Genomic DNA, 72,089 nt, shown 5'->3' with positions numbered 1-72,089 from the left:
AGTACATAGAAATAGACCATAGACATCATGCATATTCGTTGGGGAAATCCTGAAATCCCAACTGGGGTTGCGGACCTCGAGGATCAATATTTAGCATCTCTGCTGCCCTAAAGCGGTGTGGGATTTATAGCCCCTGATTCTATCCATTGAAATCAGTGCAGCAGGTCCCATAATGCATCAGGATTGGCTTGCAAGGAAGCCGGGACTAGTTTATAAAATCTTTATCTTCGAACTGGATAACTAAGCAGTTCTGCCACACAAGTAAATCATTCACATCAGGCAGACTAGATGGGCCATTCGCTCTTTATCAGACTTCATTTTCTATGTTTCTATCAGCTTGGGCCTTCTCTCAAGGACACAGACACAGAGCTGCCAAGTTACCCATTCCAGGAGGGAGATTTTTTGGCCGGTCCTGGATTTCTGGCAACCTCATCCTGGTGCATTTTGGGACCTGCAGCATTGATTTCAATGGATAGAATCAGAGACTATAAATCCCACACTGCTTCAGGGCAGCAGGGGTGCTAAATATTGATCCTCGAGGTCCGCAACCCAGTTGGGATTTCAGGATTTCCCCAATGAATATGGAATGGGTAACTTGGCAGCTCTGGGATTCCCACCGAATAACAAGGGGAGGTGGGGATAGTGCTGAGCAGACTTATATGGTCTGTGCCAGAGCCAGTGGTGGGAGGAGGGGCTGGTGGTTGGGAGGCGGGGATAGTGCTGAGCAGACTTATATGGTCTGTGCCAGAGCCAGTGGTGGGAGGAGGGGCTGGTGGTTGGGAGGCGGGGATAGTGCTGGGCAGACTTATACGGTCTGTGCCAGAGCCAGTGGTTGGGAGGCGGGGATAGTGCTGGGCAGACTTATAGGGTCTGTGCCCTGAAGAGGACAGGTACAAATCAAAGTAGGGTATACACAAAAAGTAGCATATATGAGTTTATCTTGTTGGGCAGACTGAATGGACCGTGCAGGTCTTTTTCTGCCATCATCTACTATGTTACTATGTTACTATGTAAGTGTTCTCCCCTCAACTGCCACCCAAAAAATATCTCAGCTGGTGAGAAACGCTTCTTTCCATCTTGGCAGTCTGCAGCAGGCATGCGCTGAAAACTGAGCACGCGCAGGTGCCTTTATTGTGGAGAGTAGCGTTTTCGTTACCATCAGGGGGAAATCTTGAGCTGGCCGAGCTTGGGATCGCCACCAGCTACCGCTAAACGTGTGCTACTGTTGGGCGGGCCTGAGCCCTAAGTGGGTGGGCTCCGGCCCACCCAGGCCCACCTGTGGCTACGCCACTGGTTTGAAAGTTGCTGACTATCACAGGCTAATTCTGACCCGGATATTCATTCAATACAGGTCCATGTCCAGCCACTGGCTTTGCATATCTGGGTCAGTCACAGACCAGGAAATTATATGAGTGTCAATTAATACTCAGTACCAGTACCTGCACAGTTAACTAGAGAGAGACTGGGTTGCCTATTTGTCTGGCTCAAAGGGTGATTAAAAAACAATTTTTTTTTTGGTTTTGGCTGAAACCAAATATACTGCAGAAATTTGAAGAAGCAGAAACTGGAACTGGCTGTTAGGGCCTGGCCTGGATCGCCTTTCCCCCTGAACAGGAACCCCTCCCCCAACCCTGAAGGCAAGGAGCGCTCCCTCCAAACCCCCCCAAAACCCACTGTACCCACATGTAGGTGCCCCCCTTCATCCCTAAGGGCTATGGTAGTGGTGTACAGTTGTGGGGAGTGGGTTTTGGGGGGGATTTGGGGGGCTCAGCACCCAAGGTAAGGGAGCTATGCACCTAGGACCAATTTTTGAAGTCCACTTCAGTGCCCCCTAGGGTGCCCGGTTGGTGTCCTGGCATGTCAGGGGGACCAGTGCACTACAAATGCTGGCTCCTCCCACGACCAAATACCGGGTTTGAGATCGCCGGCATTAGTTTCCATTATCACCGGAAACCAATGCCGGCCATCTCTAAAGCTGGCCAAAATACTGAGATTTGGCCGACTCTAACCGTATTATCAAAACGAAAGATAGCCAGCTATCTTTTTTCGATAATACGTTTTACGGCGCCGGCCAAATAGATCCTCTTTCCTGGTTCAGTTACCCTAATTTGTCCACTCAAAAGGTGATCCTGCATCTCAGTGCATGCATCTTTCTTTCAAAATAAAAAAAAGAGTGGCTTCATAGTATGAATAACCCCCCCCCCCCCCACACACACACACACACATACAAACACGCTGTCCCTTATATATGAGTTACACCCTATACCTTTATATTAAGGACAAAAAAGTGGGCAATTTTCTAACTTTGCACCTATAAATAAGCACTCAAAGGGCAACAGCTGGTAGGAACCAATACTATGAAGAATTGTAACAGCCGAAATATCAAACATATAAACGGCGAGTGACCGTACTCACTCGCAAATGCGCAGTAGAGACTTCCCTCTCTGTCCCGCCCCCGCGTCAATACGTGATGACGAGGGGCGGGACAGAGAGGGAAACTGTGAAGGGGAGGGAACCGCCGAGGTCGCCACCGCTCCCCCTCCCCCCCGAGGTCGCCGCCACTGGTACCTCCCCCCCCCCCGAGTCGCTGCTGCTGCCACCCCTCCACTCGGCCCGTCTCTTCGCTATTCAACTTACATCTCCGCAGCAGGCAGATCAGCTGAGCTGCCGTTGGCCTTCCTTCCCTGCCTGACGTTACGTCACACGAGGGCGGGACACAGGTAGAGAAGGAAGGCCGACAGGAGCTCAGCTGATCTGCCTGCTGCGGAGATGTAAGTTGAATAGCGAAGAGATGGGACGGGTAGAGGGGTGGAGGGGGAGGGGTCAGCGGCGACTCACTAGCCCGTTTTAACGGGCTCAACGGCTAGTACATCTTTAATTTAGGCTTGAGCGCTTACAACAGTGTATGTAGCTAAGTGCCGGAGATATGCGCATAACTTAAAGTCTTCCATAAATTATGCATCTAACTTTGTGCCCCACCCACAGCCCACCTAGGCACATGCCTGCCTGTAAAGTACACACTGTATAAGAAACGAGCGTATTTACAGACTAGCGTTTAGGTGGAATATTGGCATTCGCTCATATCTCTGCACATATTGTAATCGCTTACATACAGAGGAGGTAATATTCAGCCTGCGGCTTGTCAGCTGCTTCCAGCCACAGACTGAATTAACCCCAGATATTAAATTCGGGGGGGGGGGGGGGCATGCATGTCTCCTAGCATTAAATATCCAGGTATGTGTGCTGACTGGAAATTAACTGAGCACCAGCCGACATTCAGACCGGTGCCTGTTAGCAGCAGGGGCATAGCCAGATGGCCAATTTTAGGTGGGCCTAAGCCCAAGGTGGGTGGGCATGGAATTTCCCCCCCCCCCCCACTCTGGTTTGCTCCTCTCTCCACCCTCCCTGCCCACAAACCCCAAATATTAAATACTTGAGCTGGCGAGAATCCCCAAACGCCGCCAGCTGAAGGTTTCCTCCTCCTCAAGCAGCCAACACTCTTTCAAATGGCAGCCAGCAGCACTTGCCTCAAACTGATGTCCAAAAACTGAGCACGTGCAGAAGGGCCGGCTCAAGTGCTGCTGGCTGACATTTGGAAAAGCGCTGGCTGCCCAAGGAGAAAAAAATTCTTCAGCTGCCAAGGTTTGGGGATCCCCACCAGCCACAGCAAGACTGTCACAATTTTGGGTGGGCCCGAGTCCAAGCCCACCTGTGGCTACGCCACTGGTTAACAGAGATATTCAGCTGCACTACCCAGTTAAAAAACACTGAATATCAGCGGCCAGCCTGCTCAGTGGGTTTAACCGGGCAGAAGCCAGTTAAACCCTTTGAAATAGCGACTCCATACTTTAAAGAACTGCCCTAAAATGTTTGTTCTCTTCACTGTCCCGTATAGACAATTTAAACTGTATGACTTTAGACTCTCTCCTCATTTCTCTGCAGATGGTGTCGGTGCTCAGGGCATTTGTGTTGATCAGCCTGAAGGAATCCAGGTCAATGAGGGGGATAATGTGTCCCTCCCCTGTAAGTTCACCTTCCCCAGGGATTTGAACCCACAGCAGGAGCTGAAGGTTTCCTGGAGGTTCAGCAAGGGTCCGGGCTGCAGGAATTATATCTACAGCCAGAGCAGCGGCTCCAGCAGTAGGAACCCGGGTGGCCGCATAGCACTGATCAGGGAGTCCGTGGAGGGACAGTCAGCCGAGCTCTATATACCCCAGGTGACCATGGCTGACCACGATCGCTACTGCTGCAAGGTGGGGATCGTCACCCAACACAGGATGGACAGAGTGTGGGAAAGCGGAGCTGGGACCGAACTCAGAGTCCAAGGTACGAGAGCAGGGCATGCAATGAAAACGAGTCCTGCTGTTGCCCATGATGGGGCAGAGAGAGAGATAGGGAGTATGATGAATGCTTACATTGCTGATGCCCTTAATGGGGCAAAAAGAGACAGAGACTTAAATCAACTGAAACAAGGTGTAAATTCCTGGCGCGCATGTTTGGCGTACATCCGCGGTATTCTATTAATACTGTGCGCAATTTTCATGAATGCCCATGCCCCTCCCATGGAGACGCCCCCTTTGCAGTTGCTCTATCCTATAAGCCAGTGCGTAAGTGGATCTGCCGTTTCACCCCTGTTTTGGCGCTTTGCATCCATTGGAACATGTTTCCACCGTGAAATTTGGGCGTGGAATTTCCCCGTGTATCTACGTGTGCCTGAGATGTAAGGAGGCAGGATGTGTGTGAATGGGGGAAACTTGTACGGTTTCTGCTTGTGCCGTGGTGCCAGGGATGCTTTACTAATGGGCAAAGGGGGAAGATACCCATAAGTACAAGTGGCCAGCGTCTACCTTCCCTACTTTCTCCTCCCCTGGTCCTGCTAGTTCCCGGGGGGGGGGGGGGGGGGGGGAGGGAAGAAGCATAAAGGCATGGAGCTGCCATCAGTTCCTGCGTCTTGCCCCTCACAAACAGGAAGTCACATCAGAAGGGGTGGGACCGGCAGATCCATCAGTGATGCAAACTGACAGCTGCTCTGTGCCACTGTGCTGTTTTATTTCCCCCAGAAAGTGGCTTGGCTGGTAGGAAGTTAAGCTACACTGCTGGACTGGAGAGGTAGGGAGAAAGGGCTCTGCTAGACCAGGGGTTAGAGGGATGGAACGTGAAGGGACCTGACTGGGGGAGGGGAGGGAGCCATCCACAAAATCTTGCCCAGGACCCCCAAAATAGTTATTGCAGTCCTATATGTAGCACTGCATTATATATATATATATATATATATATATATATATATATATATTAGCTTTAACACACGTGTTCTGAGAGCATCCTGCAGTGGGTATTCACCAGTCTCTCCCTTTTTCAGATGCTTCAGCTTTCCGGGTGCACCAACCAGACTTGCTGCTGCCCTTAGAGGGGGATTCAGTGACCATCCCCTGCGCCTTCTCCTATCCCACAGACATGGACCCTGTGCTAGAGGTGAACATTCTGTGGAGAGCCGGGGAGGAGGACTTTTGCGGCGATTTCATCTACAACCACTTGGAGGGCTTCATCCTGCAACCTTACGTAGACCGCATTTCGCTGGTAGGGGACCCCATGGGTGATCGGTCTGGCTCCGTCCGCATAGACGACGTCCAGGTTTCAGACAGCAAGAAGTATTGTTGCCGTGTGCAGATGCGGACTAGGAACGGCACGCTCAGTGTCTGGCAGAATCGATTCGGGACCCGCCTGCAGGTCGGAGGTAAGGGGGGTTGGGCAGCGATGATGCCTCACAAGGTTACCATTTCACCATGAGGTATGAGTAACGTCCTTCTATGCAAATCTGTAACTTGGTATTACTAACACGGATAAGACAACTAGGACAAAAAAACTAACATAAATCACATATTTAGATGTTTAAGTTGTATAATTCTGTAAAAACATATAAGGGGTAATTCTCTACATGTTGCGGAAAGTCAAGTGCTGGAATGCTGCACACTAAGGGGGCATTTCACAAAGGTACGTAAGGGCATACGCCAGGGGCGTAGCCAGACTTCGGCAGGAGGGGGATCCAGAGCCCGAGGTGAGGGGGCACATTTTAGCCCCCGCAGCGCTGCCGACTCCCCCCCCCCCCCCGCCTCCATTGCCGGCAACCCCCCCCCCCCCGCCGCCGCCAGCACCACCACGAACAACTTTGACCCCCCCCTGCCGATGACCCTTTCGACCCGTGCCCGCCCCCACCATTGCCTACCTTTGCTGGCGGGGGACCCCAACCCCAGCCAGCCGAAGTCTTCTTCCTTTGTTTGGTTTCCGAGTCTGACGTCCTGCACGTACAACGTACGGTGGAAACCAAACGAAGGAAGAAGACTTCGGCTGGTGGGGGTTGGGGTCCCCCGCCAGCAAAGGTAGGCGACGGCAGGTTGACAGCAGGTTGGCAGCGGGAGGGGGGGTTGAGAGGGTCATTGGCAGGGGGTCCAGGGCCAAATCTACGGGGGCTCAGGCCCCCGTGGCCCCATAGTAGCTATTAGATTGTAAGCTCTTTGAGCAGGGATTGTCCTTCTGTGTTAAAATTGTACAGCGCTGCGTAACTCTAGTAGCGCTCTAGAAATGTTAAGTAGTAGTAGTAGTAGTATTACATATAGCAGTGATTTAACCAGAGCTGAGATTGTGATGTCATAATGCCTCATTCCACCAATGCCTAAGAGCCAACCTCATCAATGATGTCACAATGGCTTGATTGTCCTATATTTGTCTCACTCTTATCTATTAGATTGTAAGCTCTTTGAGCAGGGACTGTCTCTCTTTGTTAAATTGTACAGCGCTGCGTAACCCTAGTAGCGCTCTAGAAATGTTAAGTAGTAGTAGTAGTATGCCACTGGCATACATACATCCAGCATGTGCCAAATTTGTATTACTGCCCTGCTACCACATGCCCCGGGCACTAATTCCCAATTTGGCGTGCACCAAAAACATGCGGTACAAAATATTTTCTATTTTCTAGGGCACCTACCCGGCAGTAAAGCTAAGGTGGCTAGGGCTCTTCAGATTGGAAAAGAGATGGCTGAGGGGAGATGGGTCTATAAAATAATGAGTGGAGCGGAACGGGTAGACGTGAATGGCTTGTTTACTCTTTCCAAAAATACTAGGACTAGGGGTGGAGTGCAAAGAAGCTAATAAGTACTACATTGTAAATGAATCAGAGAAAATATGTCTTCGCTCAACGAGTAATTAAACTCTGGAATTCGTTGCCAAAGAATGCGGTAAAAGCAGTTAGCTTAGTGGGGTTTAAAAAAGGGTTTGGATCATTTCCTAGAAGAAAAGTCAATAAGCCATTATTAAAATGCAGTTGGGAAAATCCACTGCATACTCTAGGATAAACAGCATAAAATCTGAGTACTTGTGACCTGGATTGGCTACTGTTGGAAACAGGATGTTGGGCTTGATAAACCTTCAATCTGTCCCAGTATGACAATGCTTATGTTCTTATCTTCTTAGTGGAGAAATTTTCTCTCGGGCCTATTCGTCAGACTTTGGATGAGTGGTAGAAAAATGTTAGAAGGTGTTTAAATCCATTGATTTCCTAAAAATAGATTATGAAAATACATTCTTCCTGGTGATCACAGTATCCAAAAATGATATAGACAATAGATCATGCTTTCTAAATTTAAAAAAACAACAACACAATTTCATCACAATGATTACTAGCCATAACATGAAAATACCATCAAATCTCTTCCAGGTCCTTACAGACTGAAAAAAGGGGTGAATTCAACACAAACATATTCAAAATTTGCCATATACAAATCAGCTACATGAGGAGCTATTGCTGTACCTTGAATCTAAAAATAATGTTTACCGTCAAACATACATAGTAACATAGTAGCATAATAGATGACGGCAGAAAAAGACCTGCACGGTCCATACAGTCTGCCCAATAAGATAAACTCATATGTGCTACTTTTTGTGTATACCCTACTTTGATTTGTACCTGTCCTTTTCAGGGCACAGACCATATAAGTCTGCCCAGCACTATCCCCGCCTCCCAACCACCAGCCCTGCCTCCCACCACCGGCTCTGGTACAGACCATATAAGTCTGCCCAGCACTATCCCCGCCTCCCAACCACCAGCCCCGCCTCCCACCACCGGCTCTGGCACAGACCATATAAGTCTGCCCAGCACCATCCCCGCCTCCCAACCACCAGTCCCGCCTCCCATCACCAGCTCTGGCACAGACCTTATATGTCTGCCCAGCACTATCCCCGCCTCCCAACCACCAGCCCCGCCTCCCACCACCGGCTCTGGTACAGACCATATAAGTCTGCCCAGCACTATCCCCGCCTCCCAACCACCAGCCCCGCCTCCCACCACCGGCTCTGGCACAGACCATATAAGTCTGCCCAGCACCATCCCCGCCTCCCAACCACCAGTCCCGCCTCCCATCACCAGCTCTGGCACAGACCTTATATGTCTGCCCAGCACTATCCCCGCCTCCCAACCACCAGCCCCGCCTCCCACCACCGGCTCTGGCAAAAACCGTATAAGTCTGCCCAGCACTCTCCCCGCCTCCCAACCACCAGTCCCGCCTCCCACCACCGGCTCTGGCACGTAAAATACGTTTTTTTAAAGGCCAAAGTAGCCAACTGTAAAGTGAAAGAGGTAGGTTTATTCATTACTGGATGAGGCTGGAAGATGGTGCTGGAAGATAGTTAAGAAGTGTGTGAGGCCTGGGTTATAACCGTAAGTGGTATTGCTTACCATCTCTCTGAAACTCCACCTTCCATTAGCTTAAAATTTTTAGCATAGTTTTTATGCTTTTCTTCGTATGAATTTTATTTTAAAATTGACGTTCTATTTCCTTTGGAAAATTAGTTAAGGAGTTTGAAGATCACTTAATATTATTTGGGCGGGTCTGGTTTGTTTATCCTAACTGGGTGCAGTGTGTGATGTCTGTTATCTTTACCGCTGCCATGGTTTCTTGGATTATATCTTTTTTGGTTCTCTTTATTTATTTATTTATTTAGCCTTCATGGATCGGGTGCAGAGACCTGGCTATCTCGTGACTCAGCCTGCGGAGGTATCGGTCCTCCAGGGAGAATCGGCCAATCTCACTTGCACATTCACCTACCATAGGGACCCCAGAGAGATGGATCCCGTCTGGACTGGATTCTACTGGCGAGCCCGGAATGTCTGGGGAGACTACCTCTACCACCCCAACCCTGAGCTCATCCACCGCCTGTACAGGGGCAGGACGCAGATGGTTGAAGTTGTTGGAATGGAAGGAACCACAACTCTATGGCTGAATGACGTGAGCCACGTGGACAGCAAAACCTACTTCTGTCTGGTGGCCTTCAGGTTTTGTGGCGACAAGAGGATCTTTGTCACAGAGACCCAGCAGGGAACCAAGCTTACAGTTCGAGGTATGGTGGGCACATGGCCAATCATGTCATCGCTACCTAGGAGGTTATCTTTCATGATGATTTTGTTAGCAGTTCTTATCCTGCGCTTTTACAAAAATGAGATAGTTCCGATTTTTTTTTCTTGATAAAGTACCTTTGCAATCAGCATAAAGTTGGTTATGAATTTTATGTTTGGTGTGTTGTGAGCCTCCTAGATGACTCGATGGACAGTTTATAGATTATATTTTATTCATTTATTTGTTGCATTTGTAGCCCACATTTTCCCACCTTTTTGCAGGCTCAACGTGGCTTACAGTATGCCATAGTGGCGATCGCCATTTCCGGAATGAGAAATACAAAGTGGTATTGCATTAAAGTTCATAAATGGTAGAGTAAATTATAGAATAAATTAGATAATCAATTCATTTCCGGTGTGAGAATAAGGTGGTAGTGCGTGCTAACCAGAACTTTGAACTTTGGAGTTTGGGAAAGGGGGGAGATTAAGGGGGGGGGGTGGATTTATAGCTTAATTGCATCATTTGCACTCGGTTACTGTTTTGTTTTATTTTTGATATCAGTGCTTCTCAACCCAGACCTCGGGGCATACCCAGCAAGTCAGATTCTCAAGATATCCACTGTGAATATGAGTGAGAGACAGCTGTCTCCTTGTTATGCAAATCTATTTCATGCATATTCATTTTGCATATCCTGAAATCCAGTTTCCTAGCTTCTTAGCTCACCGCACTAACCATTAGGCTACTCCTCCACCCAAGACAGACCTGGGGATTAGAAGTAATAGGTCATTAATCCCCCTGACCGAAGGGAAGGCTTTTTATGATTTCGTGAGAACAAGTGATCTAAGTGTGACCCAACCTCTGACCAACAGGGAAACAGCAGCATAAGCTTGAGTCGTCTACTGGTCTTGCCTGCAGTATTATAGTGGGGCTCTGGAAACTTGACCCCTCAGCCAGAACAGGACAGAAGCCCCAGTGTCATTTGACAGGGAAAAAAAAACAGTTGAATTCATTAACATGACAAAACATTTCTCCCTCTTATGTGGCAGTATTGCACCCAGAACTGGAAATAATGACCAGAATACTAAGGAAGAGACCAACAACCACCACAGCAGTACCAGAAACCACAAATGAAGACTTTCACACGAGCCCAGACGGTGAGTGAAAATATCCTTTTTTTTCTTCTTTACTTAAGCCATGCACAACACGAACCAAACATCGGGGTAATAAGCACCAAGAAAGAGACAAACCATGGGGTGACGGAACCTGATGACCTCAAGATATGTCTATGTTTATATCTATTAAAACTTGATATACCGCCTAACTTATACAAATCTAGAACAATAGAGCAACAAGGCAGGGGTCAAAGCCAGTTACATAGTGGAGTACTTGGCGAGAGGAACAACCATCGTAAAAAGGTTATAATGCCTCTGTAGAGGTCACTGGTGAGACTTCAAATAGAATACCCCTGAAAGGATACAGGCTGATTGAAGGACTGAGAAGGTTCTTCCAGAACAGTTACAAGGAGCTAAAACAGTAACAAACTTTGTAAAGATGTGACATTGAACACAGAGTGATGCAACAGTGGAACATGAACTAGTGAAACCAGAGGCCAGAGGGGGGAGCCACAGAAGCCAGCTCTGTGGGTTCTAGTGGGTGCTGAGCATGCTTCTTCACTAAGTGTAGGGAGGGGTAATTTGTATTGTATTTGGCAGTCCCCAATCATTTTGAAATGTTGGCACCTGTAGCCAGAGGGGTAACCCATTGGATAAACTGCAAAGAGCAGTGGCTATGACCCAAACAGTCTTTGCTTCCCAGGTGACCCACAAGGAGCAACAGTTCCAACACAAAGAGCACTGGCATGGCTTTATTGGGCTCCCAAAAAGGCATTGGGTAACATAATAGAGTGGGGGCATAGTTAAAACCCAAACTTCAATGAGCATGAGGCGGTTGGGTGTTTCAGACAGTGGAACCCAAACTCCCATGAGCACCTAGAATGCAGAATTTTCCTTTATGCATGTGCATGCATATTTATAAAATACATGTATAAATACACATCGTAATTCCACGCCATTCCACGCAGATCACGTAAAAGTGCCTACTTTTAAGCACAGATGTGATCATGAATTTTTTAAAACCCCTTTTCTGCAGGGAAAGCAGGCTTTACACGTGGAAAAAAGCTTTCCAAATTCACCTCCTATAGGCCCAAATTTAATGATGTGATAGAAAAATAAATAAATAAATAACGTGGTTGACGAGCATTACGTGGAAATAAAGAGATGATTATAGATAAGGACTTAAAGGCCCATCCAGTCTGCCCAGTTTGTTTACTTTTGGAATGCCATAGACCCCAGTTCATCACTGGCTTTCACTTCACTTCTTCCCCTTACCTACAATCAATCGGGTGTTTTCCGAAGGGCTTGTCTTCTGGGTCCCCTTTCTTTGGGGTGCAGCAGCATGGCAGGTTGTGGGGATATTGGAATGTGAGTGGGAATGTCTATGCACTGTACACTTCCTGGATCCCTCAGAGAAGGGTCTACTGCCATGTCGACTTTCTATCTTGCATTAATCTTGTGTCTTTTGCTGTTCTTTCTCTCCCCTCGCTCCAGATGCAAATGTGGATTCCGTGTTCTCGGGCAGCAGCGAGCTCAGTTCCTCTTCAATGACTGTCCTCTGGAACCAACTGAATGTTAATCTGCCCTTCCAACTTGTAGTGATTCCAAGCTTCCAACTGCTCTTCCTACAGTGGTGAGGAGGCACAACAGAGTCCTCTTCCTTCCTGCTTTCATAGAGTAATAACCCATGTTCTATAAGAGAATGTCATGAGCAGCTCATTTCTATAGAGTGATAACCGATATGCTATGAGAGAATTAGTACATTTTCATAGAGTGATAACCCATGTTCTACAAGAGAATGTCATGAGTGCTCATATTCGTAGAACGATAACCTATGTTCTACGAGATAATTTCATGAGTAGCTCATTTTCGTAGAGTGATAACCCATGTTCTATGAGAGAATGTCATGAGCAGCTTATTTTCGTAGAGTGATAACTCATGTTCTATGAGAGAATGTCATGAAGGGCTCATTTTCATAGAGTGATAACCCATGTTCTACAAGAGAGTGTCCATGAGCAGCTCATTGAGCACTTGATCTGGACCCTGGAAAGTAACCTATCAGTGACTGAACTCGTGAATGGATCTGTCAGCCAAATGGTTGCCACCTCACCCCAACCACAGCCAAACCTAGTTTTTTTGCCCCTTGGCATGCAGAGAGTTGTAGTTGTTCTTTTCTTAAGGAAATCAACTTCCTGCATGCCATGAGGCCAAACCAGGACCAGATCAGCCTGTTTGCTTAACCTAAGGGTGAGGTGCAGCTCTAGCGGATGAGTGGATGACTCTACAAGTGAGTTAGTAAATGTGCAACTGAGCATTTGAAACAGTGAGAGGCCGATACAGAAAGCTACAGCAAGCAGAAGTGCGTGGTAATCGCAGGGTGTAAGCCCAAATTAAGGGGTGCAGAATGCAGAGAGGGGTTCGGCGCAGGACGCAACTCACACAGTACACATGAGCACACAGTATATTGAGGCCATTAGGTGATCCACCCCAATGCAGAGAAGAAAACAGGGGATTTTAATGCACGCACAACGTGAGAAATTCACCACCAGGTCTGAGGCAGCATAGCAAGGTTAGTCGATGCTGCCAGTGTTAAGAGAATCTTCCAGGTTAAGAGTTGATCTCCCCATCCGTTCAGGCAATTCATATAAGTACCTGTATATAATATGTAAACTGCTTTGATTGTAACCACAATAAAAGAATGTTAGAATCTTCATTCATTTATAAAGCAGCTGAGATGTGGAGTAATTTCTCTTTACGGATCAAGACACAGTTGCCTTACTCTGCCTTTCGCAGTCTGCATAAGATTTATATGTTTCAACAGGTTTTTATCCAATTTTTATTTTTTAATTTTTAATCGTAGTTCATTTCTTATGGTAAGAGCTCTGGGTGTATAATCGTTGGATTAGATTAAATTAGATTTATGCCAATTTTGGGGACTTGCAAATACCTGTAGCTTTAAAAGGTAGAACAGAAGTAGCAGCTTCATGTGCACATGTCCGATGAAAACAAAAGTACCAGCAACAGCAAAGAGAGGGAACAAAGTGCAAACCCAAATCCAAACAACAAAAGAAAGTATCAAGAGCCTTCAAAATAGGGACACAATTCCTTTAATCACACAACTTGGGGAACAGTCTTCAGAAAATGACCCAACGCGGGCCGTGTTTCGGGGCACGGCATCTGCGTCAGGGGTCACAAGGGTTGTGAAAGCAGTGTGCAGCAGCCAGTGGCGTAGGAAGTGGGGGGCAGTCCGCCCCGGGTGCACACCACTGGGGAGGGGGGGGGGGGGGGTGTCGGCTCCGTTGGTTCCTTGCTCCCTCTGCCCCGGAACAGGTTACTTCCTGTTCTGGGGCAGAGAGAGCAAGGAACCAACGGAGCTGACGCAGCTCCCAGCGACGTGGACTCGGGGGCGGATCAGCCCTCCTGCCCGCCCCTCGTTTCTTCGTCAATTAAGAATGCGCTCCGGAGGGGGGGCACCGAGGGGGGGTGCCGTGCTGCACCCGGGGGTAGGGGGTGCGCAGCTGCGACCCGCCCCGGGTGTCAGCCGCCCTCGCTATGGCTCTGGCAGCAGCAGTATTTGCTCCTTCACACATGTATTAAAACAAAAACGCTGTACCTCAGTATTCAAGTCCAAGTAGTTTAACCGCACCTCAAATATTGCGTTCAATTCTGGTCGCCGCATCTCAAGAAAGATATAGTGGAATTAGAAAAGGTGCAGAGAAGGGCGACGAAAATGATAAAGGGGATGGGACGACTTCCGTAAGAGGAAAGGCTAAAGCGGCTAGGGCTCTTCAGCTTGGAGAAAAGGCGGCTGAGGGGAGATATGATAGAGGTCTATAAAATAATGAGTGGAGTTGAACGGGTAGATGTGAAGCGTCTGTTCACGCTTTCCAAAAATACTAGGACTAGGGGGCATGCGATGAAGCTGCAATGTAGTAAATTTAAAATGAATTGGAGAAAACGTTTCTTCACTCAATGTATAATTAAACTCTGGAATTTGTTGCCGGAGAATGTGGTAAAGGCAGTTAGCTTAGCAGAGTTTTAAAAAGGTTTGGGCGGCTTCCTAAAGGAAAAGTCCATAGACCATTATTAAAATGGACTTGAGGAAAATCCACTGTTTCTGGGATAAGCAGTATAAAATGTTTTGTACTTTTTTGGGATCTTGCTAGGTATTTGTGACCTGGATTGGCCACTGTTGGAAACAGGATGCTGGGCTTGATGGACCTTTGGTCTTTCCCAGTATGGCAATACTTATGTACTTGTGACCCCTGACACAGGCGCTGTGTGCAGAAACACAGCCCGTGTCGGGTCATTTTCTGAAGACTGTTCCCCAAGTTGTGTGATTAAAGGAATTGTGTCCCAGTTTGAAGGCTCTTTTCTTGGTGCTTTCTTTTGCTGTTTGTAAAAGTACCAGCAAGAAATTTTTATGAAGTTAATATTTATGTACAGTTGTGTTCTGGCACCTTGATTTTTGTCAGACATAAACACAGTGAAGTAGTCCTTACCACGTAACCTGATTTGCACATAAAATTTACATCTCATTTGTTTGCTGCATCACTACGGAATATTTTCTGTTTAATATCACTGTAGAAACCACGCATTTAGCCATCGGTATGTGGCGCTCTGTGTCGGCCCCTGAGTGCATGAGTTGATAATGTGGCTGATCTGGTGAGTGAGAATTTTAACTAGTGATCAAGTGTGAGTTCACTAGTCTGTGGTAAGTGTAAATCACACTGAGTGAGAGTTAAGGTATGCCATTGACCGGGGCATGACAGGGTGAAGCAAGATCAAGTGATAGACAAACAGAGATGCCAAGTTTGGCCAGTACTGGTTTTGAAATCACATCCCAAAGCATTGTGGGATTTGTAGTACCCGATCCTGGTACTACAGAGCTAAATCCGAGACTGCCCCAAAATCTCCAGCTTGGAACTGGGTAACTTGGCATATCTGGACATGCTGGGATTCAGGACAGAATTTACAGGAGGCCCCAAAACCTGTCGGCAAGCTGTACTGCCTTCAGTTTTGGGCAGATGTAGGCCCCCTTCTGGCATGGAGGCCCTGGAGAAGTGCCCTGTTTGCACACCCCCTAACGGCAGCCCTGGCGTGAAAGCTATGTGTGCTATCATGATTGGGAGTTTGTTTATTTGGGTATGGGGTTAAATTTTCTCTGAATTCCCCTAGTTAAACAGAATCTTCCCATCTGTCTGCAGAATTCCTTGCTGAAATTCCCCAAGCCTGACTCCAGACTCCATAAAAGGAACCAGAAGGCTCAGATTTCGTGGCTGCTCTTTAAACCCCGCTCAATCACAGCCGGAAAAACCTTCCTGTAGCATTTCAACTGCATTCAGAACCCTGGGAATGTTGTGTTAAACTTTCCTAATCTGCAGTTCACTTTATAAAATGTGTTACCACTTCTGCATATATAGTACAGTAACAGATCTTGTACTTAACAGTGGGCCATGGAGGGAAGACAGGAAATCTAGTGACTCATTCAATAAATGATTTTTTTTCCCCTGTAAGCACAACACTCAAAGCTCGAGGGATCCGAGGTTGCATATGGACAGGTAGAACCAGCAGAATAAAAGGAGGTGATGACCCCTATGTACATGCCACTGATGGACTTACCATGTCCTTGTTTAAAAAGGCCCTTAAATCTATCAGAGATCGTAGCAGGGGCTTAAAGATTCCACCACATCAAAGGCTATTTTATCATCTAGGTGCACCTTCACCCGGATTCTGTATCTGGCACCCAGATCTGCGTGCACAAATTAATTGAATAATGAGCCCTTAACTACCAATAAGCGGATGTTAAGCCATCAATTATTGATATTAATTGGCACTCATTAAAACGTGTGAACATCTGGCTGTGGATGTTCTACAAGGCAGGGCGCCTAACTCTATTAATTCATGACTCAAAAGGGGGAGGGGCGGCATGACATGGGTGTCAGGGATGTTTCTGAAAAGTTGTACGTCTAGTTATAGAATGCTGCCTCAGCACGCCTTGCGCGTCAGCATGTACACTGGGTTTCAGCTGGCGAAAGTCTGGCACCTAAAGTTGAGTCTACCTAAAGTTGAGTGCCATAATCTGTTCAATAAAGGACTGTGCCCACTACAGAATAGTGATTAACACTGATTTTTTTTTGGGGGGTGCCCATTTTTGAATGCCATTTATCGAATTTCCCCCTTCCATGCTTCAGAGGACAGTTCTAAAAAACTGCACTAAAAATTAGGGGGTCAATATTTAGCTGTGAGGATGGGGGGCGAGCATTTTGCTCACCTCCTACAGCGTTATTCCCGGATATTCAAAGCAGGGACCTGTGCGAGCTTCGGCTTTGAATATCTGGTTATTTTTAAGTCAGCTAACACATAGCCGCTTAAGTCAATGTTGGTCACTGAAGCGGCCATGGGTTAACGCATAAAAATAGGACAGACTTTTATGCAGTCCCATTTATACAGTAAACCTGGCAGCTTAAGGGCTGAAAATCAGGCTGACTCCACCCCTGGAATGCCCCCAACATTGCCAGCGTTGTGTTTCGGCACTAACCACGAATTTCAGTGGCACTTAGCTGGTCCTGGGATACATGACAGACCTCATAGATCTACCAACCAGAAACACAACAGGATCAACATGAACATACCTAAATCTCCACTACCCAAGCTGCAAAGGACTCAAATACAAATCAACCTATGCATCCAGCTTTTCCTACATAAGCACACAACTATGGAACGCATTATCAAAAGCCGTTAAAACAACTTATGATCATCTAAACTTCCGGAAACCATTAAAAACTAACCTGTTCAAAAAGGCATAACCTACCGACCCAACTTAAATGCCTGTACCCTGCAACACAACGAAACCAAAGCTCGTAATGGACATATAATAACTCTTCCTCTCTACGATTCTCTTCCTCTCTGTGATTCCCTAATGTGTCTTTACACACGAACCTTATTCTACCACAGTATTACTGTATTTGTTCATACCGGAATTGGCGAACGCCTATACGGTACTATGTAAGCCACATTGAGCCTGCAAATAGGTGGGAAAATGTGGGATACAAATGTAACAAATAAATAAAATAAAACAATTTAAACGGTTAGAGGCCGGCTTAATTGCTTCGAATATTGCGCCCTAGGCATCCACAATCCAAAGCTAGTGTTCTATAACAGCAAATTATGTGTCTAATGTGCTACGGAATACTAATGTCACATTGAGCCTGCAAATAGGTGGGAAAATGTAGGATACAAATGTGACAAACACAAAAGGGGGGGATTCGCTTAATTTGTGAAATATAACAATGCTGTAAGGGTGAATCTAAACATTTGCAATGTGCAGGGTAACAAAATGTGGCAGAAGAGGGGAAAGACCTCAGAAAGGTGATGGACAGCAAGACTGCTGAAATTATTCCCAAAGGAGTCACCGTCTTATCCCCCCCCCTACCTCCTCCCTATATGTGGAAATATTTTTTCAAAAATTTTTTTTATAGAAATAATGCTGTGTTTAACAAACTTCAAAAGACAACCCCCCCCCCCCCCCACTTAGCTAATAGCAGAGTCTTGAACGGGCATCCCCAACCAACAGACCCGTTTCACCGATGGGCTTCTTCAGGGGATAGGGACGCCGAGCTGAAAATCTCTGCTCCAGTGGCTAGTCGTTGTCGGCCTGATTGTCGGCTGAAAGCTCAACTGCTGCAGCAGGCCGACAACTTGACTTAACGACTAGCCACTGGAGCAGTGATTTTCAGCTAAGCGTCCTTATGCCCTGAAGAAGCCCATCGGTGAAACGGGTCCATTGGGTGGGGATGCCCGTTCAAGACGCTGCTATTAGCTATGTGGTTTTTCTTGTCTTTTGAAGTTTGTTACACACAGCATTATTTCTATAAAAAATCTTTTTGGATATAAATAAATAAATAATGTAAGATAGCCATTAGGCACCACCACTGACGCTCGCTCTGTGGCAGGTGTAAATGTGCAGGTCTAAAAGCAGCAGTTAAGCATATAACGGACAGATTTCAATAAAGTGCACGCTTAAACAGTCGGAACGCCCATGACCCATCGTGTCCCTCCCATGGGAGCGGCACCTTTGCAGTTAAACATTATAACACGTGAAGACACCCAGTTATAGAGTAGCGTTAAGCGCTCTGTGGCACCGTTTTGACGCTTAACTATCGTTAAACCTGTTTAAAAAGGCATACCCTACTGATCCAACTTAAATGCCTGATCTCTGCAACACAACAAAACTAAAGTACGGAATGGACATAACAGCGGGAAATAGCCGGATATCCCCTGCTGGATATTCCTGATTAATGGCTAGGAGATAATCAGGTATATAGATATAAACAGGTTGGAGTCAGTCCAGAGGGCAGCTACAATATTGGTCAGCGGTCTCTGTCGTAAAACATTTAGGAAAGTAAAGTAACAAAAGAGAGGGTCCAAAAGGACACAGATCAGAACAAGCAAAACAAGAAGCACACAAGGGCCTCCATGGCTGGAGCAATAGTACAATCTTTAATGAAATAAGACACGACACGGGCCGTGTTTCGGTTCAAACGTGCGCCTGCCTCAGGGGTCAAACCAATGTCCTTAACAAATAAAAAGGACTCAAATAGATAATAGTACTGAGAGCTTACAAATTCTATATCGTGTGCCTAGATTGCTTTAATCTTCTTGCTTGGTCCTCCCTTCTGTCCCATCAGTTTCTCCCTTGAATTCAGTTCAGGCCTCACCAGAATGATGTAACATTTGGGGAAGAAAATACAGGATAGCAAGGCAGAGCTGGAAGACAAGATGGCAAAAATCTCCATGGCAACCATGTACTTGCCATGGGTGCTGAGGTAGGCCGGGATAAATAACAGCCACACACTGAGGAATGCCAACATACTAAAGGTGATAAATTTTGCTTCATTGAAGCTATCAGGAAGGTTTCTGGCTAGGAAGGCCACAATGAAACTCATAGTGGCCAGAAGCCCGAGATAACCCAGCATACACCAAAAAGCAATAGGAGACCCTTCATTGCATTCAACTATTATTTTTCCAGGAGAACTTTGAGTGTTATACTCTGAGAAAGGAGGGGAAAGAATTAACCATGAGACACACACAAGAGCCTGAATCAGGGTACAAACACTGATGACCACATAGGAGAGTTGAGGCCTCACACATCTCCTGAAATTACTGCTTGGTTTAGTGGCATTGAAGGCAATGACCACCATAATGGTTTTGACCAACACGCAAGAGATGCAAAGAGAAAAACTGATGCCAAAGACAGCTTGTCTGAGGAGACATTTCTCTGGGCTGGGATAACCAATAAAAGTCAGTGAGCAGAGAAAGCATAAGGTAAGGGCCAAGAGCAGGAGATAGCTGAGGTTGCGGTTGTTGGCTTTGACGATGGGTGTGTTTCTGTGATGGATGAAGAGTCCCAGGGAGGCAATAGGAATAAGAGAAAAAATAACACCGGCTGCTGCCAAGGTGGTCCCCAACGGCTCTTCGTAGGAAAGAAACTCTATATTTCTTGGGACACACTGATCTTGTCTGGCATTGGGCCAATGATCCCATGAGCACCTGGAACACTTTGCAGAATCTGAAAGATGAAATGAACAAGATTTCTTCTGAGCTTTGTGACCATCTATTTCAGAGTTTAGTGGATCATTGATACTATTCATCCACTTACCTGTCTGGTTAGATACCTCTCCCAGGGGACACAAGACACACTGGTAGCAGCAGATGGGAGCACCTTCTCTAACAACTTTCCTATAGCCAGGGGGACATCTGTGACTGCACACAGAGAGTGGAACCTGAACACAAAAAATGATTCATAATGACTAGTGGCAATTAGATTTCCCACTAAAAATAAAGGACTTAAGCTCACGTGTACCAAGATGATAATTTTATAACTCATCTCCTAGGTAGGAAGTCCAAGTAGACACCTATTTTGGGTGTATATTAAAAAGACAACATAGAGGGGCATAATCGAACGGCGGCGGCCATCTATTTGGCCGGCACCGCAAAGAGGCGGTCCCAACCGTACAATCGAAAAAGATGGGCGCCCATCTTTTTTTTGATAATACGGTTGGGGCCGGCCAAATTCATTGGATTTGGCCGGGTTTGAGATGGCCGGCATCGGTTTTCGGCAATAATGTAAACCGAAATTGGCCATCTCAACCCCGGCCAAATCCAAGGCATTTGGTCGTGGGAGAAGCCAGCATTGGTAGTGCACTGGTCCCTCTCACATGCCAGGACACCAACCAGTCACACTAGGGGGCAATGCAGTGGACTTCATTAATTGCTCCCAGGTACATAGCTCCCTTCTCCTGGGTGCTGAGCCCCCCCCAAACCCACTCCCCACAACTGTACACCACTACCATAGCCCTTACGGGTGAAGGGGGCACCTAGAAGTGGGTACAGTGGGTTTCGGGTGGGTTTTGGAGGGCTCTCATTTACCACCACAAGTGTAACAGGTAGGGGGGATGGGCCTGGGTCCGCCTGCCTGAAGTGCACTGCAGTACCCCCTAAAACTGCTCCAGGGACCTGCATACTGCTGTCATGCATACTGCTGACATTTCAGGCTGGCATAGAGGCTGGCAAAACTGTTTTGTTTTGTTTTTTTTAGGGTGGGAGGGGGTTGGTGACCACTGGGGGAGTACGGGGAGGTCATCCCCGATTCCCTCCGGTGGTCATCTGGTCATTTGGGGCACCTTTTTGAGGCTTGGTCCTAAAAATAAATGGACTAAGTGAAGTCAGCCAAATGCTCGTCAGAGCCGGTCTTTTTTTTCCATTATCGGGCAAGGGCGGGCATGTGTTAAGCACGCCCCCATCCCGCCTTCGCTACACCTCCAAAACGCCCCCTTTCACTTTAGCCGCCCCTGCGACAGACTGCAGTTGAATCCAGCCAAAATCGGCTTTCGATTATGCCGATTTCACCGGCCTTGAGAGATGGGCAGCCATCTCCCGATTTGTGTCGGAAGATGGCCGCCCTTCTCTTTCGAAAATAAGCATGATAGGCTTCCATGTGTCTTTGTAAAATAATCTCACAAAATCTGCAATAAGCATGTGTGAATAAAATCGTGTACATTTATTCCTGTTAGAAAGTTGGTGTGAATATTCTATATATACACCAAGTTACATCTGTGGCCAATCCAGGTCACAAGTACCTGTCAGAATTCCAAAGAGTAGCAACATTCTGTTATCCCAAAGAGCAGCAAGATTACAGAATTCCAAATAGTAGCAAGATTCCAGAATCCCAAAGAGCAGCAAGATTCCAGAATCTCAAAGAGTAGCAAGATTCCAGAACCAATCCCAGGGCAAGCAGTGGCTTCCCTCATGTCCATCTCATTAACAGACTGTGGAGTTTTCCTCCCAGAACTTGTCTAAATCTTTTTTTAAACCCAGATATGTTAACCACTGTTACCACATCCTCTAACTTTATTTAAAAGAGAAGGGGACAAATTGTACCATTGCATAAATCACAGCTGAACAAATTATCAATAATGGCAGAGGTCATTATATAAATTATCATTAGATGGATTATTGCCATTGGACAAATTATATTGTATAAATTGTTCACTGGACAAATGCCATCCTGTTTCTGCCTAGTTCTGCTGTTTTTGGAATATTCCCTGCTCACATTTGCATGTGATCAAGAAGGAAGCCATACTGCATCTGAAGAAGTCCTCTTCATACCTGTGCTTCCCCTGACCCCCAGAAGATGGCGCTCATGTTGATGGCGAGGTGCTTCCCTGGAGCAGCACTGGAGTCGTAGCTGCCCACCTTCACATGTCGGATGGTGCCCTGAGCACTCTGCTGCCAGTTGATGATATCATATCGGGCAGGAGCATTTCCTTGTTCATCGAAAAAGATCTCATTGCCAATCCCGTTATGAAAATGGACATTCTTGATATAATGCAGCAGCTGGAAGAAGCAAAAATGAGGAAAGAATGTTATTTTAGCTCTGTTTCTCTTCTACATTTTGGTGTGATTTACAATATTTATGATCCAGTGCAGCTGCAGTTCAAAGAGTGATGAGGAAGGAAAGGAAAGGAGGAAATGAGAGAGAGACAGAGAAAAGGGGGAAATAGCGCGTGGAAAGAAAGAAAAGAGAGAATAGGAAAAACAGAACCAGAGAGATAGGTTGGAAAAGATTTAGTGAGTGATGGTGAAGCAGACCAGAAATCATGAAGTGCTGGGCAATTTTATTAAAATGATCACCCGACGCGGCCACGTTTCACCCTACAGCTGCATCACGGGTTAGAAACTAACAAATAAACAAATAAAAGAACAATTACAAATGAATAAAATCAAATGAATGAATGAACAATAAAATATAGCATACTTAAAAACAACCAAATATTTTTACAAAAACATCATTATGCAAACAATATAACAGCATGTGTATTCTAAAAACAATAAACAGAGTTACCGTATTTTTCGGACTATAAGACGCACCGGACCATAAGACGGACCTAGGTTTTAGAGGAGGGAAATAGGAAAAAAACATTTGCTTTTTCCCCTCTTCTAAAACCTAGGTGCTCCGGTGCGTCTTGTCCGAATCCCTCCCTCCAAGTTCGGGATCGCCCTCAGGGTTACCTCCGAAGGTAGAGATTTGGCTCTTTCCTGCCCCAACGTCACTAGACCACCAGGGAAGATCGCGTGAGTAGGGAGAAGTGGTGACAGGGCCGGGGGGAGGGCGATCCCGAACTCGGAGGGAGGGAGGGCGGGCGGCCTGCCAGCCGGCCAGCCAGCCAGCCAAATCTCTACCTTCGGACTATAAGATGCACCCCCCATTTGCCTCCCAAATTTTGGGGGAAAAAGTGCGTCTTATAGTCCGAAAAATACGGTAAATAGCAGTCTGTATTCATTAAAAACCATATCCCAATTAAACACACAAATACATGCATTAAGGATAAAAGACCAACCAATCAAAATAATCATCCATGAATAGATGACTATTCTGATTGCTTGGTCTTTTAACCTTAATGCATGCATTTGTGTGTTTAATTGGGATATGGTTTTTAATGAACACAGGCTTTTTTATTCAATTGTAATTGTTCTATTATTTATGTATTAGTTTCTAACCCCTGACGCAACTGCAGGGTGAAATGTGGCCACGTCGGGTGATTGTTTTAATAACATAGCACAGCATAGCAGCCGCTGAAGGATGAAGGAGGGGTCATGCCGTAATCCCTCCAGTGGTCAGCTGCTCAATTAGAACAACTTTTTGGAACTTGGACGTGACTAAAACAGGTCTAGATAAAAACATCCTTCTTTTTAGTCATAGGCATTCCTTTCCACTCGAAAATCCCTGTCTGATGTCCAACTTTTGGGTCCTCCCTTGCCCCGCCTAAAACATGCCTTCAACACACCTCCTTACTATTTGGATGAAGTGCAGTGTGAAACCCCAAAATTCTGTATTTCCAAAATCAGGATTTGGACGTTCTTAGCAGATGGACCTCTTTTTTAGGCAATTGACGACATCTGTCTGCTTTGAAAGTGAGTACCGTAGACTACAGAGAGAAAGGTGACTTATCCTAACCCTACCATATCAGTCTTTCCATCAGTAAACCCATTCCATGTTTCTCAATGGCAATGTAGAAAGCCGTCTTAAGAAGGCGAATACTCTTTCTTTTGCAGCTCTTTCCCCATAGTCAATTGGACCCTAAATATAATAGTAAGAAATACTGGGTCTTACTTGCCATGGCTGGAAATTGGCAACATCTGCACATGTGCCAGATCGGAAGGGGCCTCTCCCCTGCTGGCAGGAGCTCAATCCATCTAGAGCATGTGCAATAGCATGCACGGCATTGTAGATATTGTAGGCGGCCCTTAAGCTGGTAACATCTGTGGACAAGTTCCGAAGGCTGTCCAGATTCTCATTCCCTGTGCACAGATTGGTTCTGTTATTCTGGGACCCAAAGACAGCTTCCCGCTCTGGCCACTTGCAGCTAAAGGCATCTTCCCAGAATTTCATCAGAAATATATCATTTGGGGTTCTTGCAAGGTAAGTGTTCATGAGGAACTCTTTAAAGCCTGGTATTTCACCACTGTGGAGAGCAAAACCAATGGTACCGAAAAGAATTCCTGTGTACTTCTGCTGGGATAAAAAAGAAGATGTGGACCAAGCGTCGCTGGCTATCCAGATTTTCCCTGTCACATTCTGCCTCACCATCTCATCCATCAGAGGAATCAACTCTAAGCTACCAGAGAAGACTACAATGGCATTAGCTGTTGAGCTTCTGATTGTATGGGTGATGTGAACTGCATTCTTATTTGCTTGGATTGTCTCTGAGAAGGCCACACAAACTCCAGCCTTGACAATTTCTTCCTTTACCATCTGCACACCCTGCTGGCAGTAGTCATTTTTAAAAGCCAAGAACCCAACCCAGGTCCATCCAAAGTGTATCACTAACTGGGCCAGGCCCAGGGACTGGAAGACATCACTAGGGACAGTCCGAAAGAAGGATGGAAAGTGATTACGATCACTCAGCAATGGACTTGTGGAGAAATAACTGATCTGTGAAATGAATAGAAACATTCTTATTTTTCCATACATTGGGTGCAAGGATTTTGACTATGGAAGGTCTGCTTGAACCTCTAGTGAATATGACTTCCCTTATTTTATCTCTAAATCCAAAGCAGATCGCAATTTTGACAGAGATCATAAAGATGGACATTCTACTCGTGATTTGTGAGGTTATGTATTGCAATCAAGAAATACTGAGAGTCAAAAACTTCTGTACTTCTTTTTAAGTCAAAACAAGAAAGGATGAAAGGTTCTAAATAATTCTGAGAGCTCCATGCTGCACTTAGCTAAAGAGCTTCAGTAGATACCACTGTTTTTCTAATTTGTGCTCATTGCATATCTCTTAGCATATTATGGTGGGAACCCAAAGGAAGCCATAAATACTGATGAACTTCAGCTTGTCAAGGTGCAGTTTTGCTTCCTACCCCCCAGACAACAAATGATCAGAACCTCATATTTGCAGCTGCCAACTAGAATTCAATCTAAACTGAAAGACATTCAGTGCATATTAAGCTCCAGGAACTTATCAGATCTCAGGAGCAGACTTAAGGCAGCTGCATAATCTATATCTATATCTATCAATTCTGTCCTTGGGACGCACCTAGCCAGTCAGGTTTTCAGGATATCCACAATGAACATTCACGAGACAGATTTGCAAAGCATGAAGGCAGTGCATGCAGATCTGTCTCTTGCATATTCGTTGTGGTTATCCTGAAAACCTGACTGGCTAGGTGTGTCCCAAGAACTGGGTTCAGAACCCCTGTATTAGGAGAATTCCATAACTTTACCTGCCATTTACCTGCTACTTTAATGCACCGGAGGCACCTAAATCAGCAGGTATGCACCTAAGGGCTATAGCACTTCATGCAAGGGGACATACACATGGGTGGAGCCTGGGCAGGCAATGAATGTGTCTTGAACTTACACGCATAATAAACAGCATACCATAAGTTATGCACTTTGCATGGTGCACCTAGGCATGATGACTGAGATACACCTTATGTGAGGTTTCTCTACAGTGGAGTTTGGTCTTTTGACATACTGTGGATCTGACCATCATAAGTTTGACATCATTTAGTTTTGACAGGTTGGTGACCCCTGAAGAAGGCTTTATGATGAAACATAGCCCGTGTAGGGTCAGGTTTGTCTACGCCTCTGGTAGGTGAAGATTTTGTACTGTTGGTTTACTGTTGGAGAATAAGGTATTTTTAGAAGCTTGGACTTCATTCCCCTCTGGAGCACAGGCGATAATCGGCATTGTACGTATCATTTATCATTTATTCATTTTATATACCGTTTCTTATTGCAACTGCAAAACAGAATGGTTTACATTTAAAACGGTTTACGTATGTGGATGATTACCTTACCGCTAAGTGAATGGGTGGCGGTAAGGTCTCAGTCCCGAGATGTCACATTTTCCAAGCTGGAACTAGGTTTGTGAGCCCTTGGGCCACTGCCGAGGAGTGGCAGCGGCAGGCAACACCACCCTACACCAGAGACAGGGCAGAACTCTGACAAACAGTTAGGCTTCACCTGCACATGGCTACCTTTCACCAGGAGTTGAGCCCCTGGCTGCAGGTGGCCAGCAGGACTTATAGGACAGGGCAGAAACAGGATCCCAACTAGGCTGAACAGGGACTGAGGGTCAGAAGGGAAAGGAATAAACAGGGTCAGCAAGGCAGGGAAAGGAAAAGCTAAAGGACAGGACTGAAAACTGCAAGCAGCCACTAAAACACAAGCAGACAAGGACTAAACACAAAACTATAACCCAGAGAGAAGACTAGAAAACAAACCACAACCTAAACTAACTACACATAGACTAACTGAAAACAGACAAGAATTACAGGCAAGAACCCACACAAAGCGGAGGTGCAACAAGCACCAACAAACCAGGGCCTAAGGCGATGCAAAGGCAAAGCAGAAAGGTTTCAAAAGGGCTAATAAGCCCAGCAGCAGCTGAGGCTCAGCTGCAGCAATCACCAGGCAACTACGGGTGCTGTGTAGGTTCAACCAAAGCAAGCAAGTCTGGCAGCCCGGAAGATCCGGACCGGACTGGGCTGAAATCTGGAACGGGTGACAATAACCAGACAGTCCATTGCAGCCACCAGGTCTGGCCACCAGGTGGCGAGAGGAAGGAGAGCATGAACATGGACACAACCGTGATACAAGATGGACACGTGCCAATTTTAATTTTGCTGCATGTCCATTTTCCACTAAAACAAAAAGACATTTTTTTACAGGTGACCTGAAAAATGATTCTGCGCGTGTCCAAAACACGCACCTAAACTACCGGAAGCAATTTTTCAGTGCACCTTGGTAAAAAGGCCCCTGAAACAACTAACGCTAGCATCACTGTCTCAAAAGATAATTCTAAATCAGAAGATTTTCAGCTCTCTATTCCCCCGTACTTGGAATCAAAATATGGAACTCTCTACCTATTCCCATCAGAACACAAAACAGCTACCTCAACTTCAAGAAGAGGCTAAAAACCTCTCTCTTCCCAAAGACTGCTTCATAATATCCATCATGACTTCTAATTCCTAGTATCATCCATTATCCTTTCCTTTAATGTTTTTAGTCTCATGCATTACATCAATGGTCTCTAATGTTTCTCACGCCTCACACTAACACTATCTGCTTTTGTCTCACCTGGAATGTAATCCGCAGTGAACCCTGGAAAGGGGATATTAGCGGAATACAAGAATTGAATTGAAGCATACTCTGCTAACAGAGCAGAAAATTACAATATTCACAATGAAGCTGGATGGCGTTAGGTTCTATTTGTTGCCCGACAATGTCCTGCTGCATAAAGCTGCCTTCCAGTTCTAGTGGCCTTCCCGGGTGCTCTAAACCTTCATTCAGAGGAACTTGGGCTCTTCCACAGTATTCCTCATTGATGTCTCTCTCTCAACACTCCACACAGCTTGGCTATTGCAATGATGGTCCTCAGCTGAGGCCAAGATGGACACTTCCTTCAGAACTCAATATGAGTGTAGCTATGGACTATTATTTGGGCAGTGCCCAGGTAGGGGACACCTGTCTCTTAGAGCCATGTTGATCTTAAAACTTCCAATTATTATTAGTTTAATTAATATTTAATCTTAATGTATTAATCTGAGTGCCTACTATGGACAAGGTATGGAAACATTACCATGCATCTTCTGAGTATCCTTAGAATGCTGTTTCTTTGTTTCTTGAAGTCATCATATTTGAACTCTTTTCTTTCTGTCTACCAATTATGGTCAGTAGTCATCACTACTGCTATAACATAGAAAGGTAACATCTTCAGTTCCTACCTGAGGGTATCTGGATATACCCAACAATTGAGCCATGGCGATGGAACCGACAGACATTGCATCCCCCACCATAGTTGCAAATGGACTCCTCTGGCACCTGTAGTTTGGAATAGCCTCATCTGATCCTGTCAGCATCCATAGGGTCCCGTCTACAGCCCGCTGATGCATTTTACATGAGTCATAGACCTGGAACCCCAGAGTAACATTAGGTAAGAGAGTCTGGCCCTTGTTAATCTCTTCAATGGCAAAGATCATACTCTGCATCCACTCGTAAGTCTGGAAATAAAACCTGGAAGACACATGGATAGCTGATCACTCAGAGACAGCACTGATAAGATCATTTCTTAAAGTGGCATTTATCTTTATTATCACAGTTCATGAAAGCTACTGATATTATGTCTATGCATCTCATCCTGACCATGAACCTGCTCTGTGATTCCAGTACTAAAAAATACAGACACCAGTACCCATGAAGATCATTCCTCTTCTTCATACCTTCATGCTGTGTCTTTACTTAGATCCACATCTCCACTCTCATAAGAACAGAAGCAGTGCCATACTGAGACAGACCGAAGGTCCATCAAGCCCAAGATCCTGTTTCCAACAATGGACAAGATCCCAAAAGAGTAAAACAGATTTTATGATGCTTATCCTAGAAATACGTAATGGATTTTCCCACATCCATCTTAATAATGGTTTACGGACTTCTCTTTTAGGAAGCTATCCAAACCTTTTTGAAACCCTGCTAAGCTAACTGTTTTTACCACATTCTGGGGCCCTTTTACTAAGCAGTAGTAGGCATTTACACGTGTCTCCCGTACACCAAAATGCACCACCATGTTGCTCACTCAGGCACCCAGCAGTAGTTCAAGCATCTCTGCAGGCTTACAAAAAAATAAAAGTGCTAAAAAATACACTGAGGGCATATTTGGGGGGAAAAGGGTAGGCACGCCCAGTGCTAAGGTGGACAAACAGGTAGAAAAGGTGACACTGAAAGAAGGATGCTCGGGTGCATAAGAACTACTACTACTACTTATCATTTCTGTAGCGCTACTAGACGTACGCAGCGCTGTACACTTGAACATGAAGAGACAGTCCCTGCTCGACAGAGCTTACAATCTAATCAGGACAGACAAACAGGACAAATACGAGATAAGGGAATATTAAAGTGAGGATGATAAAAGAAGGGTTCTGAACAAGTGAATAAGGGTTAGGAGTTAAAAGAAGAGGGTTGACCAGCAGCAAAAAGAGGTGATAGTGCCCTTGTATAACTCTCTGGTGAGGCCCCATTTAGACTAATGTGTGGAGGAGTGGCCTAGTGGTTAGGGTGGTGGACTTTGGTCCTGGGGAACTGAGTTCGATTCCCACTTCAGGCACAGGCAGCTCCTTGAGACTCTGGGCAAGTCACTTAACCCTCCATTGCCCCATGTAAGCCGCATTGAGCCTGCCATGAGTGGGAAAGCGCAGGGTACAAATGTAACAAAAATAAAATAGATACTATTGGAGATTCTACATGGAATGTTGCTACTATTGGAGATTCTGCATGGAATATTGGAGATTCTACTTGGAATGTTGCTGCTATTGGAGATTCTACATGGAATGTTGCTACTGTTGGAGATTCTACATGGAATGTAGCTATTCCACTAGCAACATTCCATTTAGAAGGCTGCGCAGGCTTCTGTTTCTGTGAGTCTGACGTCCTGCACGACGTCAGACTCACAGAAGCAGAAGCCTGCGCGGCCACATTGGTGATCTGCAAGGGCCGACTTCTAGTGGAATAGCAACATTCCATGTAGAATCTCAAATAGTAGCAACAGTGGAGGAGTGGCCTAGTGGTTAGGGTGGTGGACTTTGGTCCTGAGGAATTGAGTTCGATTCCCAGCACAGGCAGCTCCTTGTGACTCTGGGCAAGTCACTTAACCCTCCATTGCCCTATGTAAGCCGCATTGAGCCTGCCACAAATGGGAAAGCGCGGGGTACAAATGTAACAAAAAAAAAAATTCTGGAGACCGCGTTTACGGAAAGATGTAAACAGGATGGAGTCGGTGCAGAGGGCGGCTGCAAAACTGATTAGCAGTCTTGGTGATAAAACCTATAGGGACAGGCTTATCAACCTCAACATGTATAATACGCTGGAAGAGAAGCGGGAGAGAGGGGATACGATAGAGACGTTTAAATACCTCAGTGGCATCAATGTACAGGAGGTGAGCCTTTTCCACATGAAGGAGACCTCTGGAATGAGTGGGCATAAGATGAAGTTAAGAGGAAATAGGCTTAGGATGAATCTAAGGAAATACTCTTTTACAGAAATTGTGGTGGACGCGTGGAATGGCCTCCCGGTGGAGGTCATGGAGACGAGGACTGTGTCAGAGTTTAAGAAAGCATGGGACGGACACGTGGGATCTCTTAGGAAAAGGAGGATTTAGTGGATACTGAAGATGTGCAGACTGGATGGGTCATACAGTAATGTAATTCAAACATGGTGGGATAAACACAAAGGAATCCTGTTTAGAAGGAATCATACAGTCTTCGTCTCCATGACCTCCCTGTCTCAGAGAGCCTGAAAATTCTCAGAGTAACAATCGACCATAACCTATCACTACAGACCCAAGCGAAATCCACCGTAAAGAAAATGTTTTTCTCAATGTGGAAACTCAAACGTGTAAAACCATTCTTCCCGAGGGAAATATTTCGTAATCTGGTACAGTCCAAGGTACTAAGCCACGCAGATTACTGTAATGGAATCTATGCGGGATAAAAGGATCAAATCATAAAGAAACTTCAGACCGCCCAAAACACAGCAGCCAGGCTTATATTTGGAAAAACACGTTTTGACAGCGTCAAACCACTCAGAGAAAAATTGCACTGGCTACCAATGAAAGAACGTATCACGTTCAAAATCTGCACGACTGTTCATAAAATTATTTACGGCGAGGCACCAGGATACATGACAGACCGCATCGACCTGCCAACCAGAAACACAACAAAATCTGCACGATCATACCTAAACCTCCACTACCCAAGCAGCAAAGGACTCGAATACAAATCCACCTATGCATCCAGCTTTTCCTACCTAAGCGCACAACTATGGAACGCATTACCAAAAGCAGTAAAAACTACGCTCGACCACCTGAATTTTCGGAAAGCACTACAGACATACCTGTTCAGAAGAGCATACCCCACCGACCCAACAAAAAAAATACCTGGTCACTTGCGAAACAATGTAACCAAAAACTGTAACGGACATTACGTGACTCTTCTTCCCCCTTTCCCTCTCTAAGTTCCCCCCAATTGTACCTACCATACATGTACCTCATTCTACCACAATATCACTTTGTATTCATTCATACCATGTATTTGTTCAGACCGTAATCGGCTAACGCCGTTAACGGTTATATGTAAGCCACATTGAGCCTGCAAAAGATGGGGAAATGTGGGATACAAATGTAACAAAAAAAAAAAAAAAATAAGTAGTATCGTCTTTGTACAATTTGCCACAAGGAGAGCAAAGTTGCTAACAACTGAGGCAGAATTCAACAAATGAGACACAGAATAAATCGAGGGGAGCTGGATATCAAAACTTCATCACTGGATATCATCACTTTATTATAAAACAGCCAATGCGGCCAGGTTTCAGCTTTACTCCTGCATCAGGGGCACAGTTTTAATATCCAAAAACCTTGATTGTCAAAATCAAAAACGATCTCAGGCAAAACCAAGGGGTAAATACCCTGCTAGCTACAGTCAATTATTCTTTTGCTGTTGTCAGTTTATAACCAGATATTCAATGCCAGGTCATATCATGGCAATGGCACCAAATACATGCAAATGGCCGGCACTTAACTGGTTAAGAGGGGTATAATCGAAAGGGGTGCCCAACTTCTCCTGAGGACGTCCTCACAGGACGTCCCAGCGAAGATGCGGGGAAACCCGTATTATCGAAACAAGATGGGTGTCATCTTGTTGTGGACGCCCAAAGCTCAACATTTAAGTCAACCTTAGAGATGGTCGTTCCCGATTTTCGGCAATAATGGAAACCGAGGACGCCCATCTCAGAAACGACCAAATCCAAGCCATTTGGTCGCGGGAGGAGCCAGCATTCGTAGTGCACTGGTCCCCCTCACATGCCAGGACACCAACCAGGCACCCTAGGGGGCACTGCAGTGGACTTCAGAAGCTCCCAGGTGCATAGCTCCCATACCTTGGGTGCTGAACCCCCCCAACCCCCCAAAACCCACTCCCCACAACTGTACACCACTACCATAGCCCTAAGGGGTGAAGGGGGGCACCTACATGTGGGTACAGTAGGTTTGTGGTGGGTTTTGAAGGGCTCACGTTTACCACCACAAGCGTAACAGGTAGGGGGTGATGGGCCTGGGTCCACCTTCCTGAAGTGCACTGCACCCGCTAAAACTGTTCCAGGGACCTGCATACTGCTGTGATGGACCTGAGTATGACATTTGAGGCTGGCACAAATATTTTAAAATATATTTTTTGAGGGTGGGGAGGTCATCCAGGTCATCCCTGATTCTCTCAGGGTCTCTCTGGTCAGTTCAGGCACATTTTTGTGCCTTGGTTGTAAAAAAAACACGACCAGGTAAAGTCGTCCAAATGCTCGTCAGGGACGCCCTTTTTTTTCCATTATGGGTCGAGGATGCCCACGTGTTAGGCACGCCCAACTCCCGCCTTTGCTACGCCTCCGACATGCCCCCGGGAACTTTGGTCATCCCAGCGACGGAAAGCAGTTGGGGACGCCCAAAATCGGCTTTCGATTATACTATGTGAGGACGCCCATCTTCCGATTTGTGTCAGAAGATGGGCGTCCTTCTCTTTCGAAAATAAGCCTGCAAATGGCAACTGGACAAAGATAGGGCTGCTTTTCTTGCAGCCCTATTTGGCTAGTTAAACTTAACCGGTTAAGAGCTGACTGTGCCCCGACTCTATACCCGAACCACCTACTGCATAGCCAGTAAATCGCTTTCAATATTGACCCCCAAGTGTACAGCAAATGTCACTCCTTTAGTAAGTGACAGAATATATCACAAGCTGAGGGTTGCACTGCTCCCAACTCATACAGCTAATCACATTAGGTTGTTTCTGTGTCTGATTTATAATAAAGTAATTGCTATCATATTGATGCAGATTATGTTTTGATATACGATTCCCCTCCATTTGCATTCTATATTCCTACGGCTAATGCTACTAGTGTGATCCAACCATTACAAAATGAATCCCACGCTATGGAATGAGGTCATGAACCAGACCTTCACAACAAATTTCTGCTTAATGGGTTTTCATAGAAATCTACCCCAACCTATTGGATCATAGAGAATGAAACCAGAAACCTTACGTGTTGCAGATAATCGGAGCAGGACCTGATGGGGCAAGAAGGAAGGGAGTCTCAAAGGTGCTGATCTTTAAATGGATGGGGAAAATTCCCCCTATCAGAATATCTCCGTTTCTAAAATACCCATTATCTAAGGGTCTGTGAACCCGACACCTTTCCTCCGTACCCAGGGAGGCAGAAACTGGCGTCAATATGAAAATCTGGAAGCACAACATCCCCTTCCAAAGGAAGAAAATTCCCACACTGCTCCCTAAAGCCATTGCTTCAAGAAAGACCTCGATCACTGTCCAAAGGCAATCTTTATTGCTTCCTGATAGTACCAATCGAAAAATGTATTTAAAAAGTTTTATTCCGCCTGATCCATAGTTCTCAGCGGATTACATAATTACATACACAATCTATAAACAAATAAAACAACAAAAAACACTTCAAAATATTTAACAAATCAAAGTCGTGAAGCAAATAATAATAATCATGAATCTCAACAAAGGCTATCTATACAGCAATTTAGTGGATAGAAAAATGCCTTAAGAATAGGAGAAATACATCCTTATTCATCTCTTTTCTTATGGGAAACACTAAGATTAAAGCAAAGTTGACAAAAACCTTTGAGCCAAAATCAAAATAATCTAAATGTACAGAATCGTACTGATCTGAAAATAAACTGTCTTAAATAACCTAGTTCAGGCTAATCTAATAGAAAACTGATTTTCAACTTTAATATTAATTTTGCAAAAAAAAAAAAAAAAGCCAACTGGAAGTCTTAAATTTCCCTTAAATATATCCCATATCCTTAATCTGTTGAGGTAGTTCTCCTCTTGACCTTAAAAATAAATCATTTCTCATGTTATAAGTTAACCCTATAATAATCTGAATAATGTTTGAGTTTATCTCAAAACACCCCAATATTAAGTTTGTGCAATGAACTTGCTTTCACTCTTAAACTACCCTAAAACGGAGGTCTTTAAAATCATTCTTTAACATTGCTCCACTCTTCCTGGGCCCCTGGCTTTAGTCTTCAAGTTGTCCTAATATTAAAGTGACATGGGATTTTATTTGTGTTCTGAGTGTCAGGTAATCCTCTTTGGATGTTTTTCCGGTGTCTTCCCTCCTTGTAGATTCCTCCTGCCTATGGCTCTGGGCTTCTCCTCTGCTCACACTGGATCCAGGTATCAGAGACAGGCACTGCTCCTGCTTTCTTTCATATATATAAATTAATCCATTCCCAGAAGAAAGCTAATCAGAGCTTTTGACTACTAATGAATGAAGGAGGGTGTCACTATTCCTGGGAGTTACTGTATTATACTATTAAATTGTAATTTGGAAAGGGAAGTGAGGTTGGGGAATGAGAACCTCAGAGAAAATTACAAGCTCCCTGCTTAATTCTTTAAATTCAACTCCCTGAATGAAAGAAGAAAATTAATTTCTACACCTGGCACTGAGATCAGCAATTGTCACAGCTATGAGGTGTCATCAGAAGATCACACAAAGGAATAGGTGGAGACCAGATGAAAGTTTAGCTTCTGCTTTCCGAGCCCTGGCTCACACAGTGAGATTTGTGGAAGAGGTGGGATTGGGAATCTTGTTCCATAGAAGTCACAGCACTGTGCTTTCACCCCTGGGTCTCTCTCAGAACTGGGGAGTATAAAAAAATCTCAAATAAACGATAAGCGATGTGCCAAAGTTTTATTCTGCAAATACCAGCTTCTCTTAGATAGGTGGCATCTACAACTTGACGCCCACATGGTTCATTCCAATTCTACAACAGCATCTGGGGACACCCCCCCCCCCCCCCCGATAATCAAAACCATTTAATCTGCCAGGAACAGCACCTGGCTGGTTAAATGGCATTTAACTGGCTATCCAGCGATATTCAACGGGAAATAGCCGGATATCCCCTGTTGGATATTCCTGATTAATGGCTAGGAGATAATCAGCTATATAGATATAAATAGGTTGGAGTCAGTCCAGAGGGCAGCTACAAAAGTGGTCAGCGGTCTCTGTCGTAAAACATATAGGAAAGTAAGTAACCAACGAGAGGGTCCAAAAGGACACAGATCAGAACAAGCAAAACAAGAAGCACTCAAGGGCCTCCATGGCTGGAACAATAGTACAATCTTTAATGAAATAAGACACGACACGGGCCGTGTTTTGGTTCAAACGTGCGCCTGCCTCAGAAGTCAAACCAATGTCCTTAACTAATAAAAAGGACTCAAGCAGGTGACAAATTAGGAATTAAAAGCAGCATCAAACAGGTAGGCCTTTAGCCCGATTTTGAAGGCGGCTAGGGATGGAGCGAAGGACAAAAGATTTTCTTTTTTTTATTTGACAGCTTTTTAATTGATTTGAAATCTTACATAGTAACATAGTAACATAGTAGATTACGGCAGAAAAAGACCTGCACGGTCCATCCAGTCTGCCCAAGAAGATAAATTCATATGTGCTACTTTTTTATTTGTACTGTCCTCTTCAGTGCACAGACCGTATAAGTCTGGCCAGCCCTATCCCCGCTTCCCAACCACCAACCCCGCTTCCCAACCACCAGCTCTGGCACAGACCGTATAAGTCTGCCCAGCACTATCCCTGCCTCCCACCACCGGCTCTGGCACAGACCATATAAGTCTGCCCAGCACTATCCCCGCCACCCAACCACCGGCCCCGGCATAGACCGTATATGTCTGCCCAGCACTAGCCCCACCTCCCAACCACCAGCTCTGCCACCCATTCTAGGCTAAGCTCCTGAGGATCCCTTCCTTCTGCACAGGATTCCTTTATGTTTATCCCACGCATGTTTGAATTCCGTTACCGTTTTCATCTCCACCACCTCCCGCGGGAGGGCATTCCAAGCATCCACCACTCTCTCCGTGAAAAAATACTTCCTGACATTCTTCTTGAGTCTGCCCCCCTTCAATCTCATTTCATGCCCTCTCGTTCTACCGCTTTCCCATCTCCGGAAAAGGTTCGTTTGCGGATTAATATCTTCCCATATGTAACTCCACCAAATGTAACTCTTCCTTCACATCGACACCAACAAAGTGGTGAAGGCTTCAGGGAACATCCAGTGCAGATGAACAGGCATTGATTACCAACGATACATAACTTTAAAACTGTATTCATGCAAGTTTTCACTCCCATCCTTTGACCCTTCATTGTAGAACTTCCTTTCTATTGAAAGGGGGCCAGCTTCTGTATTTTTTTTTCCCTGGGAGTTGAATGTTTGGTATTTTCCTTTCTACCTTTCCTCCAAGTACTGTATACAGGATTAGATCTTTTAAGTCTGTCCCCATTTACTTTATTGTGAACATGGCTGCCCATTTTAGTAGCCTTCCTTGCCTCTTGACTGTTCAGTTTTATTTCCGGAGAACACTAAAAACTCATCTGTTTAAAAAGGCATATCCTACCAATCCAACATAAATGCCTGACCTCTGCAACACAACGAAACTTAAACACGTAATGGACATAACACAACTCTCCCATTGCACGATTCCCTTATGTGGTTGGATCACATGAACTTAATCTTATCTCAACATCACTCTGTATTTGTTCCCACCAGAGTCTGCAAACGCCTCTCCGGTACTATGTAAGCCACATTGAGCCTGCAAATAGGTGGGAAAACGTGGGATACAAATACAAGAAATAAATTAATAAATAAAACAGCTTAAACAATTATTGTAGCTGGTAGAAACAGTATTAATAAAGGCTGTGTTTTGTGCTCATTTTTCTACACTGTTCTATACAATATAATACAGTAATATATGGCCAAATTTCAGTGAGGATATCCTGTTTACTGATGGGTTCATCTTAACTGTTGTAATCTGCCTTTGGAAGTCTGGTGTTATTAAGATGGAATATATTGAAATAAAATGATAGTAAAATTACAACAAAACTCAGTTAAGATATACAATAAAGAAAATGTTCTACTCAATGTGGAAACTTAAACAAATAAAACCTTTCTTCCCGAGGGAAATCTTTCGAAATCTAATACAATCAATGGTCCTAAGCCATGCGGATGACTGCAACTCAACCTATGCGGGATGTAAAGAACAACTTGCAAAAAAACTCCAGACCGCCCAAAACACAGCTGCCAGGCTGATATTTGGTAAATCACGCTTCGAAAGTGCTAAACCCCTCCGAGAAAAGCTGCACTGGCTCCCAATCAAAGAACGTATCATCTTCAAAATCTGCACCTTTGTCCACAAAATTATCTACGGCGTAGTCCCAGGACACATGACAGACCTCATAGATCTACCAACAAGAAACAGAATTGGATCATCACGATCATACCTAAACGTAAATTACCCAAATTGCAAAGGACTTAAATACAAAACAACTTACGCATCCAGCTTCTCCTACGTGACTGCACAACTATGGAACGGACTCCCAAAAGCTGTAAAAATAATCCATGACCATCTATCTAAACTTCAGAAAATCACTAAAAACCAACCTCTTCAAAAAGGCTTACCCCACCGAACCAACGTAAATCCCCACACTCAGCAACACAGCTTAACCAATGATTGTACTGGACAATATACAATCTTCATTCCCTTCAACCTTCACGGTGCCTGACACACACCTACCTCATTCGACCACAATACAACCTTGTATTTGTTATCAACCGACTGGTGAACGCCTTTACGGTATTATGTAAGCCACATTGAGCCTGCAAATAGGTGGGAAAATGTGGGGTACAAATGTAACAAGCACAAAAGGGGGAGATTCGCTTTCACTTGTGAAATACAACAATGCTGTAAAGGCGAATCTAATCATGCACAATGTGCAGGGTAACAAAATTTGGCAAAAGAGGGGAAAGACCTCAGAAAGATGACAGACAGCAAGACTGCTGACACTATTCCCAAAGGAGTCACTGTACTTTCTTTAATCATTGGTCTTATCCCCCACCTCCTCCCTTTATGTGGAAATATTTTTTCAAAAGATTTTTTGTAGAAATAATGCTGTGTGTAACAAACTTCAAAAGACAAAAACCACTTAGCTAATAGCAGCGACTTGAACGGGCATCCCCACCCAACGGACCCGTTTCACCGATGGGCTTCTTCAGGGTATAAGAACACCGAACAGAGGATCACTGCTCCAGTGGATAGTCATTAAGTCCTACAACAAAAAATAAAATGTGAAGAATAGATGATAAACCACCTACTCTGTCACATGGCAATATCAAAACTGGTCCTTGGATTGGCCAGCGTTCCAAAACAGCTGTTTGGCACGCTTGAACCAGTCAGGATTACGGGCTGCAGATGATGCACGGAGGGGGGCATGCAGTATATAAAAGACGCTGTTTTTTTGCGGCGCCTTGTGCAGTAGTTTTTTTGTTGTTGTTACATTTGTACCCCACGCTTTCCCACTCATGGCAGGCTCAATGCGGCTTACATGGGGCAATGGAGGGTTAAGTGACTTGCCCAGAGTCACACCAATGTGGCCGCGCAGGCTTCTGCTTCTGTGAGTCTGACGTCCTGCACGTACGTGCAGGACGTCAGACTCACAGAAATAGAAGCCTGCGCAGCCTTGTACATGGAATGTTGCTAGTGGAATAGCAACATTCCATGTAGAATCTCCAATAGTAGCAACATTCCATGTAGAATCTCCAATATTCCATGTAGAATCTCCAATAGTAGCAACATTCCATGTAGAATCTCCAATAGTATCTATTTTATTTTTGTTACATTTGTACCCCGCGCTTTCCCACTCATGGCAGGCTCAATGCGGCTTACATGGGGCAATGGAGGGTTAAGTGACTTGCCCAGAGTCACAAGGAGCTGCCTGTGCCAGGAATCGAACTCATAGTATCTATTTTATTTTTGTTACATTTGTACCCCGCGCTTTCCCACTCATGGCAGGCTCAATGCGGCTTACATGGGGCAATGGAGGGTTAAGTGACTTGCCCAGAGTCACAAGGAGCTGCCTGTGCCTGAAGTGGGAATCGAACTCAGTTCCTCAGGACCAAAGTCCACCACCCTAACCACTAGGCCACTCCTCCACAATTGTGCTTTGAGCTGACAATTAGGCTGACAACTTGAACGTGGGTTGATCGATTTTTCATTTTTCAGTTTTGATATTGCCATGTGACAGGGTAGGTGGTTTATTATCTGTTCTTCACATTTTATTTTTTGTTGTAGGACTTAATGACTATCCACTGGAGCAGTGATTCTCTGCTCGGCGTTCTTATACCCTGAAGAAGCCCATCGGTGAAACGGGTCCGTTGGTTGGGGATGCCCGTTCAAGATGCTGCTATTAGCTAAGTGGTAACCCTAGTAGCGCTTCAGAAACGTCAAGTAGTAGTAGTAGTAGTAGTTTTTGTCTTTTGAAGTTTGTTACACACAGCATAATTTCTACAAAAAATCTTTCGAAAAAAATATTTCCACATAAAGGGAGGAGGTGGGGGGATAAGACCAATTATGAAAGAAAGTACGGTGACTCCTTTGGGAATAGTTTCAGCAGTCTTGCTGTCTGTCACCTTTCTGAGGGCTTTCCCCTCTTCTGCCAAACTTTGTTACCCTGCACATTTGTAACAAATGTAACAAATAATATAAATAAATACAATAAGGAATAAGGATATCCTCACTGAAATATGGCCATCTGTATTGTATAGTACAGTATAGAAAAATTAATACAAAATACAGAGTTTATAATTGCTGTTTCTACCAGCTACAATAATTTGTGAAGCTCTTTTAGTGACATTCAGTTTTGATTTCCATGGTATTTACATCAGCATATGGGAAGCTTAAAATTTTTTTTAAAAGATATCCAATAAGTAAAAAAAAAAAACCCCCAAATAAACCCTTTTGTCCTCCACCTTCTAAAGCACTGCCTATCCAACCGCAACAGCTTTAGAGACTTGGACCACGTATAGACACTCTTATGTCTAACACTCTTTTGCTATTGTTTTGGTTGCACCAAAATGGCTGCGAGCTCCGCCTACCGGCTTCAGCTCACACAATGGACTAGATAGGCTCGCTTCGTTTCCTGGTTTTTTTTTTAATGAATGACGTACATCCGGTGCGCGATTGCGTAATCTCTGCGTGCCGCGGAGGTTAATGATGGCGACGCACGGGGTAGCGAGTGAGAGGCTGCGAACGCTGGAAGAAATCGAGAAGGAGATTGCGACCGTGCTGCAGACTGCTGGTACTGGAATTCCCCCCTCCCCCCCACCGAATCTCCTCCTGCCACCCCAGGCCCTGTGAACCCTGAGTCCCATTCGTTAGTTTGTGACCCTTTTCCTACGTAACAGCTGCTCTCATCTCTCCCAACGCTCCTCCCCAGGAACTCCGCTCACTGGGTAAATCTCTCTTATCTGCATCCTTCTCCTCCACTGCAAACTGCAGACTCCGTTCCTTTTATCTTGCTGCACCATATGCATGGAATATTTTATGTATTTACTAGCCGTTAAGCTTGTAAAAAACGGGCAAGTATTGCAGCCCTCCTCTCTGCCCTGGCCTCACCCCATCCACCGATCCTCCCCCCCCCCCCCATATCCAGCGACCCTCCTCTTTCCCTTGGCCTCCCCCCACCCCCCATGTCCAGCAACCCTCCTCTGTGCCCTGCTCTCACCCCAAGTCCAGCAACCATGGCCTCTCCTCCCTGCCCTCCCCCCATGTCCAGCTACCCTCATTGCCGCCACTCTCTCCCCCCTCTGTGCCGGGACCCCTGCACTGACCTGACAGCGCCTCTCACCTCCGTGCGAAAGCGCTACAGGCAGCAGCAGATCGCTCTGCTACTGCCTGCTGTGCTTCCACAAGGAGGTGAGAGGCGCTGTCAGGTCAGTGCAGGGGGCCCGATACGGAGGGGGGGGGGGGATGGAGGTTGTTTCGCGCGATGTTCCTTTCCAGGCGGCAGCGGCGGCGTCCGACAATTCGACTCTGTTTCCCTCTCTGTTCTGCCCTCTGACGTCTTGACGTGAGGGCGGGACAGAGAGGGAAGTCTGTACTGCACATTTGCAAGTGAGTACGGTCACTTGCCGCTTATATGTTTGATTGCATTTGTATCCCACATTATCCCACCTATTTGCAGGTTCAGTGTGGCTTACATAGTTTTGTAAACATGGTCATTACAGGATAGCAGATGCATTTAGTATTGTGTAGAAATTAAGTGAGGGAAGGAAGGAAGGAAGGGAGTGGTTAGGGTAATAATAGGAGGTGGATTTCCTGAGCCGGTTTCGTCAAGCCTCATCTCTGGCCGTCTTCAAATCTAGGCTAAAAACCCACCTTTTCCATGCTGCTTTCAACTCCTAACCCCTACTCACCTTTTAATCCTCCCTTCAACTGTCCCTTATCCCTGATAGGTCCTGTCTGTCCTAACCCTTATCCCTCACTTGCCTTGTCTGTCTGTCCAAGTTAGATTGTAAGCTCTATCGAGCAGGGACTGTCTCTCCATGTTCTAGTGTAAAGTGCTGCGTACGTCCGGTAGCGCTATAGAAATGCTAAGTAGTAGTAGTAGTCCTCCCACCATGTGTATTGCCTCTTACCCCAGACCTGTAACAGCTGCTTCCCCCCCCCCCCCCCCCCACATGGGTATTATCCGACTCTTGTCACAGTTGTTTCCTCCACACGTCTATTACATAGTAACATAGTAGATGACGGCACAAAAAGACCTGCACGGTCCATCCAGTCTGCCCAACAAGAAAAACTCATATTTGCTACTTTTTGTGTATACCCTACTTTGATTTGTACCTGTCCTTTTCAGGGCACAGACAGTATAAGTCTGCCCTGCACCATCCCCGCCTCCTGCCACCGGCTCAGACCGTATAAGTCTGCCCAGCACTATCCCCGCCTCCCAACCACCAGCCCCACCTCCCACCACTGGCTCTGGCACAGACCGTATAAGTCTGCCCAGCACTATCCCCGCCTCCCAACCACCAGTCCCGCTTCCCACCACTGGCTCTGGCACAGACCGTATAAGTCTGCCCAGCACTATCCCCGCCTCTCAACCACCAGCCCCGCCTCCCGATCTTGACTAAGCTCCTGAGGATCCATTTATTCTGCACAGGATTCCTTTATGCTTATCCCACGCATGTATGAATTCCGTTACTGTTTTCATTTCCACCACCTCCCGCGGGAGGGCATTCCAAGCATCCACTACTCTCTCCGTGAAAAAATACTTCCTAACAAAACATAAAAAAGCACACCACAGCACCACAGTAATACGAGCAAGCAAAAACATGGCCAAAACCACCCCCCCCCCCCCCGCAAAAAAAACCCTTGACCCACCCTCCAAGCCCCCTGCCACACCCTCTCAGATCACCTTCCCCCCCCCCCCCTTGGTGAGAAACACACAATAACACAAAAATGCAGACACTAGCACCCAACCTCCCAGTCCGCCCCACCCTCTCTCACTTTCACACACACACTCTCTGTGTCACACACACAGTGATGCAGGCTCACAGATTACCAAACACGCCCCCTCCAAGCCCCCCAAACGAGCAAGACTCCTGTACCTGTAAGATAAAAGCGATACAACAAAACAGCCAACCCCTCCAAGTTCACCAGACACCTCCCTACCAAAGTTACACCACAACAAACACACACACGCTGATACTCCCCCCCCCCCACACTCCAACTTTGCCCCACCCTCTATCACATACACAAAATATCTTTGTGACACACATGATCTTTGTCTCTCACACTCACAACCGCCGCCCCCCCCCCCCCCCCCAAAAAAAAAAACACACACAAAAAAACACACACACACAAACACTGATGCGCAACATGGAGACATGGACACTCACTCTCTCCCCGTCACACCCTCTCAGTTCTCCCCCCCCCCTCGCCGCCCCTCCCCCCCAACCATTCTGAGACACACACAAAATCACACAAACACAGACACTCACCCCCAACCTCCAAGTCTACACAACCCTCTCTCACTTTCACACACACACACACAAACTATCTCTGTGAAACACACACACATACACTCTCTGTGAGACACACAGAGTGATGACGCCTCACAGATAGCCACACAAGCCCCCTACCCACACATCATCTCTCTCTCACACATACTCCTTCCCATGCATCACTCTCGGACACACCACTCACTTCATGTAACTGTCAGACTTACTGTCTCCTAACAGAGTACTACAATAAATAATTGAAAATACATGAGAATTGAGACACTGCCCATTTCATTTCTAGCAGAACACTGGACACACAGAAAACAACTGTGCCACCAAATAACATTACACACAACACAAAAATGTAAATTAATCATTACCATGACATCACAATTATCCTAAATATCCCTTTCAAAACATTAATTGCAAAAAACAAATACCTTACTAGCACCCGTTTAATTGGTCTCAGAAATGGGCCTTTTTTGCTAGTTATTTTATAAAGGAAAGTATGCTATTACCTGAGTCCCCCACACGGCTATTACCCAGACCTCTGCTCTGCCCCCAGACCTGTAACAGCTGCTTTTCCCCCACCCATGGGTATTACCCGACTCCTGTCACAGTTGTTTCCTCCACACACATATTTTATTTTTGTTACATTTGTACCCCGCTCTCCCACTCATGGCAGGCTCAATGCGGCTTACATGGGGCAATGGAGGGTTAAGTGACTTGCCCAGAGTCACAAGGAGCTGCCCGTGCCTGAAGTGGGAATCGAACCCAGTTCCCCAGGACCAGAGTCCACCACCCTAACCACTAGGCCACTCCTCCACACGTCTATTACCCAGACCTCTGCCCTGCCCCCAGACCTGTAACAGCTGCTTTCCCCCCACCCATGGTCATTACTTGACTCCTGTCACAGTTGTTTCCTCCACACGTATATTACCCGAGTCCTGTAACAGCAGCTCCCCCCACACGTCTATTACCTGAGACCTCTGCTGTGCCCCCCCAGACCTGTAACTGCCCCCCCCACGTGTATTACCTGAGACCTGTACAGCTGCTGCTCCTACCACCACATGTAGTACCTGTAACAACTGCCCCCCCCATGTTTACCACCTGAGACCTCTTTACTGTCCCTAGACCTGTAACTGCCCTCCCCCACATGTATTACTAGAGACATCTGTTCAGGCCTCAGATCTGTAAGAACTGCTCCCCTTCTTATTACTTGAGATCTGTCCTCTGCCTCCAGACCTGCCATGGCTGCCCCACTCCCACTTGTATTGAGACTTCTGCTGTGTACCTAGACTGTAACAGCTGTACCTCTCCCACTCCAGCTTCCTGGCTTATTGTTGGAAACCTCTGCCCTCCCACCTTATTACCCATGATCTTGTTCCTCCAAGCCTCTTACCTATAACCATTGTCTTTCCTGGTTTGTTACAACTGCTCTCTTCTCCCACACTTGCCACCTCCACTCTCCTTCCCAGGTCTGCTGGCTGTGACCTCATGCTTACCTGTGATTCCCCCCTCCCCCCCCCCAAGGACTTTGATTCCTGCTCCTTCCTATTATGACTGTTCCTTCTCTTTGCATGTGCCTGTCCAGGGACTGTGACCCTTGAACTCTCGAAGGAGAAACCCAATGAGCGTTTGTTGGACCGTCAGGCAGCACAGTTTGTGGCTTCCGTACAAAAAGTGGAATCTGAGCTATCCAACCAGATCCGCTACCTGACCCAGGTGAGAGGCAGAACCTCTTAAGAGCTAGGATTCCTAAAGACAGAGCGTTATAATGAAAGAGCTTGCAAATTTGTAACATTTTCCTTTTATGCTACCAAGTCAAATTGTGTATGGAGGTTGTTGGGGAGGGTGCTGCAGGTCTGCAAACTTTTCGTGGGTATCTTGACTGGACACCTGAGGAAGTTGGAACTCACTGGGGTTTTGACTTTTTCACAAAGGCCATACTTTTCACAAAGGCTGACAGGCATGCCATATGATGACATCAATGTAATTTATCTAGAAGACATTCTGGCTACGTTGAGTAGCGTTCATTCTTCTGTCTGCTTCAACTACACTTCCTCTTACTAATTTTTTTTTTTTATTGCACTTGTATCCCACATTTTCCCACCTCTTTGCAGGCGCAGTGTGGCTTACAAAACATCATGGATAATGGAAATGAAAAGAGAATAGGCATTTGGTGTTACAGAAGGATGTTGGATTGCATGCTAATGGAATACATTTTTTTTTTTTGTTACATTTGTACCCCGCGCTTTTTCCCACTCATGGCAGGCTCAATACGGCAGGCAATGGAGGGTTAAGTGACTTGCCCAGAGTCACAAGGAACTGTCTGTGCCTGAAGTGGAAATTGAACTCAGTTCCTCAGTTTCCCAGGACCAAAGTCCACCACCCTAATCACTAGGCCACTCCTCCACTGATAATAATATAATAGAAAGCTTTATTAACATTTCTGGAAATATATAAGAGTTTCACATGATTTGATCTTTGTGGTATATCTTGTCGAAGAGATGGGTCTTTAGTAGTTTACTAATGCACCAACTCCCCAGTCTTATGCCCCATTACTAACAGATGCCCACTACTCTTCTTCTCTACATTCTCTGTGTCCTTTGAACACTAAAAAAATATATATCAGAATTAGAAAAGATACAGAGAAGGGCAAAAAAGGATTAAGGGGATGGAGCAACTCTCACATTGTATATTAATTGTATATTGTATATTAATGAGAGCCTTGACTCAGATTACAAATTCAGCAGGACACAAATCACACCTTTGAATCATTGTGGGTTGAAATTCCATGTAGAAAAGGAAAAAGGACGGTGATAGGAGTGCACTACTGTCCGCCTCGCCAGGATGAGCAGGAGGACGCAGAAATGATAAAAGGAATCAGAGACTCAAACAAAATGGGCAATGCGATAATAATGGGTGACTTCAATTACCCAAATATAGACTGGGCAAATGTGACATCGGGACATGCTAGAGAGGTACAATTCCTTGATGAAATCAAGGACAGCTTTATGGAGCAGCTGGTGCAGGAGCTGACGAGAGAAGGAAAAGTTGTAGACTTGGTCCTTAATGGAGCGCATGATCTGGTGGGAACGTTATGGTACTGGGGCCGCTTGATAACAGTGATCATAATATGATCAGTTTTGATATCAATCTTGAAGTAACTATACATAGGAAGTCAAATACATTAACGTTTAACTTTAAAAAGGAGACTATGATAAAATGAGAAGAACGTTGAAGGAAAAACTTAGGGGGGCAACTGAGAGGGTAAAAACTGTACAACAGGCGTGGACGCTATTAAAAAATACCGTCCTGGAGGCCCAGGCCAAACATATTCCGCAAATTAGAAAAGAAAGACGGAAGTAAAAAAGACAGCCGGCGTGGTTAAAAAGTGAGGTGAAGGAAGCTATTAGGGCTAAAAGAAACGCCTTCAGAAAATGGAAGAAGGAACCGACTAATTGGCATTGTACGTATGTGGACGATTCCCACCCAGTTAAAGTGTGAGACCTTACCGCTAAGTGAATGGGTGGCGGTAAGGTCTCAGTCCCAAGATGGACACGTGCCAATTTTCATTTTGCTGCATGTCCATTTTCCACTAAGAAAAAAAAAAAAAGACATTTTTTACAGGTGCGCTGAAAAATGATTCTGCGCGTGTCCAAAACACGCACCTAAACTAATGCAAGCCATTTTTCAGTGCATCTTCGTAAAAGGTCCCCTGAAACAACTAATGCAAGCATTACCGTTTCAAAAGACAATTCTAAATCAGAAGATTTTCAGCTCTCTATTCCCCGTACTTGGAATCAAAATATGGAACTCTCTACCTATTCCCATCAGAACACAAAACAGCTACCTCAACTTCAGGAAGAGGCTAAAAACCTTTCTCTTTCCAAAGACTGCTTCATAATAATCCTGAATTGAAACATACTCTGGACTTGGCGATCGCCTTGACGGTATTATGTAAGCCACATTGAGCCTGCTAATGGGTGGGAAAATCTGGGATACAAATGTTACAAATAAATAAATAAATAAAATAAGTGTGCATAAATACAAATTCCAGTCGTTCAAGTATTGGTCCTAGATCCTAAGATATTTTGTAGAGCCCTGCCATAAAATATTTGAAATTTAATGTGGACAAATTGAAAGTGATGCATATTGGGAAGAATAATCCGAATCATAGGAGTCATCACTCAAGAAAAAGACCTACCGTATTTTTCGGACTATAAGACGCACTTTTTTCCCCCAAAATTTTGGAGGAAAGTGGGGGGTGCGTCTTATAGTCCGAAGGTAGCGAGTTCGGGATCGCCCTCCCCTACTTACGTGACGCGATGTTCCCTGGTGGTCTAGTGACGTCGGGGTAGGAAAGAGCCCCCTCTTTCCTGCCCAGCGCGCTGCTCTCCGTCCTCCTGACTGGTTCCTGACTGTCTCGAGGACGGAGAGTAGCGCGCTGGGCAGGAAAGAGGGGGCTCTTTCCTGCCCCGACGTCACTATACCACCAGGGAACATCGCGTCACGTAAGTAGGGGAGGACGATCCCGAACTCGGACAAGACGCACCGGAGCACTTAGGTTTTAGAGGAGGGAAAAAGGAAATTTTTTTTTTTCCTATTTCCCTCCTCTAAAACCTAGGTGCGTCTTATGGTCCTGTGCGTCTTATGGTCCGAAAAATACGGTAGGTGTCCTTGTAGACAATACACTGAAATCTTCTGCTGAGTGTATGATGGTGGCCAAAAAAAAAAGCAAACAGGATTCTAGGAATTATTAGAAAAGAGATGTAGAATAAGACCAAAAATACTCTGTATCACTCCATGGTGCATCCTCACCTTGAGTATTGTGTTCAATGAAATTACATAGAAATGCTTTAAAAAAAAAATAGGAGGAAATATTTTTTTCACTCAAAGAATAGTTAAGTTCTGGAACTCATTGCCTGAAGATGTGGTATCAGTGGTAAGCATATCTGTGTTTAAAAAAAGGTTTTGGACAAGTTCCTGGAGGAAAAGTCCATAGTCTTGTTACTGAGAGAGGTATAGGGAAGCCACTGCTTGCCCCAGGATTGATAACATGAAATGTTGCTACTATTTGGGTTTCTGCCAGGTACTTGCGACCTGGATTGGCCACTGCTGGAAGCAGGACACTGGGCTAGATAGACCATTGGTCTGACCCAGTATGTCTATTCTTATGTTCTTATATTAATCTATAGCATAGTGTACTATCACGAGTGCAATAAAGGGGGAAGTGATGATTGTGGGGAAAGTGAGGATGGTGTCAATTGACAGATGTTTACAGTTTTATGGAATTAATGTGGTTGTGTTTCAAACAGGTGGCAACAGGACAGCCCCATGAAGGCTCAAGTTACTCCGCCCGAAAGGACTGTCAGATGGCTTTGAACTGTGCTGATTATGCTCGTGTTAAACTTGGAGAACTTTCCAAGACTTGTGAACAGATGCTGGAGTAACTATAACTTACTTGCACACTGATACAACAGGAAAAGTCTTATATTACAGTGTGACTTTTAGCCTGATACTGAGGTAGTCATTTCATATCTCAAGGAGAACCGTGTACCTTAGGATGATTCCCCCAGATTGGGGACTGTGTATGTGTCCTAAGGACACCCTGTGGCCCTTGAGGACTGTCGGTGAACACCACTGCAGTAGTGAGAAAACTGAGAGGAATATACAGGATGATGGTATTTCAAATGATCAAATAATGGAGACTGCTGAGAGGAGGCGATGGGGAGAAAGTAAGGATCTATGTAACTAAGTCATTCAGATTGCCCTACTGGATATTCACAGTCTGTGAATATTTTTATCCAGGAACACAGGATCCAGTTTTTAAAACAGAAGTACGCATATACCGTACTTTCACTTTAAAAGTAGCTGTGTTTCATCTGTTTTTTTTAATAATAATAATAATTATTATTATTATTATTATTATGTGTGTTCTTATGCTAATAAACAGATAAGAGTTGGAAAAGCAATATGTGCCTGTTAATTTTCTATTACAGACATGGGACCACCACCTTTAAATGAGAGTGAAAGTATTCATGTTGTTCCAGATGGCTACTTCTTGTCAGGGCAGTTTTCAGACAGCCAGTTTGTGTGATTAGGTCACTATTTATTCAATAACTGGATTTGAATATGGCAGGATAACTTTCAGGCAGCCAGTGTGTGTGATTACATCACTATTTACTCCATGAAAGGCTTTGAAAATTGCCCCCTCCATTGGGTCACTCCCAGGGGATATAGCAGGAAGTAAATATACTGGTGTGAAAGGGAGTGAAGAGCAGTGCTTATAAGTACATAAGTAATGCCACACTGGGAAAAGACCAAGGGTCCATCGAGCCCAGCATCCTGTCCACGACAGCGGCCAATCCAGGCCAAGGGCACCTGGCGAGCTTCCCAAACGTACATTCTATACATGTTATTCCTGGAATTGTGGATTTTTCCCAAGTCCATTTAGTAGCGGTTTATGGACTTGTCCTTTAGGAAACTGTCTAACCCCTTTTTAAACTCTGCCAAGCTAACCTCCTTGCCTCTGTGCTTTTGAGGATGAGCACATAGTAATGGTAAGAGAAAATTGAATAGGTAAGTTTACTCACAGGTCTAGTGTGCCCTTGAAAGGAGAACAGTGATTGCTTTCCTTGCGGTGCTCCATTTATAGAAAGAGCATTTTCAAATAATGTTCTGTTTCAGGCTTTTTTTAATGAATTATAAGGATTTCCCTATTGGATCAGACCAAAGGTCCATCTAGTCCAATATACTAACAGTTCATGGACTTTACCTCCAGGAATTTCCTCGCCCTGCACCATATATAGAAAGGAGAGCATTTTCCAGTCATGTTATGTTTGAAACTTTTTTTTAAATGACTGTAAGAATTTCTCTACCCATCCTCATCCTCCGCTGCAGTCTCTGGAGCACTGACAATCACATTTTGGATATAACCCTCCCCCATTCACAGACCCATTGATAAATCTCCAACCAACCCCTCCCATCTCCTCCTAACAGAAAGAATACAAATTGAAGGAGATGTACTAAAATAATATAAACCTCACAAGTTTGCTGTTGTTTTCAATGCGAATGTTTGGTGGGGGTCATTGAATATGGCAGCAAGCTCTGTCCACTGGCTTCAGCCCAAAGAATGAGCCCGATAGGCTCATGCTGTCTCTTGTTTTATACCTCCTTGGTCCCAAAGTGGTTTGTTTGAGAACAGGAGACGGCATGAAGTCACAAAGTTGAAACCACTTAGATTAGTCTGTTTCCCCTTTCCTGCGCAGCTGTCATTCCGCATAAGCTCAAAACAAAGCAAACAAACCTATGAGCTGCTGCATCCATGTCATTCTTTATTGTTGGTAGCATTTTTATTTAATCTCACTTATATTTTCAAACGTGCTAGCTTGTGCAGCATACGGATGTACACAGAGGAAATATACAGTCTGTGCCAGAGCCGGTGGTGGGAAGCGGGACTGGTGGTTGGGAGGTGGGGATAGTGCTGGGCAGACTTACACGGTCTGTGCCGGAGCCGGTGGTTGGGAGGCAGGGATAGTGCTGAGTAGACTTATACGGTCTGTGCCCTGAAGAATACAGGTACAAATCAATGTAGGGTATACACAAAATTAGCACATGAGTTATCTTGTTGGGCAGACTGGATGGACCGTGCAGGTCTTTTTCTGCCATCATCTACTATGTTACTATGTATAATAAGGAATGACTTTTCATACAGTAGGTAGAGTAGTAATTTGTTATAAATTGTAATCAGGGTGTCATTGGGATGGGCTGGTTATAGAAACACCCTAGCATGTATTATATTACTGCACAGATTTTTTTTTTCCTCCAGGTAAAGGACCACAATATGATGAGAATCAGGTGCTCAACATTCAGAGTTTCTATTTATTTACTTATTTATGACATTTATAGCCTACATTAAACATGAATTAGGTTGAAACCTGGGAGCATTTAAAACCTTTTTTTCCCCTGTGCCTAGAAAGAGGGTTTGTGTGAACTTGCTCCTTTTGTTTTGTAGAATGCAATGGTATATTATAAAAATGCACTTTGGAATTTGTTGCCAGAGAATGTAGTAAAAGCAGTTAGCTTAGCGGGGTTTTAAAAAAAGATTTGGCTAGCTTTCTAAAAGAAAAAAAAATCCATAAGCCATTATTAAATGGCTTGCGGAAAATTCACTGATTATTTCTAACGTAAGCAGCATAAAATGTATTGTACTGTTTTGGGACCTTACCAGGTACTTCCAACCTGGATTGGCTACTGTTAGAAACAAGATGCTGGGCTTGATGGACCTTTGGTCTATATCCCAGTATGGCAATACTTAAGTTCTCATGCCTTGGTTGTGCTGGTACTCTATACTCATCTTTGCACCCGGCTTATATGTGTACCATTCATTAATAAACAGATTTAAACAAAAATATAGCAGAAACCAATTCCAGTCACCCAATAGAAAATAAATTAAAAATTTTCTAGCTTTGTGGTCTGGTGCCTTTATTCCTCTAACCATATTGGTCCCAGTTTCCAGTTCCTCTATTATCTTTGAAGTTATAGCTTCCTGTAGATTGGATCCAAGATTTACCCGAACCCCTATATCTCTTTAACTCCCTCCCTCTGCCTTCCTAAACTTGCTCCCCACACTTCACCACCGATCTTTCAAACTCACCATTCGTCCATTAATTTTTCTGTTACGGGTCGAGCTTCTCTGTCCTTTCACCTCGATGTCCAGTAGTAGCAGTAGCCTATTTTCCTTTCTACCATCCCCAGTCAGCATTCAACAGTCCTTTTCTGTGCGCAGCCGCAGTCCTGACGTCAGAAGCAGAGAAAAAAAAAAATCACAGCGCGGGGCCCCGTGATCCGGGCCCCGCGCGCGCGCGCACTCTGCGTCTGTCGGTCTCGCCCCCCCCCTACGACGGGACGTCTTACGTCAGAGGGTGTGGTACACCACCGCCAGGTGCAAAAGCAAGCTGGTGAGGTTGGTAAGAGGTTTCGCGCGCTCTTGTTCTTTCTGCTGATTTTTATGTTACCGGGGAAGGTTTTTTTTTTTGTTTGTTTGTTTTCCCGGTAGCGGCGGAGGAATTAACTTTTTTTTGCCTACTCGCTCAATTGTACCTACTTTCGGGACACAGGCTCTGGGCAAAAAAAAAAATTGGGGGCTGCACTATTTCTTTTTTTTTTCCCCTTTCCTTCGCCGGCGGCCTGGTATCTGCCCCCCCCCCCCCCCCTTTCCCCACGTTCCTCAGAGGCGGCCTCAGCGATTCATTTGCGCTGGTCCGACCAGAAGGCTTTTGTCTGCTGCGTTGCGCATAAATGACTGCGGCCGCTTCTGAGGTATATCGGGGGGGGGGGGGTATGAAATGTATTTTATATGTTTGCGGGGGGGGGGGGGGGTGGAGGGGAAGGTATGAAATGTATTTTATATGTTTGCGGGTGGAAGGCATAAAATGTATTTTATATATCTGCGGGGGATTGGGGAGAGAAGGAGAAATGTGTAAAAAAAAAAAAAAAAATGTATCTACGAGGTTGGGGGGGGGGGGGGGGAAGGAAGGCCCATCCAAGTTAATTCTGGGCCCATGCAAAATAAAAGGTAAAGAACGTGCGCACAGTAATGGAGTAAAAGTGTGGGAATAAAGTGACATTTTTTTTTTCTGGCGTGCAACAGTGTTACTATAGCGCAGGACAAAAAGCTGCTTAGCACCTGCTTTTTCCCGCTTTAGACAGGAGCAGCCTTACAGCCAATCAGAGGCTTCTTCTGCGCGTCTTGACAGCCAATCAAAACGCTCGCTCCTCGCCTTCCACCGCAGCAGCTGCTATTGCTAATTACAGTTTCTGGCCTGTGTTAAACTGTGCACCAGCCTTTTCCCGCTTTAGACAGGAGGAGCCTTACAGCCAATCAAAGGCTTCTTCTGCGCGTCTTGACAGCCAATCAAAACGCTCGCTCCTCGCCTTCCACCGCAGCGCAGCTCCTGCTAATTACAGTTTCTGTCCTGTGTTAAACTGTTACCTTGGCCTTGAGGCAATTATTACTTCGAAGCAGAACTGAGAACTTGGCAAAAAAAAAAAAGTGCAGAAAAACAAGAAAGTTAACTTGAAGTGTGCGTATGAATAAAGTAAGTGTGAGCAGGAGAGAGAGAGTGTTTTAATTGAAAGGATTTGTCTGAAATAAAAGGTGATGCTATTCTGGATTTGTTGTATTAAAAAAAAAAATGAAATTGAGAGAGAAAGAAGGTGCTGTGTGAGATGTGTGAATTTTTATAAAATAAATGGGTGTTCGATGACTTAGGACAGAAAATAGGCTGTTTCTGATATAAAAATATAATTGAGTTTTATTTATATATATATATATATATATATATATATATATATATATATAAAAGCAAATCTGCTTCAAGGCACTCAACCAGAGGGCTTAAAAATAGGTAAAAGCCGCATCAGAAATATTTGACATGAATAATTGTTGAGGTATATAACTGGTTCTTTATTGAATTGTAGAAGTTGTTTTTTTTTTTATTTATTTTTTTTTATTAGTGAGTAGAATCTTTCAGGCTCATGTTTGCGGTGCCAATAGCACAATAACTGTTTTATAATGTACTGAAATGTTTTCTTAAGCAAATTAAAAAAATAAAGGCAAGTTAGGGATTATTGTTTTGTGTTTCTTTCTGTGGCAGGAGCGGAGCTGCAGGTGGGCCCAGGCCCACCCAGTCTTTGTCTCACCTTCTGCTACTGATTAAGCTGCAGCTACACAGCCTTTCAATTAATGGTGCAGATTGCAGAATCCTACAGTCCAACAGTAGGACACAGCAACCCTCAAACTCCTGGAAAGCGTGGAAGGAGGGGAAGGCAAATTCATCTGGTGAAGTGGAATGTCGCTGCATGGGATACTGACTCTTTGCATAGGCAGTTGAAGTGCAGTTCGCAGCAATGTCTAACAAGAAGGTGATGTGGGACAGATCCAGAAAGGTTGCCATGGGGGGGGGATGGGAGACATTGCCCCTTGCCCCAAATGAGCTGCCTGGGATCCTATCTCCCTCTACAGGACCCTGTACTTTTTTCTTACTGGCTCTTTTCCTCTTTCTCTCTCTCCCCCCCCCCCGCCGCTCCAGAGGTGCCTTTACCTACCTCAACCCCATCCCGGCCTGGTCACAGCACTTCGAGCATTACATTACTGCAGTGCCTGGCAGCAATTCATACAGACCTACTCTCAGGCCTTCCCTCTGCTATGAATTGGATGGGACACGGCATAAAGAAGTTCCCGGAGCACGCCTGTATGAATTGCTGCCAGGCAGTGCAATGGTAAGATGTTGAAAGCAATGTGGGTGGGGCTGAGAGAGAGAAAGGAAGAGCATAGATACCAGATCCAGGGACGGTAGAGGTGCTGGACCTGTGAAGAAGGGAGATTGAAGGAGGGGACAGATGTGCTGGACTTGAAAGGGAGGGTTTGAGGCTGGACATGAAGGGGGCTGGAGGTTGGAAGGAAGGGTGAGAGAAGCTGGACCTGTAGGGGGGCTGGAGGGAGAACAGAGAGATGCTGGACTTGCAAGGGGGCTTGAGGTCAGAGGGAAGGGAGAAAAGTGCTGGACTTGCAAGGAGGAGCTGGTGGTCAGATGGAAGGGGGAGAAGTGCTGAACCTACAGAGGGGCTGGAGATTGGAGGGAAGGGAGCAAAGTCCTGGACCTGCAGTGAGTGGGGTTGGACATGTGGGCTGGAGGGAAGGGACAGAGGTGCCAGCCCAAGGAGATGAAGGAAGAGGAGGTCAAATGTTGAACCCACAAGGGGAGAAAATCAGACCTTGGAAGGAAGAGAGGGAGAGAAGCTGGATGGGGTGGGCTCAGAGAGGAGAGGGACACGGTTTGGGGAGGGAGAGCAGAGAAGCTGGGCCCAAGTGCCCAGATGATCTAAAGCCCCGTTCTGTTCCAAACGCGCTCTAAAAATAGCATTGGAACAGTGCAGGGCTTTACTGCCCCTATGATCAGAGATAATAGCCTGCAAATTTACGCACACTATTATCTCTGATCATAGGGTAAAGTGTGGGAGGATTGTGTCTGAGCATGCACTACTACTACTACTATTTAGCATTTTATAGCGCTACAAAGCGTACGCAGCGCTGCACAAACATAGAACAAAGACAGTCCTTGCTCAAAGAGCTTACAATCTAATAGACAAAAAATAAAGCAAGCAAATCAATTAATGTGTAGAGGAAAGAGGAGAGGAGGGTAGGTGGAGGCGAGTGGTTACAAGTCAAAAGCAATGTAAAAGAGGTGGGCTTTCAATCTAGATTTAAAGATGGTCAAGGATGGGGCAAGACGTAGGGGCTCAGGAAGTTTATTCCAGGCGTAGGGTGCAGCGAGACAGAAGGAGCGAAGTCTGGAGTTGGCAGTGGTGGAGAAGGGAACAGGGGAAAAGATAAGGATTTATCCGTGGAACGGAGTGCACGGGAAGGGGTGTAGGGAAGGACGAGTGTGGAGAGATACTAGGGAGCAGCAGAGTGAGTACATTTATAGGTTAGTAGAAGAAGTTTGAACAGGATGCGAAAACAGGGAGCCAGTGAAGCGACTTGAGAGGGGTAGTATGAGTAAAGCGACCCTGGCAGAAGATGAGACGGGCAGCAGAGTTTTGAACCGACTGGAGAGGTGACTAAGTGGGGGCCAGCAAGAATCAGATTGCGGTAGTCTAAACGAGAGGTGACAAAGGTGTGGATGAGGGTTCTGGTAGAGTGTTTGGAAAGAAAGGGGCGGATTTTACGGATGTTGTAAAGAAAGAAACGACAGGTCTTGGCGATCTGCTGGATATGAGCAGAGAAGAGTCAAAGATGACCCCAAGGTTTCCTGCTGAGGAGACAGAATGAGAGAGCCATCAACAGAAATAGAAAACGGGGGGAGTGGGGAGGTGGGTTTGGGGGGAAAAATGAGAAGCTCGGTTTTGGTCATGTTTAATTTCAGGTGGCGTTGAGACATCCAGACTGGGTAATAGACGTGTGGAGGAGTGGCCTAGTGGTTAGGGTGATGTACTTTGGTCCTGGGGAACTGAGGAACTGAGTTTGATTCCCACTTCAGGCACAGGCAGCTCCTTGTGACTCCGGGCAAGTCACTTAACCCTCCATTGCCCCATGTAAGCCGCATTGAGCCTGCCATGAGTGGGAAAGCGCGGGGTACAAATGTAACAAAATAAAAAATACCATGAAAACTTTAAATAGTAACATTGATACATCATAAAAACCAAATAAATGCTTCAAACAGTATGTAGCAATTGAGAATCAGGCATTCTACTTCACTACAAGCCTATTGGGTGCACGGAGGTCAGTTGTATGGAGCCAAATTTCCAAAATGATTGGGGTTGGGGGGGGGGGGGGCTGCAAAAGCTAAACATTATAGCTCTGGGAAGTAGGGGTGGGGATTAACCATTTTATTATTATTTTATTTATTAGGATTTATTCACCGCCTTTTTGAAGGAATTAACTCAAGGTGGTGTACAGTAAGAATAGATCAAACATGAGCAGTAGGCAATTATGGAAACAATATAAGGTGTTCTGGGGGTGGGGGAGGGGGCACGTTAAGATGGTGACCAGGAGCATCTGGTCATGTGTTGATAACCTATTACTCCTGTGATGGAAGAATGGCACCAGCTTTAGTTTAAACAGACCTTTACTTCACCTGGAATAAAGCAGCTTAGGAAATTCAGCACAAGCTCTGTTATTGGTCTTAGTTAATAATGAGGTGCTTGGCTTATGCATGCATGCATGCTTTGCATCTCATTATTATGTAGTCCATGTTAATCTAAACTAATAGGTTAAGCCACATAAGAGCTGCACTTACAGAGGAGTTATCTGAGACTGTCTGTTACAGCTTTTCATCCCTGTGTAGGACCAAGCTGCTATCTTAGACTGTCTATTACACAGCCTTTCAAATCTAGCTGGGACTATGCCATGGACTGAGACTGTCTCTTACATAGCTTTTCATCCCTGTGTAGGACCAAGCTGCTTTCTTAGACTGTCTATTACACTGCCTTTCAAATCTAGCTGGGACTATGCCATGAACTGAGACTGTCTCTCAAATAGCCTTTCATCTAGCTGGGATCACTCAGTTATGTGAGACTGTTATGGCTTTTCATCCCTGTGTAGGACCAAGCTGCTATCTTAGACTGTCTATTACACAGCCTTTCATCTTTAGCTGGGACAATGCCGTTAACTGAGACTGTCTCTTACATAGCCTTTTGTCTAGCCGGAATCACTCAGTTATCTGAGACTGTCTGTTATATAGATTTTCATCCCTATCTGGGGTCTTGTTAAGTGAGACCGCGTTCACCAATGTTATTAATTTAAATTAAATACGGTTTTGAGTTCTGTTTTGAGTAGGAGTGTAATATGATTAAATGTATATTGTTCTGTCAACAGATGCAAATGGTCAGAATAAGATGGAAAAAAAAACAGATGACAAATATGAGATCAGCAAATTGGAAAAGGGAGAGTCTGAATTGTAGGAGACCCTAAATTGTAAGGAACAGGTAAAGGGATGCATCAGAGGTTCTGGGTATTGAAGGAATACTGGGGAATGGGAGAGGGAAGCCTAGAGCTATGTGTAGAGTCAGACCTTCACACATTTCTAGGGAGACATTTAACTCTGAGAGAAGCAGCAGGTGAAGGTATCAGAGGTGAAATAAACTCCAAGGGATGCATCAGAGGTTCTGGGTATGAAAGGAATACTGGGGAATGGGAGAGGGAAGCCTAGAGCTATGTGTAGAGTCAGACCTTCACACATTTCTAGAGAGAACATTGAACTCTGAGAGAAGCAGCAGGTGAAGGTATCAGGGGTGAAATAAACTCCAAGGGATGCATCAGAGGTTCTGGGTATTGAAGGAATACTGGGGAATGGGAGAGGGAAGCCTAGAGCTATGTGTAGAGTCAGACCTTCACACATTTCTAGGGAGACATTTAACTCTGAGAGAAGCAGCAGGTGAAGGTATCAGGGGTGAAATAAACTCCAAGGGATGTATCAGAGGTTCTGGGTATTGAAGGAATACTGGGGAATGGGAGAGGGAAGCCTAGAGCTATGTGTAGAGTCAGACCTTCACACATTTCTAGAGAGAACATTGAACTCTGAGAGAAGCAGCAGGTGAAGGTATCAGGGGTGAAATAAACTCCAAGGGATGCATCAGAGGTTCTGGGTATTGAAGGAATACTGGGGGATGGGAGAGGGAAGCCTAGAGCTATGTGTAGAGTCAGACCTTCACACATTTCTAGAGAGAACATTGAACTCTGAGAGAAGCAGCAGGTGAAGGTATCAGGGGTGAAATAAACTCCAAGGGATGCATCAGAGGTTCTGGGTATTGAAGGAATACTGGGGGATGGGAGAGGGAAGCCTAGAGCTATGTGTAGAGTCAGACCTTCACACATTTCTAGAGAGAACATTGAACTCTGAGAGAAGCAGCAGGTGAAGGTATCAGGGGTGAAATAAACTCCAAGGGATGCATCAGAGGTTCTGGGTATTGAAGGAATACTGGGGAATGGGAGAGGGAAGCCTAGAGCTATGTGTAGAGTCAGACCTTCACACATTTCTAGAGAGAACATTGAACTCTGAGAGAAGCAGCAGGTGAAGGTATCAGGGGTGAAATAAACTCCAAGGGATGCATCAGAGGTTCTGGGTATTGAAGGAATACTGGGGAATGGGAGAGGGAAGCCTAGAGCTATGTGTAGAGTCAGACCTTCACACATTTCTAGGGAGACATTTAACTCTGAGAGAAGCAGCAGGTGAAGGTATCAGGGGTGAAATAAACTCCAAGGGATGTATCAGAGGTTCTGAGTATTGAAGGAATACTGGGGAATGGGAGAGGGAAGCCTAGAGCTATGTGTAGAGTCAGACCTTCACACATTTCTAGAGAGAACATTGAACTCTGAGAGAAGCAGCAGGTGAAGGTATCAGGGGTGAAATAAACTCCAAGGGATGCATCAGAGGTTCTGGGTATTGAAGGAATACTGGGGGATGGGAGAGGGAAGCCTAGAGCTATGTGTAGAGTCAGACCTTCACACATTTCTAGAGAGAACATTGAACTCTGAGAGAAGCAGCAGGTGAAGGTATCAGGGGTGAAATAAACTCCAAGGGATGCATCAGAGGTTCTGGGTATTGAAGGAATACTGGGGGATGGGAGAGGGAAGCCTAGAGCTATGTGTAGAGTCAGACCTTCACACATTTCTAGAGAGAACATTGAACTCTGAGAGAAGCAGCAGGTGAAGGTATCAGGGGTGAAATAAACTCCAAGGGATGCATCAGAGGTTCTGGGTATTGAAGGAATACTGGGGAATGGGAGAGGGAAGCCTAGAGCTATGTGTAGAGTCAGACCTTCACACATTTCTAGGGAGACATTTAACTCTGAGAGAAGCAGCAGGTGAAGGTATCAGAGGTGAAATAAACTCCAAGGGATGCATCAGAGGTTCTGGGTATGAAAGGAATACTGGGGAATGGGAGAGGGAAGCCTAGAGCTATGTGTAGAGTCAGACCTTCACACATTTCTAGGGAGACATTTAACTCTGAGAGAAGCAGCAGGTGAAGGTATCAGAGGTGAAATAAACTCCAAGGGATGCATCAGAGGTTCTGGGTATTGAAGGAATACTGGGGAATGGGAGAGGGAAGCCTAGAGCTATGTGTAGAGTCAGACCTTCACACATTTCTAGGGAGACATTTAACTCTGAGAGAAGCAGCAGGTGAAGGTATCAGGGGTGAAATAAACTCCAAGGGATGCATCAGAGGTTCTGGGTATTGAAGGAATACTGGGGAATGGGAAAGAGAAGCCTGGATTACTGTGTGTAGAGTGTAGTTCACACACTTCTAGAGAGAACATTGAACTCTGAGAGAAGCAGCAGCTGAAGGTATTGGGGATAAATTCTAAGGGGTGTAAGGTTCTGGATAAGAAATACTGAAAGACGGGGAAGGGGAAAGCCTTGTTTCTGCCGTCATCTACTATGTTACTATACATAATGGATGATGATAACACCACACCTACCCCTCCTGTGGACCCACTTCAGATCTGCTTTGATTTTTTTATGGCTGTATTTTTGTAAATATTTTTTACTTGTTTTAGTAATCAGTTACATTTCTCTTATTGTGCCTTGTCCGCATATATTAAAGGATATTAATACATTAATTCATTTCTTAACTCATTTTAATATATTGATATATTCAATGTTTAATTTTTGTAACTCCATGGGTTGAAGATCAGCGAAATAAAACCTATATTGAAAACAATCAGTGCTTAATTAAAATTTACCAGAACTTTACAACAGTACCATAACCTAAGAAATAAAATACAGTTTAAATGGAAAATAGAATTGGATGGTTTTTATTCAGATTTATTTTAAACATGATTTCTAATTTCTGCCATATTCATTGTGATGATGGGATGAGGATAGCGAATGGCAATGTGACATGGAAGCAAATGGGCCGTTTTCAGGTTCAAAAGCTTACTTGTTTGCATGTTGGTGATGAGAAGGTTTTCAGATCTGATGAATCTGGTGTAAGACAATTGTATTCTAGAACCATCTGCTATCAGAAGAAGATTATAGTCTTCTCCTTTGACTAATTAGATCCCCTTCCTTCTTCTGCCCTGGAGGATCCCACCTTCTGATAAGAGCCGCTTTCCCTACACCATCCCTGTCCCCTCTGTGATCTGTGAATACCTCACTCTGCTCTGCTGCTTTGCTTGTTATAAGGTGCAAGGAATCATGGATGTTGCCTTTTAACCTAGTGTGTCAATAGAAATCAAACAAAATAAAACATGGAAAAGAAAATAAGATAATACCTTTTTTATTGGACATAACTTAATACATTTCTTGATTAGCTTTCGAAGGTTGCCCTTCTTCATCAGATCGGAAATAAGCAAATGTGGTAGCTGATAGTACATATAAGTGAAAACATTCAAGCATTACTATGACAGTCTAGCAGGGTGGGGGTGGGTAGGAGGTATGCATGGGGACATCAAAGCATTTCATTGATATTCTAACAGGATGGGTGTGGTGGGTAGGTGAGAGGAGGGTGATAAACAGAGAAATACAACCTTATGGTTTATAATGGGCTAGAAAACCCAGATTCTTGTTAAATCCTGTCTGTTGGGTGTCAAAATATTCAATCATTCTGACTTCAAAGGTCTTACGTTCCTGACGAAGAAGGGCAACCTTCGAAAGCTAATCAAGAAATGTATTAACTTATGTCCAATAAAAAAGGTATCATCTTATTTTCTTTTCCATGTTTTATTTTGTTTGATTTCTATTAATAACTAGGCTAAATTTGGTTTCCCAGAAATTGTAGAGCAACCGTCTTCAAACAGCTCTTGAAAAGTTGGAGGTCAAATAGGAAGAGGGTGGGTAAAAAAAAGTTTCATATCAAATGTCTGCGAGTTGCCTCTACTAAAAAGGTTAGGGAGTGGCTTTAGGGGAGCTATGGAGGCCACAAACCTCCTCATCCTGACCCACAGTAAAATCCAGCTTTTAAAAAGAGGCGGTATTTTATTTCTGTATCCGACCTCTCAGTTATAGAATATGAATTGGGGTCGGAATACTGTTAGCCCACTGCGACTGGAATTCATTTTAAAAGAAGAGTTAGAATTTCAGCAGAAATATTGGCCTAAGCCATGTCTTTAAGACACCTTCTGTATCCGACCTCTCTGTTACAGACTATAAATTTTGTCCAGAAGACTGTGAGCCCACTGCGCTTGGAATTCATTTTAATTGAAGAGTTGGAATTCCAGCAGAAATATTGGGCCGAAGCCATGTCTTTAAGACACGTTCTGTCTCTGTTACAGAGTATACTTTTTGGCCTGAAGAATGTGACTGGAATTCATTTTAATAGAAGAGTTGAAATTCCAGCAGAAATATTGGGCCGAAGCCATGTCTTTAAGAGGCGAGGCGTTCTGTATTATAACTCTCTGTTACAGAGTATACATTTTGGCCTGAAGAATGTGACTGTAATTCATATTGATAGAAAACTTGCAAGTCCAGCAACTAGATTTTGGTATATGCCTTGCCTTTAAGTAACTTTTTATGCTGCCTGGAACCGGATGCACTGCTGTGACGGGATGGGGTTTGAGTTTTGTTTAGGTGGGTTTCGATTTTATTGTGGGGTTTTCCCTACTTTAAACGTGTAATTTACATGGCTGTTACTCGTGAAGGCAAGGGAGATGAGAAGCTTGCTGGTTGACCATCTAATTCAACGACGGGACGACGTGTAAAGCAAGTGGTCCGTGTCCTCCAGTTTGCTTGAGCCGGTAAGTACTGTGATGTAGCGAGGATATGGAGTCGCGTCTCTTTATCCTGGCTGTGCTCGTGGAAGAGTAATTCTGCATTAGCCCTTGAAGCCAAAATACGTTAGGTCTACTGCTGGATTCGGGCTTGTGATCTGTTTTCTGACATGATGGAAAGGTAAGTGATGCGGCGCCAAGAAAAAGAAGTTTTTAAGAGATAGCCGTTGCTGGAATAGCTTCTGACATATTTGGAAAAGATTGCTTAATATTTGCTGCTGATGGAGCAGTTGCTCCCTCCATGAGGTTGTCGCAATTCCTGTGTGGAGCATAATGGGGTGGTGTTCTTCTTAAGCGAGCAGGATTTATGTTTCATGAGTGTTAATCGCAGAGATCTACCTTGTTCTCCCATGGCACTGTGCTATCCGGTTCTTGGCAACATTTCTGGCAGGCCTTTTCTCCTGTGAGGAAATTGATCCCTAAGATGTAAAGTTAAAGCTACGGTGGGTCTGAATGAGGCCGAATTGTATAAGGCTAAATTGTATAAGTAATGTCCGAATTGGGCAGAGGCATTCTCATTGACATTATCTAGGGCTCGACTTAGTGTCTAGTTTCACATTAAATCAAACCTCCTGGGATGTAGTTCCAATAAAATTAGCTTTCAATAAATAGGCTAAGTTTGATTTCCTAGAAATTGTAGAGCAACCGTCTACAAACAGCTGTTGAAAAGTTGGGGGTCAAATAGGAGGAGGGTGGGTAAAAACAAGTTTCGTATCGAATGTCTGTGAGTTGCCTCTACTAAAAAGGAGGTTAGGGAGTGGCTTTAGGGGAGCTGTGGAGGCCACAAACCTTCTCATTCTGACCCACCGTAAAATCCAGCTTTTAAAAAGAGGCGGTATTTTATTTCTGTATCCGACCTCTCAGTTATAGAATATGAATTGGGGTCGGAATACTGTTAGCCCACTGCGACTGGAATTCATTTTAAAAGAAGAGTTAGAATTCCAGCAGAAATATTGGGCCTAAGCCATGTCTTTAAGACACCTTCTGTATCCGACCTCTCTGTTACAGACTATAAATTTTGTCCAGAAGACTGTGAGCCCACTGCGCTTGGAATTCATTTTAATTGAAGAGTTGGAATTCCAGCAGAAATATTGGGCCGAAGCCATGTCTTTAAGACGCGTTCTGTATTATAACTCTCTGTTACAGAGTATACATTTTGCCTGAAGAATGTGACTGGAATTCATTTTAATAGAAGAGTTGAAATTCTAGCAGAAATATTGGGCTGAAGCCATGTCTTTAAGAGGCGTTCTGTATTATAACTCTCTGTTACAGAGTATACATTTTGGCCTGAAGAATGTGACTGTAATTCATATTGATAGAAAACTTGCAAGTCCAGCAACTAGATTTTGGTATATGCCTTGCCTTTATGTAACTTTTTATGCTGCCTGGAACCGGATGCACTGCTGTGACGGGATGGGGTTTGAGTTTTGTTTAGGTGGGTTTCGATTTTATTGTGGGGTTTTCCCTACTTTAAACGTGTAATTTACATGGCTGTTACTCGTGAAGGCAAGGGAGATGAGAAGCTTGCTGGTTGACCATCTAATTCACCGACGGGACGACGTGTAGAGCAAGTGGTCCGTGTGCTCCAGTTTGCTTGAGCCGGTAAGTACTGTGATGTAGCGAGGATATGGAGTCGCGTCTCTTTATCCTGGCTGTGCTCGTGGAAGAGTAATTCTGCATTAGCCCTTGAAGCCAAAATACGTTAGGTCTACTGCTGGATTCGGGCTTGTGATCTGTTTTCTGACATGATGGAAAGGTAAGTGATGCGGCGCCAAGAAAAAGAAGTTTTTAAGAGATAGCCGGTGCTGGAATAGCTTCTGACATATTTGGAAAAGATTGCTTAATATTTGCTGCTGATGGAGCAGTTGCTCCCTCCATGAGGTTGTCGCAATTCCTGTGTGGAGCATAATGGGGTGGTGTTCTTCTTAAGCGAGCAGGATTTATGTTTCGTGAGTGTTAATCGCAGAGATCTACCTTGTTCTCCCATGGCACTGTGCTATCCGGTTCTTGGCAACATTTCTGGCAGGCCTTTTCTCCTGTGAGGAAATTGATCCCAAAGATGTAAAGTTAAAGCTACGGTGGGTCTGAATGAGGCCGAATTGTATAAGGCTAAATTGTATAAGTAATGTCCGAATTGGGCAGAGGCATTCTCATTGACATTATCTAGGGCTCGACTTAGTGTCTAGTTTCACATTAAATCAAACCTCCTGGGATGTAGTTCCAATAAAATTAGCTTTCAATAAATAGGCTAAGTTTGATTTCCTAGAAATTGTAGAGCAACCGTCTACAAACAGCTGTTGAAAAGTTGGGGGTCAAATAGGAGGAGGGTGGGTAAAAACAAGTTTCGTATCGAATGTCTGTGAGTTGCCTCTACTAAAAAGGAGGTTAGGGAGTGGCTTTAGGGGAGCTGTGGAGGCCACAAACCTTCTCATTCTGACCCACCGTAAAATCCAGCTTTTAAAAAGAGGCGGTATTTTATTCTGTATCCGACCTCTCAGTTATAGAATATGAATTGGGGTCGGAATACTGATAGCCCACTGCGACTGGAATTCATTTTAAAAGAAGAGTTAGAATTCCAGCAGAAATATTGGGCCTAAGCCATGTCTTTAAGACACCTTCTGTATCCGACCTCTCTGTTACAGACTATAAATTTTGTCCAGAAGACTGTGAGCCCACTGCGCTTGGAATTCATTTTAATTGAAGAGTTGGAATTCCAGCAGAAATATTGGGCCGAAGCCATGTCTTTAAGACACGTTCTGTCTCTGTTACAGAGTATACTTTTTGGCCTGAAGAATGTGACTGGAATTTATTTTAATTGAAGAGTTGAAATTCCAGCAGAAATATTGGGCCTAAGCCATGTCTTTAAGACGCGTTCTGTATTATAACTCTCTGTTACAGAGTATACATTTTGCCTGAAGAATGTGACTGGAATTCATTTTAATAGAAGAGTTGAAATTCCAGCTGAAATATTGGGCCGAAGCCATGTCTTTAAGAGGCGTTCTGTATTATAACTCTCTGTTACAGAGTATACATTTTGGCCTGAAGAATGTGACTGTAATTCATATTGATAGAAAACTTGCAAGTCCAGCAACTAGATTTTGGTAAATGCCTTGCCTTTATGTAACTTTTTATGCTGCCTGGAACCGGATGCACTGCTGTGACGGGATGGGGTTTGAGTTTTGTTTAGGTGGGTTTCGATTTTATTGTGGGGTTTTCCCTACTTTAAACGTGTAATTTACATGGCTGTTACTCGTGAAGGCAAGGGAGATGAGAAGCTTGCTGGTTGACCATCTAATTCACCGACGGGACGACGTGTAAAGCAAGTGGTCCGTGTCCTCCAGTTTGCTTGAGCCGGTAAGTACTGTGATGTAGCGAGGATATGGAGTCGCGTCTCTTTATCCTGGCTGTGCTCGTGGAAGAGTAATTCTGCATTAGCCCTTGAAGCCAAAATACGTTAGGTCTACTGCTGGATTCGGGCTTGTGGTCTGTTTTCTGACATGATGGAAAGGTAAGTGATGCGGCGCCAAGAAAAAGAAGTTTTTAAGAGATAGCCGGTGCTGGAATAGCTTCTGACATATTTGGAAAAGATTGCTTAATATTTCCTGCTGATGGAGCAGTTGCTCCCTCCATGAGGTTGTCGCAATTCCTGTGTGGAGCATAATGGGGTGGTGTTCTTCTTAAGCGAGCAGGATTTATGTTTCGTGAGTGTTAATCGCAGAGATCTACCTTGTTCTCCCATGGCACTGTGCTATCCGGTTCTTGGCAACATTTCTGGCAGGCCTTTTCTCCTGTGAGGAAATTGATCCCAAAGATGTAAAGTTAAAGCTACGGTGGGTCTGAATGAGGCCGAATTGTATAAGGCTAAATTGTATAAGTAATGTCCGAATTGGGCAGAGGCATTCCCATTGACATTATCTAGGGCTCGACTTAGTGTCTAGTTTCACATTAAATCAAACCTCCTGGGATGTAGTTCCAATAAAATTAGCTTTCAATAAATAGGCTAAGGCTGATTTCCTAGAAATTGTAGAGCAACCGTCTACAAACAGCTGTTGAAAAGTTGGGGGTCAAATAGGAGGAGGGTGGGTAAAAACAAGTTTCGTATCGAATGTCTGTGAGTTGCCTCTACTAAAAAGGAGGTTAGGGAGTGGCTTTAGGGGAGCTGTGGAGGCCACAAACCTTCTCATTCTGACCCACCGTAAAATCCAGCTTTTAAAAAGAGGCGGTATTTTATTTCTGTATCCGACCTCTCAGTTATAGAATATGAATTGGGGTCGGAATACTGTTAGCCCACTGCGACTGGAATTCATTTTAAAAGAAGAGTTAGAATTCCAGCAGAAATATTGGGCCTAAGCCATGTCTTTAAGACACCTTCTGTATCCAACCTCTCTGTTACAGACTATAAATTTTGTCCAGAAGACTGTGAGCCCACTGCGCTTGGAATTCATTTTAATTGAAGAGTTGGAATTCCAGCAGAAATATTGGGCCGAAGCCATGTCTTTAAGACACGTTCTGTCTCGGTTACAGAGTATACTTTTTGGCCTGAAGAATGTGACTGGAATTCATTTTAATTGAAGAGTTGAAATTCCAGCAGAAATATTGGGCCTAAGCCATGTCTTTAAGACGCGTTCTGTATTATAACTCTCTGTTACAGAGTATACATTTTGGCCTGAAGAATGTGACTGTAATTCATATTGATAGAAAACTTGCAAGTCCATCAACTAGATTTTGGTATATGCCTTGCCTTTAAGTAACTTTTTATGCTGCCTGGAACCGGATGCACTGCTGTGACGGGATGGGGTTTGAGTTTTGTTTAGGTGGGTTTCGATTTTATTGTGGGGTTTTCCCTACTTTAAACGTGTAATTTACATGGCTGTTACTCGTGAAGGCAAGGGAGATGAGAAGCTTGCTGGTTGACCATCTAATTCACCGACGGGACGACGTGTAAAGCAAGTGGTCCGTGTCCTCCAGTTTGCTTGAGCCGGTAAGTACTGTGATGTAGCGAGGATATGGAGTCGCGTGTCTTTATCCTGGCTGTGCTCGTGGAAGAGTAATTCTGCATTAGCCCTTGAAGCCAAAATACGTTAGGTCTACTGCTGGATTCGGGCTTGTGATCTGTTTTCTGACATGATGGAAAGGTAAGTGATGCGGCGCCAAGAAAAAGAAGTTTTTAAGAGATAGCCGGTGCTGGAATAGCTTCTGACATATTTGGAAAAGATTGCTTAATATTTGCTGCTGATGGAGCAGTTGCTCCCTCCATGAGGTTGTCGCAATTCCTGTGTGGAGCATAATGGGGTGGTGTTCTTCTTTAGCGAGCAGGATTTATGTTTCGTGAGTGTTAATCGCAGAGATCTACCTTGTTCTCCCATGGCACTGTGCTATCCGGTTCTTGGCAACATTTCTGGCAGGCCTTTTCTCCTGTGAGGAAATTGATCCCAAAGATGTAAAGTTAAAGCTACGGTGGGTCTGAATGAGGCCGAATTATATAAGGCTAAATTGTATAAGTAATGTCCGAATTGGGCAGAGGCATTCTCATTGACATTATCTAGGGCTCGACTTAGTGTCTAGTTTCACATTAAATCAAACCTCCTGGGATGTAGTTCCAATAAAATTAGCTTTCAATAAATAGGCTAAGTTTGATTTCCTAGAAATTGTAGAGTAACCGTCTACAAACAGCTGTTGAAAAGTTGGGGGTCAAATAGGAGGAGGGTGGGTAAAAACAAGTTTCGTATCGAATGTCTGTGAGTTGCCTCTACTAAAAAGGAGGTTAGGGAGTGGCTTTAGGGGAGCTGTGGAGGCCACAAACCTTCTCATTCTGACCCACCGTAAAATGCAGCTTTTAAAAAGAGGCGGTATTTTATTTCTGTATCCGACCTCTCAGTTATAGAATATGAATTGGGGTCGGAATACTGTTAGCCCACTGCGACTGGAATTCATTTTAAAAGAAGAGTTAGAATTCCAGCAGAAATATTGGGCCTAAGCCATGTCTTTAAGACACCTTCTGTATCCGACCTCTCTGTTACAGACTATAAATTTTGTCCAGAAGACTGTGAGCCCACTGCGCTTGGAATTCATTTTAATTGAGGAGTTGGAATTCCAGCAGAAATATTGGGCCGAAGCCATGTCTTTAAGACACGTTCTGTCTCTGTTACAGAGTATACTTTTTGGCCTGAAGAATGTGACTGGAATTCATTTTAATTGAAGAGTTGAAATTCCAGCAGAAATATTGGGCCTAAGCCATGTCTTTAAGACGCGTTCTGTATTATAACTCTCTGTTACAGAGTATACATTTTGCCTGAAGAATGTGACTGGAATTCATTTTAATAGAAGAGTTGAAATTCCAGCAGAAATATTGGGCCGAAGCCATGTCTTTAAGAGGCGTTCTGTATTATAACTCTCTGTTACAGAGTATACATTTTGGCCTGAAGAATGTGACTGTAATTCGTATTGATAGAAAACTTGCAAGTCCAGCAACTAGATTTTGGTATATGCCTTGCCTTTAAGTAACTTTTTATGCTGCCTGGAACCGGATGCACTGCTGTGACGGGATGGGGTTTGAGTTTTGTTTAGGTGGGTTTCGATTTTATTGTGGGGTTTTCCCTACTTTAAACGTGTAATTTACATGGCTGTTACTCGTGAAGGCAAGGGAGATGAGAAGCTTGCTGGTTGACCATCTAATTCACCGACGGGACGACGTGTAAAGCAAGTGGTCCGTGTCCTCCAGTTTGCTTGAGCCGGTAAGTACTGTGATGTAGCGAGGATATGGAGTCGCGTCTCTTTATCCTGGCTGTGCTCGTGGAAGAGTAATTCTGCATTAGCCCTTGAAGCCAAAATACGTTAGGTCTACTGCTGGATTCGGGCTTGTGATCTGTTTTCTGACATGATGGAAAGGTAAGTGATGCGGCGCCAAGAAAAAGAAGTTTTTAAGAGATAGCCGTTGCTGGAATAGCTTCTGACATATTTGGAAAAGGTTGCTTAATATTTGCTGCTGATGGAGCAGTTGCTCCCTCCATGAGGTTGTCGCAATTCCTGTGTGGAGCATAATGGGGTGGTGTTCTTCTTAAGCGAGCAGGATTTATGTTTCGTGAGTGTTAATCGCAGAGATCTACCTTGTTCTCCCATGGCACTGTGCTATCCGGTTCTTGGCAACATTTCTGGCAGGCCTTTTCTCCTGTGAGGAAATTGATCCCAAAGATGTAAAGTTAAAGCTACGGTGGGTCTGAATGAGGCCGAATTGTATAAGGCTAAATTGTATAAGTAATGTCCGAATTGGGCAGAGGCATTCTCATTGACATTATCTAGGGCTCGACTTAGTGTCTAGTTTCACATTAAATCAAACCTCCTGGGATGTAGTTCCAATAAAATTAGCTTTCAATAAATAGGCTAAGTTTGATTTCCTAGAAATTGTAGAGCAACCGTCTACAAACAGCTGTTGAAAAGTTGGGGGTCAAATAGGAGGAGGGTGGGTAAAAACAAGTTTCGTATCGAATGTCTGTGAGTTGCCTCTACTAAAAAGGAGGTTAGGGAGTGGCTTTAGGGGAGCTGTGGAGGCCACAAACCTTCTCATTCTGACCCACCGTAAAATCCAGCTTTTAAAAAGAGGCGGTATTTTATTTCTGTATCCGACCTCTCAGTTATAGAATATGAATTGGGGTCGGAATACTGTTAGCCCACTGCGACTGGAATTCATTTTAAAAGAAGAGTTAGAATTCCAGCAGAAATATTGGGCCTAAGCCATGTCTTTAAGACACCTTCTGTATCCGACCTCTCTGTTACAGACTATAAATTTTGTCCAGAAGACTGTGAGCCCACTGCGCTTGGAATTCATTTTAATTGAAGAGTTGGAATTCCAGCAGAAATATTGGGCCGAAGCCATGTCTTTAAGACACGTTCTGTCTCGGTTACAGAGTATACTTTTTGGCCTGAAGAATGTGACTGGAATTCATTTTAATTGAAGAGTTGAAATTCCAGCAGAAATATTGGGCCTAAGCCATGTCTTTAAGACGCGTTCTGTATTATAACTCTCTGTTACAGAGTATACATTTTGCCTGAAGAATGTGACTGGAATTCATTTTAATAGAAGAGTTGAAATTCCAGCAGAAATATTGGGCCGAAGCCATGTCTTTAAGAGGCGAGGCGTTCTGTATTATAACTCTCTGTTACAGAGTATACATTTTGGCCTGAAGAATGTGACTGTAATTCATATTGATAGAAAACTTGCAAGTCCAGCAACTAGATTTTGGTAAATGCCTTGCCTTTATGTAACTTTTTATGCTGCCTGGAACCGGATGCACTGCTGTGACGGGATGGGGTTTGAGTTTTGTTTAGGTGGGTTTCGATTTTATTGTGGGGTTTTCCCTACTTTAAACGTGTAATTTACATGGCTGTTACTCGTGAAGGCAAGGGAGATGAGAAGCTTGCTGGTTGACCATCTAATTCACCGACGGGACGACGTGTAAAGCAAGTGGTCCGTGTCCTCCAGTTTGCTTGAGCCGGTAAGTACTGTGATGTAGCGAGGATATGGAGTCGCGTCTCTTTATCCTGGCTGTGCTCGTGGAAGAGTAATTCTGCATTAGCCCTTGAAGCCAAAATACGTTAGGTCTACTGCTGGATTCGGGCTTGTGATCTGTTTTCTGACATGATGGAAAGGTAAGTGATGCGGCGCCAAGAAAAAGAAGTTTTTAAGAGATAGCCGGTGCTGGAATAGCTTCTGACATATTTGGAACAGATTGCTTAATATTTGCTGCTGATGGAGCAGTTGCTCCCTCCATGAGGTTGTCGCAATTCCTGTGTGGAGCATAATGGGGTGGTGTTCTTCTTAAGCGAGCAGGATTTATGTTTCGTGAGTGTTAATCGCAGAGACCTACCTTGTTCTCCCATGGCACTGTGCTATCCGGTTCTTGGCAACATTTCTGGCAGGCCTTTTCTCCTGTGAGGAAATTGATCCCAAAGATGTAAAGTTAAAGCTACGGTGGGTCTGAATGAGGCCGAATTGTATAAGGCTAAATTGTATAAGTAATGTCCGAATTGGGCAGAGGCATTCTCATTGACATTATCTAGGGCTCGACTTAGTGTCTAGTTTCACATTAAATCAAACCTCCTGGGATGTAGTTCCAATAAAATTAGCTTTCAATAAATAGGCTAAGTTTGATTTCCTAGAAATTGTAGAGTAACCGTCTACAAACAGCTGTTGAAAAGTTGGGGGTCAAATAGGAGGAGGGTGGGTAAAAACAAGTTTCGTATCGAATGTCTGTGAGTTGCCTCTACTAAAAAGGAGGTTAGGGAGTGGCTTTAGGGGAGCTGTGGAGGCCACAAACCTTCTCATTCTG

General features: G+C 44.7%; 2 protein-coding genes across 2 annotated transcripts; one reads left to right on the top strand and one right to left on the bottom strand.

Moving 5' to 3' along the window:
- Positions 1 to 19,140: 19,140 nt before the first annotated feature.
- On the bottom strand, positions 19,141 to 52,183 carry LOC115458308 (extracellular calcium-sensing receptor-like). The gene is made up of 6 exons (XM_030188187.1): positions 52,148 to 52,183; positions 28,301 to 28,589; positions 24,174 to 24,995; positions 22,169 to 22,396; positions 20,160 to 20,283; positions 19,141 to 20,069 (listed from the first exon to the last, which is right to left on the bottom strand). The coding sequence occupies exons 1-6, from the start codon at positions 52,156 to 52,158 to the stop codon at positions 19,141 to 19,143; spliced, it is 2,403 nt and encodes an 800-aa protein (XP_030044047.1). The 5' UTR covers positions 52,159 to 52,183.
- MED11 (mediator complex subunit 11) lies at positions 40,649 to 49,749 on the top strand. The gene is made up of 3 exons (XM_030188188.1): positions 40,649 to 40,784; positions 45,080 to 45,210; positions 48,807 to 49,749. Exons 1-3 carry the CDS (start codon positions 40,697 to 40,699, stop codon positions 48,939 to 48,941), a joined length of 354 nt encoding a protein of 117 aa, XP_030044048.1. The 5' UTR covers positions 40,649 to 40,696; the 3' UTR covers positions 48,942 to 49,749.
- Positions 52,184 to 72,089: the final 19,906 nt, after the last annotated feature.

The sequence above is a fragment of the Microcaecilia unicolor genome, chromosome 14 (assembly GCF_901765095.1).
Source record: "Microcaecilia unicolor chromosome 14, aMicUni1.1, whole genome shotgun sequence".
NCBI classification, from domain to species: domain Eukaryota; kingdom Metazoa; phylum Chordata; class Amphibia; order Gymnophiona; family Siphonopidae; genus Microcaecilia; species Microcaecilia unicolor.
The sequence above is the reverse complement of the archived record's forward strand: the minus strand, read 5'-3'. Positions and strand labels throughout refer to the sequence as shown.

Excerpts from the sequence above, each read along its gene's own strand:
- MED11 (XM_030188188.1), top strand. The coding sequence starts at position 40,697 with ATGATGGCGACGCACGGGGTAGCGAGTGAGAGGCTGCGAACGCTGGAA. Across the intron at positions 40,785-45,079 it reads GACCGTGCTGCAGACTGCTG|GGACTGTGACCCTTGAACTC; the intron begins GTACTGGAATTC and ends GTGCCTGTCCAG. Across the intron at positions 45,211-48,806 it reads AGATCCGCTACCTGACCCAG|GTGGCAACAGGACAGCCCCA; the intron begins GTGAGAGGCAGA and ends TGTTTCAAACAG.
- LOC115458308 (XM_030188187.1), bottom strand. Across the intron at positions 22,397-24,173 it reads CCAATTTCCAGCCATGGCAA|CTGCTGCATTATATCAAGAA; the intron begins GTAAGACCCAGT and ends TGCTTCTTCCAG. Across the intron at positions 20,284-22,168 it reads GGGGGTCAGGGGAAGCACAG|GTTCCACTCTCTGTGTGCAG; the intron begins GTATGAAGAGGA and ends TTTTGTGTTCAG.